This window comes from Symphodus melops, assembly GCF_947650265.1.
Source record: "Symphodus melops genome assembly, chromosome: 10".
In the NCBI taxonomy this organism is placed as follows: Eukaryota; Metazoa; Chordata; class Actinopteri; order Labriformes; family Labridae; genus Symphodus; species Symphodus melops.
In genome coordinates, this window is record NC_136700.1 from 21,421,390 (window position 1) to 21,492,724 (window position 71,335).

General features: G+C 42.0%; 4 protein-coding genes and 2 long non-coding RNA genes across 6 annotated transcripts; 4 read left to right on the forward strand and 2 right to left on the reverse strand.

Annotated features, from left to right (window-relative positions):
* Window positions 1–10,847: 10,847 nt before the first annotated feature.
* Window positions 10,848–13,650, reverse strand: LOC306830641 (uncharacterized protein). The gene is made up of 2 exons (XM_079354232.1): window positions 11,009–13,650; window positions 10,848–10,909 (listed from the first exon to the last, which is right to left on the reverse strand). Exon 1 carries the CDS (start codon window positions 13,093–13,095, stop codon window positions 11,512–11,514), a length of 1,584 nt encoding a protein of 527 aa, XP_079210358.1. The 5' UTR covers window positions 13,096–13,650; the 3' UTR covers window positions 10,848–10,909; window positions 11,009–11,511.
* Window positions 13,651–18,382: 4,732 nt separating this feature from the next.
* Window positions 18,383–21,896, forward strand: LOC306830026 (alpha-2-macroglobulin-like protein 1; the record flags this gene model as incomplete). The annotated part of the gene is made up of 9 exons (XM_079353243.1): window positions 18,383–18,487; window positions 19,154–19,316; window positions 19,398–19,585; window positions 19,897–20,109; window positions 20,662–20,786; window positions 21,307–21,397; window positions 21,476–21,544; window positions 21,628–21,778; window positions 21,853–21,896. Exons 1-9 carry the CDS (start codon window positions 18,470–18,472, stop codon window positions 21,894–21,896), a joined length of 1,062 nt encoding a protein of 353 aa, XP_079209369.1. The 5' UTR covers window positions 18,383–18,469.
* Window positions 21,897–31,503: 9,607 nt separating this feature from the next.
* Window positions 31,504–32,935, forward strand: LOC306829918 (alpha-2-macroglobulin-like; the record flags this gene model as incomplete). The annotated part of the gene is made up of 4 exons (XM_079353136.1): window positions 31,504–31,607; window positions 31,704–31,884; window positions 32,467–32,620; window positions 32,871–32,935. Exons 1-4 carry the CDS (start codon window positions 31,522–31,524, stop codon window positions 32,933–32,935), a joined length of 486 nt encoding a protein of 161 aa, XP_079209262.1. The 5' UTR covers window positions 31,504–31,521.
* A 575-nt stretch (window positions 32,936–33,510) lies between these two features.
* Window positions 33,511–34,356, forward strand: LOC306831087. Its single transcript, XR_013780053.1, has 4 exons — window positions 33,511–33,701; window positions 33,775–33,859; window positions 33,949–34,099; window positions 34,310–34,356. It is a non-coding gene; the product is annotated as an uncharacterized lncRNA (long non-coding RNA).
* A 29-nt stretch (window positions 34,357–34,385) lies between these two features.
* Window positions 34,386–45,965, forward strand: LOC306829919 (alpha-2-macroglobulin-like protein 1; the record flags this gene model as incomplete). Its single annotated transcript, XM_079353137.1, has 27 exons — window positions 34,386–34,431; window positions 34,505–34,614; window positions 34,698–34,865; window positions 35,376–35,603; window positions 35,740–35,803; window positions 36,421–36,566; window positions 36,643–36,792; window positions 36,908–37,054; window positions 37,133–37,220; window positions 37,334–37,460; window positions 38,069–38,294; window positions 38,980–39,106; window positions 39,363–39,484; window positions 39,904–39,955; window positions 40,071–40,154; window positions 40,810–40,986; window positions 41,394–41,469; window positions 41,863–42,019; window positions 42,279–42,353; window positions 43,020–43,182; window positions 43,264–43,451; window positions 43,763–43,975; window positions 44,481–44,605; window positions 45,091–45,181; window positions 45,260–45,328; window positions 45,409–45,514; window positions 45,880–45,965. The coding sequence occupies 27 exons, from the start codon at window positions 34,386–34,388 to the stop codon at window positions 45,933–45,935; spliced, it is 3,381 nt and encodes a 1,126-aa protein (XP_079209263.1). The 3' UTR covers window positions 45,936–45,965.
* A 21,757-nt stretch (window positions 45,966–67,722) lies between these two features.
* LOC306830973 lies at window positions 67,723–69,997 on the reverse strand. Its single transcript, XR_013780044.1, has 3 exons — window positions 69,573–69,997; window positions 67,970–68,047; window positions 67,723–67,800 (listed from the first exon to the last, which is right to left on the reverse strand). It is a non-coding gene; the product is annotated as an uncharacterized lncRNA (long non-coding RNA).
* Between the last annotated feature and the right edge of the window lie 1,338 nt (window positions 69,998–71,335).

Below are 71,335 nucleotides of genomic sequence, written 5' to 3' on the forward strand. Positions count from 1 at the left end.
TATATATTTAAGTTACTGTAAAAGCAGTTTGTAAGTATTTTTAATTTGACACACTATCGACAGCCCTGCTTTTCTGTTCACTTGTGTTTCAGTAAGGGGCAGGCAAAATAAGATTTTCCTTCCTCAATATTTACACAATATGGTTCCTTCCAAAGCATGGGGTGTGAAAACATTGTGAATAAATTTTCTTTTATGATAAACTGTGAACATTTCCACGAGTGGAACAAAGACAAATAAACGAAAACAAATGGCAGAAATCTTCTCACCTGAAGAGACGCCTCCCTCGATCCGACTACTCTCACAGCTCACTGTCTTTGACTCTGTTAGGACTGTTGGCCTGTCAGAGCAATCAGAAGCAGTTTGATTAATGTTACATCCACTCACCAATGTACATATGCATTCATTTTGTGTGCAGCCAAAAGAAAATGTCATTTTTATAGAAAAAATAAATCTGTCTATAATAAAGATGAAAGTCAAGGCCTTGTGCATCGTCAGTGGTGTCTTACTCCAGAGTGGCTGCTCAGGCTGACAGATGTCTGCAGAAGAAATGCTGGCCCCTCTTTGATCAGACGTCGGGATGTGATCTGGACAGGCCAGAGAAAGGGAGGAGGACTTGGGGGGCTGTCACCACATGACACGTAAGTGCAAACAAGGTCAAAGATCACTGCTTGCCTTGTTATTTATTTACCACTGTCAATAAAATTAGAACAACATGGAATCACATTCAGATTTTTAGAGAGGTGCTACCTCTGAACGGTCACAGAATAAAACACAGATCTCGATATGCATCACTTAAACTTAGGAATAAAACATTGTTCAGCAAAAAAACTTTAAAAGTAGTAAGAACTCACTATTTATATCACCTAGCACTTTTCCACACAAGGCAAAAAGTGAGTCAGTTGAGCCAAATTTCTGAGAGAATTCTGACTATTAATACATCTTTGCTTTTCATATAATTTAACATCTTATCATGTAGTGTTTTTGATGGCAATCTATCAAATCAGAGTAGTTTTCAAATTTGACATTATTGACAATGACAAAATGACAATAAACGACGAGTGTAGTCTGAGAGGAAAGTCTGTTGGATAAAAATGATCGACACATCTGTAAACAAACCCAATCTAAAATTTATTTTTCAACCAAAATAATTGATGAGTTGTGTTAAAAGGTATAGCCGGCCTGTTGCAATTCTTTGTCTGTCAAAAATAAATCTTTTTTGATGTTGACACAAAGTGTTTTAAGCTGGTAAAGGAGTGACATCGCTAAAGTGACAGAATTTTGAATAGACTCTGGCTTGTTCTCTTAAGTAACCCCCTGTGTAAAGAAATACCCCTTTAAAGTTTGGACATCGTATTGTTCTTTATAATAAGCATGAGCCTTTTTTTTTTTAAATTCGTAATATTTTAAAAGAAACTAAATGTATTTCAATCAGGAGAGACAAGTGATATTAAGAATGAATTTATTACAGTGAAAAAGTGATTGACAGAATGAGATTTGACAGAATGTTTTGGCGCTTGGACTCTATGGGGTGGAAGATGCGATTTAGTGATGAAGTCCTGCTCGTCATTAGTGTTGGGTCCAGCCAGGATGGCAAAGTTCAGGCTGTGTATGTTTGGAGAACTACAACAAAAGACTCTTTATCCCAGCATGCCTTGCAGGTACTCCCAGAATGCTTTGCCACACCTAACACAGAGGTGTGAAGTCTGGGAGGTATAAAGCCGGCCATGTCTCATTGTTCTGCCTCTTTCAAACGTTGTCTGCCGACGTCCGAGGATACCCAACTCTGTTCCTGTTTCAACACGCTGCCCTTTGTTTAAAGGTTTGGGCGTGCAGCTAATCCAAAGGCCTTGAAGCACACCGCCGTCCGAAATTCCGAGCTTAGATCCTCCACTTGAACGCATCTCAGAAGAAGAGCGTTTTATTTTCTCCCGTATTAAAACGGTATTGAGAGAGACTGTAAGGATTACGTCTCGTTCCGTCCTTTAAAGAAAGGACACCCACGGAGATCACCTCGCTCGACGGAGGACACGACGGCCCTGCTCACCCTCTGGGACGCGCCGCCATCACCAAACAACTGCAGAAAGGCTGCTCCAGGACCTCTTTTCTTCTCATCAACCGTGGACAAAGCAGTTCCAAGTGAGGCTTAGCTAGGTCTGGGCAGTTAGATATAGAGAGTGTGTTTAATAACTGAGTTATTATTGTGAAACGGTGATAATATTTGCTTGGTGTTTGACCACTGTGTCTTAGATTTTACCAGAGTAAAATCTCCTTTGTTCTCTTTGTTTGACCACTGTGTCTTAGATTTTACCAGAGTAAAATCTCTTTTGTTCTCCTTATTTGTGCCGCTGTGTCCCGTGTGTTTATCTGTGAACTCCCGCGTCATAACCGAGTAATAGACTCACTATCAGAAAGACTAGTGTGAACGCCGTCTGATACAAACCCGGCCGCTGGTTTCTGTTAGCGAAGTAAGCTATGCTCTGAGTTGTGGTGAGCTCCAGTCCGAGATTGAGCTGTCGAGGTGCGTTGTTTTCTCTCGCTCTCTCGCCTTTACACACACACCTTTCGGTAGACGCACACACATAGAGACCTGTGGCTTTCCAGACGCTGCAGAAACGTAGATCACGTTCTGTGTCCGCCATCACGTGACCACGTGTGGTCGCTACCATTTCGTCTGTCTCTGTCTGTCTGTCCCCCCCCCTTTTCTCTCTCTCTCTCTCTCACACACACACACATGTGCCACGCTTGTTTGTTTTGTTTGTTACTTGTAGTTTGGCTTATGATGGTTGTTTGTTTGATTGAGTTTCATTGATTAACTTGATGTTGCTTTGTTAAATAAATTCTATTATATTTTACAAAGTCGTTGTTTGTGATCACTGTGAATTTGCTTTGTGACTTAGGCTGGGTGAAAGGGCTTTGTGTTCGGATTTCACACCTTCAATTAAATACAGATTATTAATTATTAATGATATTGGTATTTAATTAAATAATTTGAGACTGATATTGGTAATATTTTGGTTGTTCCCTGTTTACAGGGTGGTGCCCCGAGGTTTATTAAACGCAGTTTAATAACAATTATTGATTTAGATTAATAATTAAATAAACTTAATTATTAATTTATTTTGACAATCAAATTTTACTTCATAAAACCCAACATAGCAGTTGGTCAGGTATTCGCTCCTGAAAATTCCCAACATAATGGTGCCCCGTGTGAGGCCCTTAATAAACCAGCTTTGTTACATTGTTTGTTCACAGTGATCCAAACATTTTAATCCTGAAGTGATTCTTCTAAGGAAATTCTCTTTTCTTTGGGAGATTACTTTTTGTTGTTTTTAAAGCAAAGCAAACATCAAGTTGTGTGTTAGTTGTGCTGCTGCGTGTTGACGAGTGAGTAGTTTAATAATTTTTGTGTGCTTATTGTTGTTGGAGACAACAAGTTAGCCATTTGCTCAGTCAGGAGTGTAACTTTAAAATTGTTACAGAGCCAGCTGCCTGAGAGGTGTGTCTTCCCCCAATCCTCAAAAGGACTTGAGGTGTGAATGTTCGCACCTAGCTGCCAGGACAGACTGCACTGATCCGGTTTAGAACCGTAGGTCAGAATTGCCTCCTGCTGACTTTTTATCTTGCAGCTTCACAAACAGTAATCCACTAAGGTATTCTGTTTTACCACATCAACATTAACATCAACATGGGTACCAAAACTTCTTGTGAGCCAGGAGCTAAGACTCCTTTTGGATCAGACCACCACACATCACCAAAAGAAACTGTTGCTGGTCTGACGCAGCTCTCCTTAGAGGGGATTGCCAACCTGATCAGCTATTTCATTAGCATTTGTAAGGACACCTTGAGAAAGGTAGGTGACCAGGCCAACCCCCGAGCCAAGATCACCCCCAACAAAGACAGAATGTCTGCGAAAGACATTCAGCAGTCAGGGACCAAGGCCCCCTGTGGATCACACAATCCACCCCCTCAGGTTGGAGTTGCAGGTTTAAACCACGTCCCTTTAAAGGTCAACAGTCTGAACTCCTCCACCCTCAGCACAGGCGAAGATAAATTAAATGAGTCGGTTGAGTATATGACTCATCGAACAGGGAAACCACAGTACACATCTTCAAATGTTCGCGGCCAACTTCTCCTCCCTTTTCAGCGCAAATCATATTTGCAGCAAAAGAGACACCAGGCACAGCTCGCCCAGGTGCAAGAAGATAACCAGATCCTAAAGGACGGCTTCAAAAGGATGCAGGACCGACTTAAGACCTTGCAAGTCGAATGCAAGGCCCTGCAGGAGGAGAATAAAATACTGCAAGAAAGCTGCAGGTTAGCCAGACGAATGAAAGAAAGTGTCATGGTACCCGGAATTCAGGAGGAGCAGGTACGCACCGCAGCCCCCACGCCAGCTGAGGAAGCCCTACACAAGGGATGGGATACTGAACCAGATCCCTGGAGGAAGGAGACAGACATGGTGGACGACCAGAGGACTTATGAGTCTTCAGACGACTCGGGCAACTCCCACCAGGCTGTTACTCATGGTTTACGGACCAGACAGAGTGTCAGTGCTTCAATGGAGACACTCCAGCCAGAGGTCCAATCCCTGCAGGAAGAGAACAAATCTCTTCGTCAGCACCTACGAACTGCCAAGCAGAAGGTGTTAGACGCCTTTGAATTAATTAAGGGAGCACAGGTAAGCATAGAGCAAGCCACGTCGTCAGGATATGACTCTGATCGTGCACCAAGCCCCTTAGAAGATCAAACGCCCCTGCTGAAAAAGCTCAGTAGAAAACCGAGCAGCCAGGATAGTCTAATGACTGAACAAAGTCTTGTTCCCCCTGTTAATCCTGAACAGAAAGACTTTGACTGTAGAGCCCCTCCCTTTGAGAAAACGCTCCGGTACACTGACAGTTGTCACACTTTTTCACACCTTGACAGGTTTGAATCATCCCATGGGAAGGGGGGTGACTTCTCAGCCCCCACAGGCAGAGAGTACATCAGGCCCTCTGCTGCCACCTGCAGGTTCCCACCACAGGATACACAGCTGGGCAGTTATGGCACGTCTGATGACTCGGATGGCTCCTATGGGAAGGGGGGTGACTTCTCAGCCCCCACAGGCAGAGAGTACATCAGGCCCTCTGCTGCCACCTGCAGGTTCCCACCACAGGATACACAGCTGGGCAGTTATGGCACGTCTGATGACTCGGATGGCTCCTATGGGAAGGGGGGTGACTTCTCAGCCCCCACAGGCAGAGAGTACATCAGGCCCTCTGCTGCCACCTGCAGGTTCCCACCACAGGATACACAGCTGGGCAGTTATGGCACGTCGGATGGCTCCTATGGAAAGGGGGGTGACTTCTCAGCCCCCACAGGCAGAGAGTACATCAGGCCCTCTGCTGCCACCTGCAGGTTCCCACCACAGGATACACAGCTGGGCAGTTATGGCACGTCGGATGGCTCCTATGGAAAGGGGGGTGACTTCTCAGCCCCCACAGGCAGAGAGTACATCAGGCCCTCTGCTGCCACCTGCAGGTTCCCACCACAGGATACACAGCTGGGCAGTTATGGCACGTCGGATGGCTCCTATGGAAAGGGGGGTGACTTCTCAGCCCCCACAGGCAGAGAGTACATCAGGCCCTCTGCTGCCACCTGCAGGTTCCCACCACAGGATACACAGCTGGGCAGTTATGGCACGTCGGATGGCTCCTATGGAAAGGGGGGTGACTTCTCAGCCCCCACAGGCAGAGAGTACATCAGGCCCTCTGCTGCCACCTGCAGGTTCCCACCACAGGATACACAGCTGAGCAGTTATGACACGTCTGATGACTCGGATGGCTCCTATTCACCCAGATATCCAATAATGCGCACAAAGCTCATTGATTCTCTGGTGGATGATGCGACCCGCTTTGATCCAGATAATACAGACTTTAAAATAGTCGATTATCTTAGAGAGATCAACCTGCTCCTCCGTGAAATCCCTGATGCATCCACCTGTGAAAAACTCAGGCTGATCTGGAAGACAACTTCCAGCAGTGTTCATGACTTCATCAGTACCCTCCGGCCCAGGATTAGAGAAAAGTACTCTGCACTCTGCAATGTTTTGTGCGAGGAATACTCCACCTTCGTTTACCCTGCAGAGAAACTTGTTGGTGCTTTCAAAGTCCTCCACCAGGAACATGAAGCCCCCAGAAAGTACTACCAGCGCCTAAGGTCAGCATACTTTCAGGGACATAGGGCTCCAGGTATGGACGAGGATGGAACTCTCAAGTCCATCTTCGTGTACAACCTGCATAGCAGTGTGCGGCCAACTGTTGAGCTGCACTACCGAACTCATCAGCCGAGTATGCAAGAGGTCAAGGAGTTAGCACAGGCAGTGTGGGAGACACGCATACGCCCTGAGCCTGAAAGTCACAGAGGTGGCGTAGCACTTGAAGGCAACAAATTGCCTCGTGCTATGAAGAAGTCCAAGAGACCACGTCACCGGCAGAGAAGACGACAGAGCCAGGGGGGTGAAGGGTTGAGCCAGCCATAGGGTAGGTTCCAGCCTGAGGAGTCAATCACTGACAGACCTGAACGGAACTCTCGGGATGGCCGAAGCCTAAGACAGAAGGGTAGGTATAACCAGAGTTCCCAAGAGGAACTCTCGGGATGGCCGAAGCCTAAGTCAGAAGGGTAGGTATAACCAGAGTTCCCAAGAGCTTCATAAGGAAGCAGGTCTCGGCAGTGAAATGACTAGCACAATTCCGAGGGGGGTGATAGCTGGGGTAAGACAGTGTCAGGCCTCCAGCCCTTACAAAGAACCAGGTTCTGACTCCACTTTGGGGAGGGGGGAGTAGCTCCCATTTCAAAATCCAGTAACTCTACTCACGCTTTTGTTGTTGTTGTTTTGTTTTGTTTTGTGGCCTCACACCCATAGTGAGACTCTACATGTACATGTACATTACGCACTGACATGCCACAAACACACACAGGCTTTCTCCTGCCCAGTCAAGGAGTTAGCCCACACATCTACACATGAAACCCTTCTCTTTCTTTCTTCCTCTTGTTTGTTTGTTTCATGTGTTTTGTCCAAGAATGCACCTTGAGCAGCAATGCTTCGCTAATGTCTGATTATGTTTTGATGTTTAGCGCTAGACATAGTTAGACAGTCTGCCCAGACTTTGCCTCAATGTCTGCCCAGACCAAATGCCTCTTGAATTTATGGACTGTTTGCCAAATTAACTTTTGTACAAGTATCTCCAAAGCACGTGGACTGGTGGCCCATAGTGCCCTGAAGACCATGACCTGCATCCCGCTCTTCAGGCCAGGGGGGATGTTGGGTCCAGCCAGGATGGCAAAGTTCAGGCTGTGTATGTTTGGAGAACTACAACAAAAGACTCTTTATCCCAGCATGCCTTGCAGGTACTCCCAGAATGCTTTGCCACACCTAACACAGAGGTGTGAAGTCTGGGAGGTATAAAGCCGGCCATGTCTCATTGTTCTGCCTCTTTCAAACGTTGTCTGCCGACGTCCGAGGATACCCAACTCTGTTCCTGTTTCAACACGCTGCCCTTTGTTTAAAGGTTTGGGCGTGCAGCTAATCCAAAGGCCTTGAAGCACACCGACGTCCGAAATTCCGAGCTTAGATCCTCCACTTGAACGCATCTCAGAAGAAGAGCGTTTTATTTTCTCCCGTATTAAAACGGTATTGAGAGAGACTGTAAGGATTACGTCTCGTTCCGTCCTTTAAAGAAAGGACACCCACGGAGATCACCTCGCTCGACGGAGGACACGACGGCCCTGCTCACCCTCTGGGACGCGCCGCCATCACCAAACAACTGCAGAAAGGCTGCTCCAGGACCTCTTTTCTTCTCATCAACCGTGGACAAAGCAGTTCCAAGTGAGGCTTAGCTAGGTCTGGGCAGTTAGATATAGAGAGTGTGTTTAATAACTGAGTTATTATTGTGAAACGGTGATAATATTTGCTTGGTGTTTGACCACTGTGTCTTAGATTTTACCAGAGTAAAATCTCCTTTGTTCTCTTTGTTTGACCACTGTGTCTTAGATTTTACCAGAGTAAAATCTCTTTTGTTCTCCTTATTTGTGCCGCTGTGTCCCGTGTGTTTATCTGTGAACTCCCGCGTCATAACCGAGTAATAGACTCACTATCAGAAAGACTAGTGTGAACGCCGTCTGATACAAACCCGGCCGCTGGTTTCTGTTAGCGAAGTAAGCTATGCTCTGAGTTGTGGTGAGCTCCAGTCCGAGATTGAGCTGTCGAGGTGCGTTGTTTTCTCTCGCTCTCTCGCCTTTACACACACACCTTTCGGTAGACGCACACACATAGAGACCTGTGGCTTTCCAGACGCTGCAGAAACGTAGATCACGTTCTGTGTCCGCCATCACGTGACCACGTGTGGTCGCTACCATTTCGTCTGTCTCTGTCTGTCTGTCCCCCCCCCTTTTCTCTCTCTCTCTCTCTCACACACACACACATGTGCCACGCTTGTTTGTTTTGTTTGTTACTTGTAGTTTGGCTTATGATGGTTGTTTGTTTGATTGAGTTTCATTGATTAACTTGATGTTGCTTTGTTAAATAAATTCTATTATATTTTACAAAGTCGTTGTTTGTGATCACTGTGAATTTGCTTTGTGACTTAGGCTGGGTGAAAGGGCTTTGTGTTCGGATTTCACACCTTCAATTAAATACAGATTATTAATTATTAATGATATTGGTATTTAATTAAATAATTTGAGACTGATATTGGTAATATTTTGGTTGTTCCCTGTTTACAGGGTGGTGCCCCGAGGTTTATTAAACGCAGTTTAATAACAATTATTGATTTAGATTAATAATTAAATAAACTTAATTATTAATTTATTTTGACAATCAAATTTTACTTCATAAAACCCAACATAGCAGTTGGTCAGGTATTCGCTCCTGAAAATTCCCAACATTAGGATAGATCCCCCCATGGAGTCCAGACCCTGGTGGTGGAGGACTGATGATTTGATGAGACCGAGTTGGAGAAGAATTGATGGGAGTTGACTCTGCTTCTGAAGATGGCGGTGATGGGGAGGTGGAGGGGCGCACGAAGCCAGCTTGAAAGAACTAGGGAAGAAAAAGGATCATATTTAAAAGGAGAGCTGAACGATGATAGGCCGAAAACGAAGGAGGAACGCTGCGCCATTGGTTAGATGAGGTCCGGTGACAGAACAGCTGATTAACCCACGGACGGCCCAAACTGACAGCTCGAAAATGACAGCGTGAAAAGAGTGACTGAGAAACCTGATTGTGGATCACTTAAAGTCTTCCTTACTGAACTTTCGCTAAGCTTCATATGTGGTTTACTTGGTAGAGTAAGAAAAGTACATTTGGGGAAAGTGCACCTTGTAACAGACCAACTCATTTAATAGTTGACTCCTCAACACAGTTGTTTATCAGTATTAAATTCACGGCGAACTGATACATAACTCTAAGTGACTCTTAAAATACCTTAAATTATGTTGTCCAATCCAATCCAATCCAACTTTATTTAATTAAGCACTTTAAAACAACCACAGCTGACCAAAGTGCTGGACAATAAAACAAAAGTTTAAAAAAGACATAATACACAATACAGAATAATTTAAAAGATATAAAAATGCTATAAAATAAGTAAAATACATAAAATAAATAAAATCATCTTACTCGGTGTCAAAGGCCAGGGAGAAGAGATGGGTTTTAAGACACGATTTAAAAACAGACAGAGAAGAGGACTGTTTAAGGGGCTGAGGTAGGTCGTTCCAAAGTTTAGGAGCCGCAACAGAAAACGCACGGTCCCCTCTGAGCTTCCGTTTAGTTTTGGGCACCCTCAGGAGCAGCTGATCAGCTGACCTGAGGGTGCGGGTCGGTGTGTAAGAGTGTAGAAGCTCAGAGAGGTAGGGTGGGGCAAGACCATTTAGGGATTTAAAAGCAAATAAAAGAATTTTAAAATGGATCCTAAAATGCACAGGCAACCAGTGGAGGGAGGCTAAAATGGGGGTAATGTGGTCATATTTACGAGTGCCAGTTAAAAGACGTGCAGCCGCATTTTGTACCATCTGGAGACGGGGCGATGGAGGACCCACTAACCCCCACATACAAAGCATTACAGTAATCCAGCCGAGTGGTCACAAAGGCGTGGATTACTGTCTCGAAGTGCTGCCTCGGAAGAATGAGCTTTATTTTGGCCAGCTGCCTTAAGTGAAAGAAGCTTGACTTGACAACAGCCTTGATCTGATTGTCAAGCTTTAGCTCAGGGTCCATTTTAACCCCTAGGTTTGTGATGGACTGCTTGGAATACTGGGCCAAGGAACCCAGATCCACATGAGGGGCCCCAGAGGTACCACCAAAAACCATCACTCCGGTTTTATTGTCATTAAAATTTAAAAAATTAAGAGCCATCCAGACTTTTATGTCCTCAAGACACTCGAATAATACTCGAAGAGAGTATTCACTGTTCTTTTTAAGTGGAACATAAATCTGACTGTCATCTGCGTAACAATGGAAAGAAATGCCATGTTTCCTGAGTATAGAACCGAGTGGGAGCAGATAGAGAGAGAAAAGGAGGGGGCCAAGAACTGAGCCCTGTGGGACTCCACATGTGAGAGGAGTCACCTTGGAGTCACCAAGGCTAACACAGAAGGTTCGATCAGACAGGTATGACCTGAACCAATCCAGTGCTGTGCCCCTGATGCCCACCCAATTCTCCAAACGAGAGATCAGGATCTCATGATCCACAGTGTCAAAAGCAGCAGTCAAGTCTAAAAGAACAAGGATAACACAGTCACCGGAGTCTGTAGCTAAAAAGACATCATTGTAGCTACTCTGGCCAGCTCAAAAAAGGACTTCACGTTTCGACTGATGTCCACAGACGTTTATTTATCTTCTTTATATCTTTGAAGTCAAGGAACACCGTGAAAACTAAAATAAAAAAGACAAATACCGTTTTAAACTCTTCATGTCATTATTTACATAAATTACAAATTCAGTTAAACAAAGCACTACAAAATAAAACTTTACCGTGTGCGCCTGTATGACCAGCAGTAGAGTAGGAATCGTTGTTGTCTTATTTCACTGTTTTTTACGACCTTATTACCCTTTTTTCTGACTCCGTTCCTTTAGTTTCTCTCGTCTTCTCCCGCTGTCCTTTACACATTTCCGCTTCTCGTCATATCCGCTCAAGGTATTTTCTTGCAAAAACTACTAAACATATAAAACAAACTAAACATAAACTATGATGCCACGCTATTTACCCAGACAACTGTGCACTTATCAAAAAGATAAAATAAAACGGAAAGAAATCTCGCACTTGTCGTCATGGCAACCCATACACAACTCTGTAGCGCCAGCTACACTCCCACCAAATTACCTTTGATATACAATGAAGATGTTACACTTTACACTTCACACAAATAAATCAATGGTAATTTCTAAATAAACAACTTCCTCTAACCTTACACATTCAGAAAATAAACAATATGGGTATTTAGTAACATCAGTACACTAACAGTATGTTATACCCTTTAACTGCTTTCCACAAGAACAACCAACTTTTGAATGGGTCTTTCAATAATGGATGGCTTATGTAAGCGTTCACCCTTCTGTCCAAGTTTCCTGTCTCCAACTTGTAGTGTCACTTTTCTAACCAGTCCGTCATCGCCCTTGTGTACATTTACAACTCTGCCAAGTGTCCATTCATTACGAGGGATATTTTCATCTTTGACGATTACAATATCTCCAACGTTCATGTTGCGTCTTGGGGCATGCCATCTCTGTCTAAGAGTAATGTTAGCGAGATACTCTCTTTTCCACCTTTTCCAAAACTGCTCTGACAGATATTGGACTCTTCTCCAACGTTTTGTGGCATACACATCTTCTTGAACAAACTTGCCAGGAGGGGGCAGTGGTACAGCACATTTCATGGTGATAAGGTGGTTAGGTGTTAAAGGCTCTAAACTTGTGGGATCACTGATGCTATCAACAGTAAGAGGACGACTGTTTACAATGTACATAGCTTCATACAGAAAAGTCCTTAAGGATGCATCATCCAGCCTTCCAGCACTTTGGGCAAGAACTTTACTCAGCACACTCCTTACCGTCCTGATTTGACGCTCCCATGCGCCTCCTGCATGGCTTGAGCTTGGTGCATTCATGAGGAAGTCGCACTGCTTATTTGCCAAGTATAATGTTACTTTCTCCTTGTCGATTTCTTGTAGAGCCTTTGCCATTTCATTTTTTGCTCCCTTGAAGTTTGATCCCTGATCTGATCTGATTTGTCTGACAGCTCCACGAATAGCCATAAAACAGCGTAAGGCATTAATAAACGCATCTGTTGTCATGTCCTCCAGCATCTCTAAATGAATCGCTCTAGAGCTGAGACACGTGAAGAGAAGGGCATAGCGTTTGTACACCTTGCGGCCTTGTTTGGTATTAAAGGGGCCAAAGCAGTCCATACCTACGTAGGTGAATGGTGGGGAAGGGTCCGTGCGCTCATCGGGCAGGTCTGCCATTCTTTGTTCCTCTGGTGGTGCACGAGCTCTCCTGCACCACACACATTGTCTGATGTACTTAGCTACTGCTTTACCTCCACCAACAATCCAAAATCCGTTAGCTTTGATCTCATTCAAGGTTCGTCCTTGGCCTTGATGCTGCGTCTTGTCATGATAGTGTGCAATAATGAGCTGTGTAATAGCGCCATCTTTAGGGAGTATTACGGGATGCTTTAGCTCATAATGCGTGGATGCCTTTCTCAACCTACCTCCAACTCTAATTACACCATCCTGGAGGAATGGATCAAGTTGATAGAGTCTGTTGTTACATGCCAACTTTTGCGCCTTTTGTTTGAGTGTGTTCAGCTCTTCCTGAAAGGCCTTTTGTTGAGCAAGTTTGACAAGGGTTAATGTGGCTCGTCTCCTTTGTTCCACATCTGGAGACTCTGATGTCTTTATTCTCTTCGTCATGCGTTGGATACGTGCAACAACATTAACTGCAGTAGTCCACTTTGAGAACCGTACCAAATGTTCTGTAATGTCACATTGTTGTGTAGCCTCAGTATTCAGCACTTGTACAGTCTTCACCTCTGGGTCTCCCACCAACAGTTCTGGCATGCTTTGCTCTGTTACTACCTCTGTCCCATAAGAATTTGGGACCTGTGAGCCAGTTCGAATTGGTGAGGTCAGATACCGTTAATCCACGCGAGGCGTGGTCAGCTGGGTTTTCTGCTGTGTCAATGTAGTACCATTGTTCTGGGTTTGTAGTTTGACGAATTCTTTGGACACGGTTGGCTACAAAAACATGAAATCTTTTGGCCTCATTGTTAATATAGCCTAGGACGACTTGTGAATCTGTCCAAAAGTATTCTTTGTCGACTTTGAGCTCTAGTTCTCTTTTTAGCATGCAGCTCACAGCAGCTGAGGTCACGGCCGCTGTCAGCTCTAACCTAGGAATAGTGACTATTCTGGTTGGTGCAACCCGTGCTTTACCCATGACTAAAGTGCAGTGTACTTGATGTTCACTCACCAATCTGAGGTATGAGCACTGGCCATACCCATGACTGCTTGCATCAGAGAAGTGGTGAAGTTCAACTCTCAGGACTTCACCGATGTTCGTGGGCTTGAAGCACCTAGGGATCTGAATCATTTTGAGATTTTCTAAATCTTTCATCCAACTCCCACCTTAGCTTCAGTTCAGTAGGTAGCGGATCATCCCACCCAATGCCTTTCTGACACATTTCCTGCAACACTCTCTTTCCTTCTAAAATGAAAGGGGCAAGGAAACCCAAGGGATCGTAGAGAGATGCTACAACAGAGAGAACGCCACGGCGTGTCATTGGTTTCTCATCGAGTGTCACTTGGAAGAAGAAGCTGTCATTTTCTATGTTCCATCTGATACCTAGTACTCGCTGCACTGGAAGCTCAGTGTAGTTGAGGTCAATGTCCTTTATCTCAGCTGCACGTTCTGTTACATCAATTGAGTCTAGAACGTCTCTGCTGTTGGAAAGAAATTTGTGGAGGTGCAGCTTCCCTCTGGCACATAAAGCTTGAGCCTCCTTTACAAGCTCAATTGCCTCTCTAACAGTTTCCACACTTGCGAGGCCATCATCCACATAAAAATGCCTTTTGACAAAGTTAGCTGCCAACGGGTACACTTTCTCATTTTCATTGGCCAGATACTTCATGCCATAATTAGCGCAGCCTGGGGAGGAGGATGCCCCGAAAAGGTGGACTTTCATGCGGTATTCTGCGGGCTCTAAGTCTGTGTTCCCATTTTCCCACCAGAGAAACCTTAAATAGTCTCTGTCTGCTGAGCTGACGTGGAACCTATGAAACATCTTCTCTACATCACACATAACTGCAATAGGGTGCTCACGGAAACGGCATAACACTCCTGTCAGGCCATTTGTGAGATCAGGCCCCGTCAACAAGTGATCGTTTAAAGCTGTCCCTTCAAATTTTGCAGAGCAGTCAAATACCACCCTTATCTTGTCTGGCTTTCGAGGGTGGTAGACGCCTTGGTGTGGTATATACCAGACATTTCCTTTTGTTGACTCTGAGTCTGCTTTTTCAGCATCACCGTCTCTGAGAACTCCTTCCATGAACTTGACATAGTCATTTTTAAACTTCGGATCTTTGTTAAGTTTCCTTTTGAGGTGCTTTAAATGGACTAGAGCAAGACTTTTGTTGTTTGGGAGCTGGGGGCGTGCTTTAAAGGGAAGAGGCATTTCAAGATGACCATGCTCATTTTCATGAATTTCTTCTTTGAGGATTTGGAGGAACCGGATATCCTCTTGTGATATATCACTGTCACTTGTTTTGGTGTCTGCAAAATCTGACTCCAGTACCTTAATAATGGCAGATGGAGTTATGGGGGGTATCTCTTTCACAGTCACACGATGACATAGGCCAGTTACATCCCTTGCATTGATAGACTGTGGTGCCCCTCCTACGATACTCCATCCTAGGTCTGTTTTAACAGCATAGGGCTCGTTGTCATTTCCTGTGATGACCTCTCTGGGAGCTAGGGCTCTGGAGCAATCATAGCCTATCAACAGTCCAACTGTACAGTCCATTAAAGGAGGAATTTCTTGAGCAATGTTTGCAAGATGCTTCCATTTGCTGGCTGTATGACAGGTAGGAATGTGCGTGCGCTCGAGTGGAATAAAGTCTCTTGTGTAAGCTGGAGGTAGGTCAATGCGCGTACTGGAGAAGAATCCTCTGACTTTAAGTCCTTGTGCTCTTTGACTCTTCACAATACTGTCTCTTTTGACCATGGTTGCGAGCTTTAGTTTTACTGGCTCTGAGACTACCTGCAGCCTTTCACACACTTCCTGATCAACAAACGTGTGGGTGCTTTGTGTGTCTAATAAAGCATACACCAAGGTTTCAGTGTCGGGAGAATTAGTTGTTGAAACCCACACTGGCACAATCATTGAGGTGCTCCCATTCTCTCCTCCTTCCACTGAGCAAGAGAGTGCGGACACATTTTCTTCTGCCTTGCTTTGTGCAGGTTTGTCTCTTGGAGAGCGGTCTTCGTGCTGAGGAGTAGGGTGGCTCCTTCTGCAGATGCTGCAAGTAGCTCTGTTCTTACAGTCTTTTGAGTTATGACCTTTCCTTAGGCATGCAAAACACAGTTTGTTTTCATGGACATATTTTTTCTTATCATCTGCAGACATGTCAGTTAACCTTGGACACTTATGTATGGTGTGGTTTTCTCCACAGCAAATACACTTGATTGTGCTTGAGTTCTGTGGTGGTAGGTCTCTTTTCCTTTTCTCATCAATGACTCTTGGCATGGTTTCCTCTACGTTGAGCTTAGTTGCGAAGGTTGAGGTGTCTGAAGCTCTTACATTGGTGACAAAGGCGTTTGCTTTTGTGCGTTTTGTTTCTCTTACTGGTATTTCTGCAGGTGGCTTTAAAGCGTGTAAAGATGACACTGGATTACAAGCTATGCGCGCCTCTTTAGAGATAAAGGCAGTGAAGTCTTTGAAGCTTGGGTAATCCTTGCCTTCATCCAGCTGTGCTGTTACATATCGATTCCACCTGGACGTTATCCAATCTGGAAGTTTGACCAATAGCTTCTGGTTCTCCTCACAATCATCTAGCACTTGTAGACCCTTTATATATGGCATTGCATCGCTACATGTTTGAAGAAAATCACTGAATTCTCTCAATTTGACATACTCTTTACCACCAATTTTCGGCCATTTGTTGAGTTTCTCTCTAAAGGCGCGTTGCACTACAAATGAATGTCCATATCTTGAGTTTAGCCTATCCCATGCTTGCTTATAGGCTTCTTCATCTTTGCGATAGAAGCTGCCTTCGAGAGTAGATTTAGCCTCTCCTGCTATGTATTTTTGCAGGTAAAATAGTCTTTCTGCAGGGTTTGAGCATCTCCCCTCTATAAGAGCCTTAAAGCTTGTGCTCCACTCTATAAACTTTAAAGGGTCACCGTAAAACACAGTAGGCTCTGGAACTGGTAACCGAGTGAGAGCTATTGACTCTTGAACTGCTTGCACAATGGCTGACTCACTTTTTGTGACTGGCTGATCATCACATTCAATGTAAGAGTCAGATAGGGAAGAACTCACTTTGCTGTGTACAACTCTTTCACTTTTTTCCTTAATCTCTTCTTCAGTGTAGACTTTCAGTTTTGCTTGCATCACTTCGATATCTCTTTGATTTTCAAGTTTTTTCAGTTGCTGACGTTGAGCTTCGATAGTTTCTTCCATTTCTATTTCAGCTTTCTTTGCAGCTAGTTGAGCAGCTGTCTCTGCTCTCTTGTTTGAGATGCTAGGTGAGTCTGAAAGACGGTCAGAACGAGGGTTGCTTGCAATTACTCGGCTGGCAGTAGATCCATATATTGATCTGGCATATTCATTCTCAAGGAGCATGCGTAATCTTGCCTTTTCTGCTACAGCCTCAAACTCACTTTCTTCTTCGGTTAGCCGTACTCTCATTAACCGCAACAAGTCCAACGTTACAGCAGAGCATGCATCAACTTTTCTCCTGATATCTTGACATGGGACTATTTGTTTTCTTATATTGTCATAAATTTCCTTCAAGTCAGAATCTAGTATTTCAACATCATCCATCATGCTGTATAAGTCTTTTTCTGGACATGCTTCCTTTAATCTTGTGCGAATGTCTCTTACTTTAATTTTCCACTTGTCGTAGAGTGATTGGAACTTTCTTTCCCTTTGAGCTAACTCTTGCTCTTTCAGTTCCTGCATTTTGGGAGTAAAATGTCTTTCACGGGAGGATTTCCTTATTTCTGTTTCAGAGTGATCAGTTACGGCATACTTTACATTTTCTTTTGGTCTTACATCTGCCTCTTTACAGACCTCTTTGTTCTTGAAGCTCAATCTCGATTTGACCATCATTTTGTAACAAGGGATTATCATAGGAAGTCATTTTGTTACTTATTTGAGTCTTTAATTATCCATCAGTAGCTGAGGCCTTATGCAGCTTTCTCAATCTGACCTTGGGTTGCGCATTTCGACTTGGTCTTGCTCTGAAGCGTGTAGCTTACTGCAGGATGCGAAGAACTCTGGCGCCACCTTGTGGATACAGGACGAGGCAGCCTCAGTGCGATGGATCAGGTCACGTTTTCACTGTAGCTACTCTGGCCAGCTCAAAAAAGGACTTCACGTTTCGACTGATGTCCACAGACGTTTATTTATCTTCTTTATATCTTTGAAGTCAAGGAACACCGTGAAAACTAAAAATAAAAAAGACAAATACCGTTTTAAACTCTTCATGTCATTATTTACATAATTTACAAATTCAGTTAAACAAAGCACTACAAAATAAAACTTTACCGTGTGCGCCTGTATGACCAGCAGTAGAGTAGGAATCGTTGTCTTATTTCACTGTTTTTTCCGACCTTATTACCCTTTTTTCTGACTCCGTTCCTTTAGTTTCTCTCGTCTTCTCCCGCTGTCCGTTACACATTTCCGCTTCTCGTCATATCCGCTCAAGGTATTTTCTTGCAAAAACAACTAAACATATAAAACAAACTAAACATAAACTATGATGCCACGCTATTTACCCAGACAACTGTGCACTTATCAAAAAGATAAAATAAAACGGAAAGAAATCTCGCACTTGTCGTCATGGCAACCCATACACAACTCTGTAGCGCCAGCTACATGCAGGACAAATACTCTTTCAGTCTTTCATTTCTTCAGCTGCATTATGGATCTTTTGATACTACTCGGAGACATGGAAATAAATGTTTAAGCCCCTTGTTGTTGCACATATTTACATTTCCAAGGTGAAAATGATTCTGTAAATAGAGACGGAAGAGCTGATTTGTTTCATATCTTATCAGCTTAGAGAAAACTGTGTGCAGAATTGTAATTTTGATTAAACGTCAGTGTTATTGTATCGTTGGACATCCCTGTCACCGTTTGCTTTCTCTCTTCAGGGCGGCGTCTCTGATGAAGTGACTCTCAGTGCGTACATCACTGCTGCCTTCTTGGAGATGAACTCGTCTGTTAATGTAAGTACAGACTTGTTCAACAGCTTTGTTGTGTGTGTTATATTATAGAGGTAAAACAACAACGTCACACTGAATTAAAAAGAGGAGTCGAGGGGCGTCGAGAATGCCCAAATTAAAATCTTAAAGAAAGTGTAGGTGACTACAGCTGATGTGTGCTGTCAATGATTTAACCAATCAGAGAGCAGTAGAGCACCAGGAACTGCAGCATGTGCTTCACTAAAGAGACACATTCAGAACAAACAGGGGTTTGAGCTTTCTGTCAGGACAAACTGTTCCATCCAAAACACAAAAAGAAGCTCTGGACAGCCAAAGTGAAAGTCAGTCAGTGAAACGGCTTTAACTGATTCTGCTGACTGTTTACCTTTTGTGCCATTAATCTCTGGAGGCTGATGTGATTTGTATCTCGCAAACTTTAATTGTTTTCTTCACTTAACCGTGAAAATAAGAGACGGACAAGTCTGGACACGTCTTCTAGGTTTTCTTTATCCAGGTCATTTCTGCATTTACCCAAATGGTACCTCATGGGCACCATTTCAGTGACGCACAGATGACTCTTTATTAAAACAAGATTATTTTAAATGTCAGAGTTTTGACGTCACATTTTAATTTATTTATTACGATGATTACTTCCTTATCAGATCATGTGGCTTCTTAAACGTGTTGCAGGATCCTGTGGTGAAAAGCAGCCTGTCCTGCCTCAGGGAGTCCATCAGTGACCTCAGCAACACCTACGCCACCGCTCTGCTGGCGTACGTCTTCACCCTGGCAGGTGACATGGAGACCCGTGCTCACCTTCTGAGACACCTTGACACAGTTGCAATACAAAAAGGTGAGTCTTCCCCCTCAAGGAACCCCTTCTGGTATCGTAGCTCTGACAGTATAGCTCACCATGAGTTTGTTTGTGTTTCAGGAGGTTACCTCCACTGGTCTCAGAGCGCAACAGACACCTCCTCTCTGTCTGTGGAGATCAGCTCTTATGTGCTGCTGGCCAAACTCAGCATCTCTTCTCCCACTGCTGAAGACCTGGGATACTCCACACGCATCGTCAGATGGCTGACCACTCAGCAGAACTATTTTGGAGGCTTCTCCTCCACACAGGTAACCCTGAAATAGAGTCAAAGTGAACTTTTTTAGAAGAGAAATACACTACAAAAAATGTTCTCAGACAAGCCTGTGACTTGGCTAGAAACTCTTTTTATAAACCAAGTTAGCCAACAAATTTGATTGTACACAAATGCATCAGGAAGAGAAGAAGGAAAGCACAGTTACAAAACATCTAAAGTCTTTTGTTTTCTTTAAATGTATTTTCCATAGTTTTAGTTGTTTCTGGCATTGCTTTTGTCAGCCATCATTTCCTCCTGTAAATAAAGCCTTCATAACAAATACTACTGATCTCGTGTTTGTCGTAGGACACAGTGGTGGCTCTCCAGGCTTTGGCTCTCTACTCCACCCTGGTGTTCAGTCCAAAAGGTTCCAGCACGGTGACGATCCAGTCTCCCAGCATGCAGCTGTTCTTCGACGTGAACCAAGAAAACAAGCTGCTCTACCAGGAGCAGGTGCTGCAGGGCGGGGCCGAAAAGTACAGCCTGCAGGTGAAGGGAACGGCGTGTGCTTCAGCGCAGGTCAGTAAACGTGTAAACAAATTGTTGCTGATAACACTAATAGAATCCTCTTGATGAACATGTGGTATGTTTTATTTCTGTCTCCACTGTGACCCATTCACAAAACACTATCTGTCCTGTAAAGGGAGAAAACAAGTTTTAGGTTCACTGCTCCTGCAGCTTGGACTCTGCTGCAGGAGGATTTGTGTCTGGGGGAGCGGGTCTCTTAAATGTGTTAAAAAGTAGACTGAAGATGCATCAGGTTACAGATATTAATAATACTTTTCTGCTCTGTGACTGAGATGTTGAATGTGTTTCTGCCTGTCTTACATCAGGACACTTTCAGGAAAGAGCTTCTTAATCTCAATGAGGCTTTACTGTTGAAATGAATCTGATGTCAAATTTCTTTGAGTTATTTTCTGTCTTCAAGTTTATTTAAAGTCAAATATCGCAGCAAGTTTCTCACAGTCACAGCGCCAGTACATGTTTGGCCTTTACATGCTGCAAAGAAAAAATGTACAGCTTCAAAATCAGGTGAGAAGAGTTGAAGATCGTTGTAAACTTGTTTTCCAGATTTCTCTTCACTACAACATCCCAACTCCAACTGCTGTCAGCACGTTGATGGTGAATGTCGAACCAGAAGCTGACTGTGGCAGCGCCTCTAACAGACGCAGGCTTTCCCTGAAATTCAAGAGCTTGTAAGTTAAATTTCTACACAAACTGGAGCCAAATTCCAAATAACTTCATAATGGATCACTCGCATACCTACAAACCGCACACAAACACTTTAAGTGTTTGTTTGAATCAGATGTTGTCTTTTTGACTTTTTTGCGTTATGAAGCGGGCTCAAAAGCTGTACAATCCTGATTTGTGTATCATAGTAAAATGCCTTACTGACTGCTGTAGTAAAAGGCACCTGATATTTGCAGCAGCACCCAAACGTCCCCTTTTTCCTCGCCTATCACAGGGTGTAAAATAGAATGCATACGTATACTCTGTACATGTATAAGCTGTAATGTTGAGAACAAATGAAAGGACACATCTTGTGGTCAATGACTGATTTTGACTTTTTGAATTATCTGACAAAACCTACACTGCAGTGAAAACATCAATCTAATGATGTCTTTGTTGTCAGGCCAATAACTGTTGTATGAAGGAGCTCACAGTGCACTGAGTACAGGATAAGTCCCTGTGTAACTAATTTACTGCTGTGTACAGATACAGCGGAGCGGAGAACAATACAAACATGGTGATCCTGGATATCAAAATGCTCTCTGGATTTGTCCCAGACCCAGAGTCTTTGAAGAAGGTCAGTTACACCTCATTGTTAACCTGAGAGATGATGATGTCATCATGATGGTGATAATAATTTGCTGTCTCCTCACAGCTCAAAAGCGCCCCGCTAGTGGATCGTGTGGAAGAAAAGAAAGATCATGTTATGGTTTATTTTACGGAGGTGAGAGGAGTCAAAGTGAGAAATGATAAGTAATGCTCTGCACATTAGTTTCTAACAATATTGTCTGTTTTCTTTTCTAATAGTTGCCGAAAGACACACCCATCAATCATGAGTTAGCGCTCATACAGAAGCTCTCGGTGCAGAACTTGAAGCCAGCTGTTGTCAAGATCTACGACTACTACCAAAAAAAAAAAAAAAAGCTAAAATTACATTCTTTAAAGACAAAGGCTGACTGTCTGCTAAACACCACAGCCTTTGTCTTTAAAGTACCTTGTATATGTAAATCTAAAAAGTCACTGCTGTTCCAGGTTGGATTGGGGAGCTCAAAGCCAGAGGTAGCCAGAGTCTCTAGCACAGCTGTCTGCATGCTAGAAGCCTACTTTTATTTGACTGTGAAGCAGAGTTGTTTAGGCCTGAGGGATAAATGGGGTCTTTTAAGAGATGAGCCAAGATTGGAACAGCCTTCCCTCAATGATCTCTAAATGCAACAAGAAAGCTATAATTTTATTTAATTGGCTCAGTAATTTGTTTTTGATCGTTTTCTTCTTTTTTCCTTTCAGGTGACCAGGCTGAGACTCAGTACATCTACCCCTGTGTTACAGGAAAGGAAGTGTGAGAGCGGCTTGCTTTCCAAACATTAAGTCATCAGATATTTATTCTTAATTTTTAGTTGTTTTCACACATGCACTCTGAATAATTTCCTTTTTTAAGTTTACTTTTTTAAGGCAGGTTGAACCCCAAATCTTCCAGAGTTGGTTATTCACACATGCACCTGCGTGTGAGGCTATCCCTGTCTGATACATCCTCCTTTGACCCCACTGGTCTAAGGAGGCAAGATGTAATGTAAACAGCTGTCAGCTTTTTGATTGTCCTGCTGTCTTTTCATTTGCAGCCTGAACACTGATGTTGTCTTGATGCTTCCAGTAAGAGTCTAAAATAAACATGAGTTTTATTCCAAGTCACATCTGCTTGAGTGTATTTATTTTGTTATAAATGTATTTCTTTTTTGACCACTTGATGGCAGCACAATATGCCGTTGTCCCAAATAAAATGAAAAATTCTTCAACTCATCTAAGTGGATTACAAGGAGAAACGTGTAATGAGACTGGTGCAGGGTTATATTTAGTAAAATGATTTGGAATAATATAGCTGTAAGCAGAAATATTGTTTAAGGGTTATTAACCTGTGACCTCTTCATTCTTACTGACCTTGGATATCATCTGATTTATGGTTATGGTGGTTGATCTTACACATATTGAGCTCTCTTTTATAAATTGCCTAAATTAAACTTAATGAACGGTAAAGAAACAGTTTTCACAGAAGCGTGATCCATTTTGTCGTCGCAGCAAAAATGTTTTATTTGGAGATGCATAGAAATGCTTAATTAACTTTAGAGTCTTAACCAAGCACCCGGGGGTATCATTACTGAGTGGAGTCCTGGCTGAACCTTGTTTTTGTGCACATGTTTAAAGTTAAAAAATCCCTTTTTTTTTTTTTTTTTTTTTTTCTGGATTCTGAAAGTTTTTTTTTTTTTTGTCCAGGGCTTGTGATTGTTTTTGTAATCACCCTCTATCTAGACAAAACAATTCTGACATGAACTAATCCATCGAATATTGTCGTTCACAAATTAAAGTGCAAAGCAAATTTGAAAATTACATGGCACCAACTGAAATGCTTCATAACTTTTAGATTGTATGTGTTTACCTAATTTGTATTTTAAGTTTTAATCTAAAATATAAATTGGTTTATTTCACACTAAACATTTTTACAAGAAAACCAGACACTTAAAGCTAAATGCATTAACAAATGTATTTTTCATTTTCAGAATATGCATGATTGAATTAAATTTAAAATGACATCACTAATCTCTGCGGTCGTCACATTGTTGCGTCAACTAGGTGAAAATGTGATCGCCTTTCTTGGTCAGTCAGTGCCAATTGGTCCAATTTTAGAGATCTATCCCACCTGACCACCTCAGATTGTGATCATTTGATCAATTCGGTATAAAAGTTGGCACTTGGCTGAAATGAAAGTGTGCAAAATTGTAGCTCTGTAGTTCCATGTATAGTTCCTCTATATCTGTTGTGACGTCTTGAGAAATGGATAACCCAAGTTCTTCTGGTTCCTATGCAGAAAAGCGCTATTGCTGCAATCCTTTTGATCTTCCACACACAAACAGATTGATGGTAGATTTGAATGTTGTCGGATGCATTACACATTCACAAATAAACCACCCTGATTAAAAAAATGGGGAAATTAGTGAATCCAGAAGAGATTAAATTAAATCCATGAGTGATTTTTTTTTAACGTTCTGTCTAAATAAAGAAGAAGGAGGTGGAGAAGAGATGAGGTTAGTAAGTCAGAGAATTTAAATATGTCCACAAAAACAAAAAAACATATTTTACAAAAAAGCTTAGTTTGTTTTACGCAAACACAAAATTGGTTTAAAATGTTAAGATAATTTATTGAAAATGTTGATGCACTCAGGTCTTTGCAAAAAGTGGACAGATATATCCACCCTTATTTACAGTATTTATATAAACATCACCCTTATTACCTGTTAAATGTCTTTAAGTAATATTACAGTACAGCTTGCTGCAAAAAAAACACCATGAAATAAAATGTTGGACTCAACATAAATCAACAAAAATAAAGCACAACATCCAATGTATTAATTCATGTTAACAGTGAAATTATGTTGTGTCTAAATAAAGAGAGTGATTACAGAAAAAATAACCCCTGGACAAAATCAATCTTGATGAACAGTGAACCAAGAAAAGAAGAAATGAATGATATGTTTTTTTAAATTGCTGTCTAAATATAGAAGAACAAAGAAAGAAGACACAAACTAGTGTAGTAGGTCTAAAGAAACAAAGTTGAGCCACTCTCAGTGAACTCTCCATCACTCGGCGTAATGGTGCCACCTAGTGGTTGGTTAAGACCCTCATTTGAGTTGAGTGGCTATGTCTCAGATCAACCACAATAACTGTATCTGTTTTTAAAATTTTAAATCAACACACCGTCTAATAATAATAATAATAATAATGATCATAGTAATTATAATTATGTGTGTATATACAGGTCCTTCTAAAAAAATAGCATATTGTGATAAAGTTTATTCTTTTCCATAATGTAATGATAAAAATTAAACTTTCAAATATTTTAGATTCATTGCACACTGTGGTGTACTTAGCCTAAATAACGAGGCGATGCACACGTTTCTACACTTTATGCAGCGTACTTGTGGAGAGCAACGTGCACGAGAAGTAACATGGCACTTCCGGCAACAACATACACATGCGCAGTAGACAGTATCAAAACTATGGTGAGCTTGAACGGTCAAACATCCACAAATAATAACATTAATACACCACATTACCTCCCCCCTTAGTTTAAAGGTAATTTCTTCCAGTGCATTAACTTCACCATTATAAACACAAATACCACATTCTTTTATCCATTACAGGTTATCTTGTGAACAGGTTTTTACCTGGTTAATTAAAGAACCATTTCAATACTGCACATGTAACTATTAATCAACTCAACCTAACAGGTAATTAAACATCTCCCCTCACTGTCCTTATTCCCTGTAACGAGTTGGCAACCTAGTTGTGCGCCCTGAGCGTCTCAAAGTCATTGTCTCTGTGTCAGGTGGCGCAGGTTGGTCCAGCTCGGAACCTGGTGGCAAAGATGCTGCTGACTCTGGTTCACCAAAGTCACTCTCCTGCTCAGTTGACTGAGTTGCACCTTCAGGTTCAGGATCAGGAAGGTCCTGAGTGTAGCGAGGTCTCAGTTGGTCCCCATGGCGTCTGTACACTTGGTCAGTTGACCCACCTTGTACTCTGTACGATACTGGGCCAGTCTGTTGGGTCACTACTCCTGGAATCCATTTATGTTTTCCTCCTGCAGTGTTGCGCAGATACACAGGGTCATCCACTTCAAACTCTCTCACAGCAGCCCGACTATCATGCTCTTCTTTCTGTCGATACTGCCTCCTCCTCACCTTCTCTGAGATGCTAGGCTTCAGGAAGTCCAATCTGGTACGCACATGTCTCTTGAGGTGCAAGTCTGCTGGAGACTCACCGGTAGCACTGTTGGGAGTCGTGCGATACCGCAGTAGGAAATGCGAAACCATATCCTCCACACTCAAATTTTGTCCGGCAAGCTTCTTCATGCCTGCTTTGAACGTGGCAACGTACCTCTCAGCCAGGCCATTAGTAGCTGGGTGCCTGGATGCTCCAGTTGTGTGAAGAATACCATTACTTTTCACAAACTGTTGGAACTCATCTGACGTGAAAGTCGTGGCGTTGTCTGTGACGATTTGCTCTGGTATCCCATGAGATGCAAAAAGTCTCTTAAGTCTTGAAATGGTCACAGTGGATGTTATTTGAGACATTGTAAACACCTCAAGCCACTTTGAGTAGGCGTCGACCACTATCAAGAACATGTGACCCATGAACGGGCCTGCAAAGTCCATGTGAAGCCTTGTTCCACACTTCTCCAGGGAACTCCCAGGGGTGCAAAGGGACTTGGCGTGGTGTGCGCTGTTCCAGCTGGCACGTTTCACATTGTTTGCAGATCATCTCGACGTCCATGTCTACATTCGGCCACCAGACATATTGCCGTGCAATCATTTTCACAATGCCAGGGTGTCCACTGTGGATCTCACTTAGCACTGCTCTTCTCAGTTTTGAGGGCACCACAACTCTAGTTCCCCACAGGACACACCCCTGCTCCACAGATAACTCCTCCCTCTTTTTATGGTAAACTTTTAAGTCTTCTGGTATTTCTTTTGGCCATCCTTCCATAACATACCTATGCAGCCTTGAGAGTTCAGGATCCTTTCGTGATGCTTTGGAAATCTGTTTCGCACACCCCGGTGCCTCATCCAGGCGCTCACATATCAGTGCATTCAGGCATGCTGTCATTGGCCCGGTTTCAGTGTCTGTGGTTTCAGGCAACGGGACCCGAGACAATCCATCTGCGTTGCCGTGCTCCTCCGACTGCCGGTAGGTTATGCAGTAATCATACGCGGACAGTATGATGGCCCACCTCTGGCTACGCGCTGCTGCCATTGTTGGAAGTCCCTTGTGTTCTCCAAACAGCGTGAGTAGAGGCTTGTGGTCGGTGACCATGTTGAACCTCCGCCCCCACAGGTATTGATGGAATTTCTTTACTCCATACACCAGGCTTAACGCTTCCTTCTCTATCTGTGAGTAGTTTTTCTCGGCTGGCGAGAGCGTTCGAGAAGCGTAGGCTATTGGATGCTCCTGTCCATCAGGTGTTGTGTGTTGGATCACAGCTCCAATTCCATACGCCGAAGCATCACATGCGAGGGACAGTGGCAGGTGCGGATCATCGTGAATTAACACCTTATCACTCGTTAAAAGTTCCTTACATTTGTTGAAAGCGCTCTGCTCTGCCTTGCTCCATCTCCATTTGGTTTGGTCCTTCAGCAGCTTATAGAGTGGTGCTAAAACAGTACTTTGCTGTGGCACAAAACGTCCATAATAGTTCACCAGTCCTAGAAAAGCTCTGAGCTCTTTGATGTTTGTGGGTGCCGGAGCGTCATGAATGGCTCTGACCTTGCTCTTGGAGGGGTAAACTCCTTTCTCATCCAGCACATGACCCAGATACTCAATCTGAGTTTTCCCAAAGTCACACTTTGACTTCTTCACTCGCAGGCCATTCTCTTGTAGCTTCTGTAGAACCCTGTCCAGGTTCATCAGGTGCTCCGCTTCATCCCGGCCCATCACCAGCAGATCGTCCAGGTAGACCACGACGTTGAGGTCCTTCATCAGGTTCTCCATGATCCTCTGGAAAATACTGACAGCAGAGTTAACACCAAAGCAGAGTCGGTTGTGCACAAACAACCCCTTGTGCGTATTTACAGTTGTGTATTTCTTTGATTCTTCGTCGAGAAGAACTTGCTGATAGGCGGCTGCTAGATCTATTTTGGAAAATATCTTCCCCCCACATAATGCAGCCAGCACCTCTTCAATTCGCGGCAGTGGGTAAGTCTCAGTGTTTGTAGCTCTGTTTACGGTTACCTTGTAATCACCACACAAGCGGAGCCCACCATCCCATTTTAGTACTGGGACCACAGGAGCAGCCCACTCGCTGTGCTTCACAGGGCTGATGATGCCATCTTTCTCCAGGCGCTCCAGTTCTTTTGCTACCTTTTCCTTCATGGCAAATGGTAGGACACGTGCTTTGTGGAATTTTGGGACTGCATCAGGCTTTACTGAGATTGTTGCTTTAATGCCCTTTAATGTTCCTAACTCGTTTTTGAAAACACTTCTTTAATTGACTTGGGCTTTGTTGTCAGTTGCACTGTGCTTTCTGTGACTTTTTTGATCATTTTCCAATTTAGTCTGATCTGGTCCAGCCATTCCCGCCCACAGAGTGATGGACCTTCTCCGGCCATTACTATTAGTGGTAAGTCAGCAGCCTGGTCTTCATAGATCACTTTCGCCATGAACTGCCCTTTTACTGGAATGGTCTCCCCTGAGTAGCCTTTGAGGGCTACGCTGCTGCCCCCTAGTGGCACATGTGAGAATGACTTTTCATACACATTCTCTGAAATAATGCTGACCCCAGCTCCCGTGTCAATTTCCATACACACCTTCTTTCCATTTACATCAAAAATGGCATTGTATGGCCGTCGACCAGCACCACTTGCATTGAACACGGGATACATGAGAACCTCATCTTCTATTTCATCAGCCTGCACATAGCCAGTCACTTTCCCCTCTTTTCGTTCACTTTTTCTCTTCCCCCTTTTTACGTGCTTGCCTTGTGATGGTCCCCCAGTCTTGCATGCTTTCTGAATATGTCCAACTTTGGCACATTTATGGCACTTTGCATTTTTGTAGTAACAGTCATTGGCGCTATGATTTGTCCCTTTACATCTATAGCGTTCATCTTGTTTTGAAGGCGAGCGTCTGTGCTTCTCAGTTACCTTGTGAACAGAAGCGGTGACATCCTCACCCTTCCTCAACTGCTGTGCATCTCGGTGCACCGTCTCCATGTTGACAGCAAGCTCCACAGCTCTCGCAAAAGTCAGTCTGTCCTCTGAGAGCAATTTGCGTTGGCACGCCTCAGAGTTGACACCGCTGACAAAACCATCACGCAGAGCTTCATCAAGCCTGTCTCCGAAATCGCACTTTGCAGCGAGGTGACGCAGCTCAGCGGCATATTCTGTAGCCGTCTGGTTACTCTTCTGAACACACTTGCAGTACCTGAAACGCTCGGCTATGACCAATGGCTTTGGCTCATAGTAGTTCGTCAGAATGGTCACAACTTCATCAAAAGTTTTGTCCTTAGGCCTGTCCGGTTGAACCAGGTTGCGCAGAAGTCCATACGTAGCCGCTCCGACCGAACTTAACAAGATAGGGACCTTTTTATCATCGTCGACATCATGTGCTTCAAACAGCAACTCCATGCGCTCCACATAGGCTGACCACTGTTCTTGTTCTGGCTTAAACTCGTCCGGTCTTTGGGAAAAGTATGCCATTTTCACTTAGAAAAACCGATTTACTCGTCGCCAATTATGTGGTGTACTTAGCCTAAATAACGAGGCGATGCACACGTTTCTACACTTTATGCAGCGTACTTGTGGAGAGCAACATCACAACGTGCACGAGAAGTAACATGGGTTCCCGGCAACAACATACACATGCACAGTAGACAGTATCAAAACTATGGCGAGCTTGAAAGGTCAAACATCCACAAATAATAACATTAATACACCACACACACCAACTGAAATATTTCAGGTCTTTTATTGTTTTAATACTGATGATTTTGGCATACAGCTCATGAAAACCCAAAATTCCTATCTCAAAAAATTAGCATATCATGAAAAGGTTCTCTAAACGAGCTATTAACCTAATCATCTGAATCAACGAATTAACTCAAAACACCTGCAAAACATTCCTGAGGCTTTTAAAAACTCCCAGCCTGGTTCATTACTCAAAACCGCAATCATGGGTAAGACTGCCGACCTGACTGCTGTCCAGAAGGCCATCATTGACACCCTCAAGCAAGAGGGTAAGACACAGAAAGAAATTTCTGAACGAATAGGTTGTTCCCAGAGTGCCGCATCAAGGCACCTCAGTGGGAAGTCTGTGGGAAGGAAAAAGTGTGGCAGAAAACGCTGCACGACGAGAAGAGGTGACCGGACCCTGAGGAAGATTGTGGAGAAGATTCCGATTCCAGACCTTGGGGGACCTGCGGAAGCAGTGGACTGAGTCTGGAGTAGAAGCATCCAGAGCCACCGTGCACAGGCGTGTGCAGGAAATGGGCTACAGGTGCCGCATTCCCCAGGTCAAGCCACTTTTGAACCAGAAACAGCGGCAGAAGCGCCTGACCTGGGCTACAGAGAAGCAGCACTGGACTGTTGCTCAGTGGTCCAAAGTACTTTTTTCGGATGAAAGCAAAGTTTGCATGTCATTCGGAAATCAAGGTGCCAGAGTCTGGAGGAAGACTGGGGAGAAGGAAATGCCAAAATGCCTGAAGTCCAGTGTCAAGTACCCACAGTCAGTGATGGTCTGGGGTGCCATGTCAGCTGCTGGTGTTGGTCCACTGTGTTTTATCAAGGGCAGGGTCAATGCAGCTAGCTATCAGGAGATTTTGGAGCACTTCATGCTTCCATCTGCTGAAAAGCTTTATGGAGATGAAGATTTAATTTTTCAGCACGACCTGGCACCTGCTCACAGTGCCAAAACCACTGGTAAATGGTTTACTGACCATGGTATTACTGTGCTCAATTGGCCTGCCAACTCTCCTGACCTGAACCTCATAGAGAATCTGTGGGATATTGTGAAGAGACAGTTGAGAGACGCAAGACCCAACACTCTGGATGAGTTTAAGGCCGCTATCGAAGCATCCTGGGCCTCCATAAGATCTCAGCAGTGCCACAGGCTGATTGCCTCCACGCCACGCCGCATTGAAGCAGTTTTCTGCAAATGGATTCCCGACCAAGTATTGAGTGCATAACTGAACATAATTATTTGAAGGTTGACTTTTTTTGTATTAAAAACACTTTTCTTTTATTGGTCGGATGAAATATGCTAATTTGTTGAGATAGGGATTTTTGGTTTTTCTTGACTTTTTTTCCAAAATCATCAATATTAAAACAATATAAGGCTTGAACTACTTCAGTTGTGTGTAATTAATCTAAAATATATGAAAGTCTAATGTTAATCAGTACAATATAGAAAATAATGAACTTTATCACAATATTCTAATTTTCTGAGAAGGACCTGTATGTGTCTCTCTAAAAATAAAGAGATACAGTAGATCCACCCTTGTTTACAGTATGACATCACTTCTTACCTGTTAAATATCTTTGAATAATATCACAGCTTACAGCTATATTATTTTAATTGTTTCAGCTGTTTTTACAAACAGACATTTTAAGTTGTACCAATAATAACATTTTTTTTTCCCTTTTTATTAACACACTGTGTCCTCTCTGTCTTCTTCTTGGATTTGGTTGTTACTGTATGTTTCCAAAACTGTACAAACGGTTTATGACTCCATGCACACAGATTTGTAAACCATTAGAATTGGCTTTACAAGCTTTGAACCTTTCTCAAGTGGGGTACACAGATGCTCTGGGCCCATTTTACACCCGCTTGCGGACTTATCGTGAGATAACTGCGCTCCTACGTCATACCTTTCACAACGTGTGTTTGAGGCAAGAGGAGAGAAAGTATACCTGAAATGTATATTTTTTGCGCTCTCAGATCGTTAATATGACATATAGTAAAAATTGTTGCTTAAATGCAGGCCTTCCGACTTAAAAAAAAAAAAAACAGGACTTGATGAACTGGCTTCATTTATGCGTAATGATTGAATAACAAGCCGCCCAGAATAAATAAGTGGGCGTGTGTTATTTTCCGGAAAGGTGCGTCAATTTGTGGCAGACCTTATATAACACAGGTGGTCTTTGGAGTTCATCACAGTCAGCCATGGGTCGTCCTGGGGTTCAGACGTTAACATGGACACTGTTTGTCTACCTGAGTTTGATGTGTGTGGATCAAGCAGTGGCAGGGCCGTAAGTTCACTTTTATTGTTGATAAAATTCACACTTTTGTTTGATTGTAAGTTTAGTTTAAGTTTAATACTTTGATGCTCAATTTGTTGTGTGCAGGCAGTTCATGGTCACCATTCCTGCAGTCATCGAGGCTGGAGCTGAAACGCCGTTCTGTGCGAGCCTCTTGAAGCCCAATGAGACCCTGGTGATGACTGTCTCTCTGAGGTCCCTGCAGCAGAATATGACTCTCATGGAGGAAACATCCAGTCAGGAGTTTCATACCTGCATTAAGTTTACGGTCAGCTTTTTTTGTTGCTTAAATCCTCTGTGGAATTTTTGTTGTAACTTCTAAAAACTGCCATATAATGGCTTAATACGGACTCTGAAAATGGAGAATCATAACGCAGGGTGCCAAGGAAATGATCAGCTTTCACAACTATTGAAACCCTGTGCGCAATATTCGGTTTATGTTTATTTTGGCGTCCCCTGTAGACAAAGTGGAACCTCTGATTCTGTGCCTATTCCCTGCCCTCATCAAGCGGTTACACGTTTAATATATTATCTGGAAAATGTCACATCACTTTACCCACTGGAGCTTAATTTAAAAGATTAGATTTTAATTTCCATCAATGGGAAACACTAACATGAGAAATCTTATACAAGGCAAGGAACACTGATTAAATAGACCGGGGTAATCAAACACAGACACAGGTGAGGACAATCAGGACAATCAACAGGAAGGTAAAACAGGCAGGAGTAAAGACAACACTGGGGACTACCATAATCTAAGTAGTTTATTGGTTCTATACTACAATTGGGTCCAGTTCCCTGTTTTCATTCGCAACGAGAAGACACTAAAAAAAGTACCCTTCTTTCACAGGCTCCTTCAGTTCAAGAGGAAGTCCGGATGTTGGAGGTGCAGGTCCGCGGGGCAACGTTTAACTCAAAAGAAGTCCGAAAAGTTCTGCTCAAAGCCTACCAGCCCAGCACATTCATCCAAACGGATAAACCGATCTACCTCCCAGGACAAACAGGTTGTTAGATAGTTGTCTGGCTTTCAATTTCTTATGACATAAAATAGGTGTTTATAATTTATTGAGTGGTTGACTTATTGCTTGATGATTAAACAATGTAAGGAAATGTGTGTTCCCCTTTAAATGGTACCACAACAAAGAAATGATATACTAGAGACAAATGTCCTTTTTGTGCAAGGTTTAGGTGGATTGAAAGTAATACTCAGAAGATGAGGTTTTTTAACTTCATATCTCTTTGCACATTTCTCAGTGAATTTCAGAGTCGTCTCTCTGGACAGCAAGTTGAGACCTGTCAATCGCTTGGTAAGAGTGTAAACGGCCTTTTCCTGGATTATTAGATTTTATTCATCTAAAGATTGGTACTTGGGCTGATTTTATAATAGATTTACTGAAACACTTAAACGTGATGTATTGTTCTAATGTAATGTTTGGCAGTTTCGTCTTGAAACTCGCTAGAAAGCCAACCTAGGTTTATGATGGAAGCCTCGGAAAGAGTAAAATAAATTCAGTGTTTAATTGCCAGTTGAAACTGGAAATGATGAAACACAATGATTTTTCTATGGAAAATGAAATGTAACAAAGACACTGGCAACAATGACAGAATCAAAATGTCCTCTAATACAGCTTTCTTTTTTCACAGTACACTGTCATTGAAATAAAGGTAAGAAAATATCTACTCACCTTTTTCGATGTATCGGGACCCGTTTCACAAAAAGATGATTAATTTACAAATCATTCAAAGTGTTCCCTTGCACCCCTAACTGCGCTGCAGAGCGAAAATGATTATTTTTTTTAGAAATGAAATGAGCTTCATGCTGTCATTTGGGAGAGAAGTTGGCAGTTTGGTCTGGGCTTTATTCTGTTTTGAATACACGTTTCTCCTGTATTTTAATTTTGCACCTTCGTCATATACAGGATTCAGCCAACAACAGGATTGGACAGTGGTTACAAAAACAATCCAATGGGAAAATATTGCAGCTGTTTTACTCCTTAAACTCTGAGGCTCGTGAAGGAACCTACAGTGTCATTGTGTCGATTGGGGATGAGAAAATTGTTCACAACTTTAAGGTGGAGAAATACGGTGAGTTATTTCTCCATGCCTTCTATTTCAATACGTTTGTATTGAAGCAATAATAAAATGTTTTTGTCTGCAGTTTTGCCGAGATTTGAAGTCAAAATAGATGCAGCTGGTGAAGTTAGTATCGGACAAGAAGACCTCAAAGTTGTAGTTTGTGCAAAGTAAGTCAAGCTTCTTTCATTCGTTCACTCTTAAACAAACTAACAGAAAATGTCTCTATTCAAACACCATGTTTAATTTGTCTATGTAGATATACATACGGGCAGCCTGTCCCAGGAAATGTTAAAATTGAGATGCACCGACCTCTCAGTCACTATTATACAAGGACCTTTGACGTCACCCCTGATAATCCAGCTCGTGTCCCTGAGATAACACCCCCATCTCACATGGAGATAAAACGGGTAGAGTCTGCTGGAACCTTACATGCATTACTTGACATTCAACATACTGCATACTACTAAATACAGAAGAAAGTATATAAAGGCTCCTGTCTTATCATTCCAAAACAAAGAACAGAAGATTGTTTTCCAGCTTGAACCAAGCTTCAACAAAACTGGAGACTGAACCTCAATGTCCATATTTTAATTAGTCTGTTAAATTAAACTTTTTAGGCGGATAAGACCGGCTGTGCAACTTTTCTTATCAAGATGTCAACTTTCACAAAACTTGACCAAAAAGTGCTTCGAGATGAACTGCAACTCGAGGCCAGCGTGGAGGAGGAGGGAACAGGCAAGTGTCAATCATGTTTTGAAAAATCTATTCATTGTTTATATCTTTGAGCTTAAACACTGAGGCTTCTTGTACAGGTATTTCACACCATAATCAGAAGAGACTTGATGTATCCTACGTCATCGGAAAGGTTTTCTTCATTGACACACCCAAGATTTACGACAAAGGATCAGATGTGGAGGGAAAAGTAAGTTCACGCTCACTCGTGCATCAGATCCTGAGCACAGTCTCAGCTTTTCGTTTAGTCATGCAACTTTGTGCTTTTAACAGGTCAAAGCTGTGACTTACGACAACACGCCCATCCCTGGCATGAAGGTGCACTTGTTTGAGGGAGAGAGGTGGTCGTCACGTCTGCTGCAGAATCTCACAACTGACAGTGAAGGTGTCGCAGCTTTCACGATCGGCACAGCTGAGTTTAAACACGACATCCAGCTTCTTGTAAGTACGATGTGAAACTGCACTAGAAACTAAGACAACATCAAAACACACGCAGGTTTAGACCTAAATGATCAATACGCTGCTACTGATCATCTCTATGCACAAATATCTGCTTCAGACTGGATTTTGGCGTTTTATGAACAGGAATGTACAGCTTTCTGTTTTGTCGGGTTGATCGATCGTGTTGGTTAGGATTTGGTTTCTTTGCAGGGAAAAAGTCGAGAACAGAATATGTGATGTACATACTTCTGTTACACCTTTTAGGGATCTGTATGTTCATATAGACGCAAACAAGACATCAATCTGACATCACTACACACATTCTCCCATGTTGTCATAGTAAGTTACACAGAGGGTTGTGAAGCTGTATACTGAGGTTTACATTATCAACCCAAAATGATGTGAAATGAGAATAACTTCAGTTTGAGTTCCCACCCTCTCCTCTGAAATAATACTTGGTTGAAGCTCAACACTCACAGGTTCATTTCTCAACTTCACCCCACGATCTAGGTAAGCAGCAAACCCTCAGTGAGATACGATGGGCATCGATCTCCGTACTACCAAATCGGAGAACACACGCTGACCTCGGTCAAAGCTTTTGCTCCAGAAACTAAAACAATCAGCTCCCTGGAGGTGAAGAAAAACGATCAACCACTTGCCTGTGATACAGAAGCAGAAATCTTCATCCGTTTCGTTGTAGTCGGAGAAGCTCAAGGCTCTGCAGATGTCATGTATCTGGTGGGTGAACTGTTTGGAAGTCTATTCATGTTCTTCTGACAAACAAGAAAAGCACAGTTTGTAATCTGCCGTAATAAGAATGAGGTGTCACTGTGAGAGAGCGTTACTTATTCAGTGTGTCTTTTAAACCCCACAGGTCTTATCCAGAGGAGCCATTGTATGGCAAGGATTCAAACAAGTTGAAGTCCAAGATAAATCAGGTATTAAAAGACTGGCTTGAATCAGGAACTTTCTTTCCACGAAGGCCCAGTATGTAACTGTTTGTCTCACCTCTCTGGTTAAAGAGTTCTTCACTGGAAAGAGAGGGAGGCAGGATTTCATATCTTTTTGTATAACCCAGAGGTTATTCACTCGACAAACACAAACTTAACTTTGTTTTAAGGCTGCTGGAAACCTAAACGCACAAAAGCCATGTTCCTCTGTAATACAGGGTCTCCTGTGCACAAGAGGGGGGGCATCTAAAAATCTCAAAATTCCACTGTTGTGAACATTGTTAGCTTTTAATAACCCAGTGAGGACTGGAGCTGAGGTCAGGCCCAAAAAAAAGACGGGGGTGGGGGGGGGGGGGCTGGTAAGGCTGAACAAAAACAATGCACACCACTTTTCCCCGTTTTCAACACATGGGAAATAATAATTTAAGGACTTTCAGGAATGCAGAAGTTTCACTTCAGTGACAACAAACTGAAAAAAATGAACTGCTGTTCTCTCCTCCTTGCAGCTGATCTCTATAAGTTTTAAAAAAACCATGAGCACTTGGAGAAAGTATAGGCTCTGCACAGGGTATCCTGTTAACCATTTCTATATTTGTCTGTTTCAGTGACTGAGGGCAAGATGTCCTTCAAGTTCAGAGTGTCCCCTGAGATGTCTCCATACGTACAGGTTGTGGCTTACGCTGTCCTCCCCAGTGAGACGGTGATCGCCCACAGTGCTGACTTCTCCACTGAGAAGTGCTTCACTCACAAGGTCAGTGTGTTTTGTCTCACAGACTTTGCTTCTTAAACACTTTTACTGTGTCCCACTGACAGTTTTTCTTTGTCAGGTGTCACTGGAGTTTTCTCCATCCTCGGCTGTCCCAGGAGAGGAAAACATCCTGAAGTTGACGTCCCATCCTGACTCTCTGTGTGGACTGAGCGCTGTCGACCAGAGCGTCCTCATTAAAGAGCCCGGGAAAACTCTGGACGCAGAAAAGGTAAATGCTTCAATAAACCAAGTGTCTATTAGTCTCAATCAAGAACCAGGGGACTCTCTTTAACATGACAGATTTGTCCCCTGTTGGAAACTCATTCAGCTGCCTTTCTTTTCAGATATTTAATCTGTTACCAGTCAGAAAATCTACACATATTCCATACTCGGCTGAAGACCCTTTAGAGTGCCTGACGGTGAGATCAAAAAGATCTATCATGCCACATCGCCCACCGCGTGCCACAGATGATGCTTACAATGTTTTCCAGGTAATTCTTATGAAATATAAAAAAAAAAAAAAGGTTTTATTTAATACATTTTCAGTGAGTTTCCTTTGTTTTATCTAGAGTGTTGGGCTGAAGATGGCAACCAATTTGTTTATTCGGACACCATCGTGCCTCATCTATAGAGGAGAAGAATACCACCGGGGCTATGGTGACTTTTTGTCTTTCATTTATCATACTGTACTTGCTCATTGACACTCAGAAGCTGTCAAAAGATTTAAAGCACAACATGTTTTGATGGAATATTTTCTGGTTTCTATGCAGGATATGGATTTCATTCCAGGGAGCTTATTCCTTTGGCTAGTGCACATCCTGGCAGCTTTGAGGGAGTTGTGGAGACTGTCCGCAGTTTTTTCCCTGAGACTTGGATTTGGGACCTTGTGGAAGTTGGGTGAGCTTCTAACACACACCTGGCAAAATGTCCCAAAGCGTTTCTACCTTTTACACGATTTGTATGCAGTGACACCTGCAGGATTACATTTTATAGCATGCACTTCACAATAAGCACTACAAACGCTTTGATGTGATTTCAGTAGCTCATTATGTTACACCAGAGATTCCCATTGAAAGCCGTCCTTCTATGTGGTGAGTGGACCGGCTAAAGACTGCACCTCGAAAACCTAAAGGAGAGAGGAACCAAAATTCAGTTCAGACAAAACAACATGCTGGAATGTAACTATTAAAAAACATAAATCTAAGGGCCAGCTCAGGCTGTACAGAGAAGATTTGAGCTTCTTAACACAGTTTAGGTCTTATTTACTGTACCAAGCAGGATCACATCAGCCAATCAAAGAAAAGAGACGAGAACTTGAGAAAAATGGATTGACTTAAGAGTTGTTTGTTGATCCATCCTACACTGCTTTGATGCTGATGAACTGGTTGTCATCACGTTTGAAAGCACTGTGCAAACTGGTAATGCTGTTATTCAGAGTGACACTTGATGTAACATTTCTTCAAGTCATAATGCAGACCTGTGTTCATTATTTTTTTCTGCTTCAGGGAGACTGGAACAAAGGATGTGCCCGTCACTGTCCCTGACACCATCACCACCTGGGAGACGGAGGCTTTTTGTTTGTCACCTCAGGGTTTTGGTTTAGCTCCTCGTAAAGAGCTCACCGTCTTCCAGCCTTTCTTCCTGGAGCTCAGCCTGCCTTACTCCATCATCCGAGGCGAGAACTTTGAGCTGAAGGCGACCGTCTTTAACTACCTGTCCAGCTGCATCATGGTAACCAAGGTTTATAGTCAGATTATGCTGTGGCATCCCTTCTGCAGTGAGACAAACATTTTAATCTTCAGGAGCCCCCGGGGTCACCTGGAGTTTACCCCCGCTAAACTGAGAGTATCCTGTTTTCATCTTTTTACTGAGTTTAACTGGACTCTTCTAAAGGTGTAAGGAGAATTAAGTACAGCTGGTGTGGGGCGTCGGTGGGCTGCTGGTTAGTTTGTCTGTACAGGTTGTAGTCCTTAAAGTGGACAGCCGGGGTTTGAATCAGACCTGTAGCTTGTTTCCTTTGTCATGGCTCGCTCGCGCTTTATCTCCCCCCCCACCCCCGATATCCAACTCTGTCCACAGTCCTGTCTGTCAAATAAAGGCTTAAAGAGCCCCAAAATGAACCTTTAAAAAAAGGATATGAGGTAATGTGAAGGGGTTGAAGTAAATAGTTAGTTGAAAATACTCCATTAAAGCTGATATAGCTTCAGGACTACAACAACGTACTTGTGTCTCTTAACTTCCTGAAATCAGTTAAAATAATGTCAACAAAACTTTAACGCCCGCAGTCACAATCAACTTTATTTTCTGGATGAAAAGCTTATCGATGTGATTATGAAGAGCTTGTTTGGATCTTTTTTTAGATCAATGGTTGTTTGCGTTTTGAACATGATAAAATACAGTTGTCTCTTTTCAACAGGTCACTGTGACTCCAGCCCCCTCCTTGGATTACACGCTCACCCCCCTCTCTGGTGACCAGTACACGTCATGTTTATGTGCCAACGAGCGCAAGACCCTCAGCTGGATCATGGATGCCACAGCTTTAGGTGATGGTCAAGTCTATTTGTGTTTGTTTTTAAACTGTTTGTTTTCACTCATGCACTCTGAAAATGTTGAGTTCATGTCAGACCAAGCCGCTCAAAAACAATTTTATACTCATCGTCACCATTCTCCTGAAAAACCCTACAAACTAGTATATAAAGTTACCTTTTTGCCGACACTGAAATGGATTTAAAGTTGTTCTCATACAAGTGTAAACAGGCTGTCTGGCATATTGTTGATAATGTTCTCACTTTGTTTCAGGGGTTATGAACGTGTCTGTGACTGCTGAGGCTGTGGCGTCTCATACTTCATGTAACAATGAGATTGTGAGCGTGCCGGAGAGAGGTCGCGTCGACGTGGTCACAAAATCCCTCATTGTAAAGGTTTGTACCTTACAACACAATGAAAAAGGATCTCTAACTCATACAGAGAAACTTCAACTGATGTATCAGGGTGTTATTAATCGACGCACTCACCCTGCTTTTACTTGGGTCAGGTGTCTTCAACAGCATTATTTTTGTATTTGAGAAACTTGACAACTTACAGTATTCAAGTCATACTATTTTTGTGTGATCCTGCAGAGCGATCAGTCACTGTTTACGTTTATTTGAAGGATTAGTTAGTCTTTAACACTAATGAATACAGTGTCTAATTTAAAGCAGCGTTTATGCATCATAGCACCAGGCTATAAAAAGAGACTGGACATGACATTGAGATCAGCTTTTCTTTTCTGTAGTATCACAGTATTATCATTAGCATCTCATGCTAAATATGTGCAAGTGACATCATTTCTGCTCCTCAGGCTGAAGGAACCGAGGTGATCAAGACCCACAACTGGCTGCTCTGTCCCAAAGGTCAGTGTGGACAATGCAAGAGATTCTTCCCCACATCATCATGTTGGCCTTTTTGAATTTTATTCTGAGTCCTCGTTTTGTTCTTCTCTGTAAAGGATTTGTTTTGTGTTTACAGATGAGACTTTGACAGAGGAAGTCGAGATATCGCTCCCTGAGAATGTGATCCAAGGATCTGCCCGTGCTCTTGTTTCAGTCCTGGGTAAACTGATGATTTCTCTTTGCTGCAGTGGCGTGATTGTCTTCACAGCTATTAACAGACTTTAATGTGTGGCTTTGTCCTGAAAGGATTTATGGACCTTAGTATTCATGGTGTTTAATAAGAGCTAAGCAATAAAGGTGGTGGAAAGATCAATGAACCTCAGTCACCAATCTTTCTTAGAAGACATTTCTTCTCAACTCATCCAGTTTTTTTTTTTAGATAATTCTGACATTCCCCAGCATTTTCTTTTCTGGGATTTGTTGCTGTAGGTAAAGACAAAATCAGTCAAGACTCAGAAGTTTACTTGCACACATCTAAGTGCTGACACATCCTTATCTAATCAAATACCCAAACATCCAGAATATAAATCTCTGTGCTATATAAGCCACAGTCTGCCACTCGGAGAGACCCCCAAAACAAATGATGACACTATCTTCCTTACAAGTCCTTCCGACTGTTTGGAGATTTTCTTTTTAGCTGAGGAAAAATCCCGGATAAGAAACCTTTGGTGAATGTGAAAACTGTGTAGGTGGGTTTTTTTTTTTTTTTTTTCATGAGACCCAGTGTTGCCGATCTGCTAAACTTTTAACCATTTACAGTCAAATTGAAAGTGTCCACAATTGCAGCAATTAATGAAGTCTGTGTTTTTGTTCAGGTGACATCCTGGGCCGAGCTCTGAAGAACCTGGACGGGCTGCTGCGGATGCCATATGGATGTGGCGAGCAGAACATGGCTCTTCTGGCCCCGAACATCTACATCCTCCAATACCTGAAGAACACACAGCAGCTGACCCCGGCCATCATGGAGAAGGCTGGCAACTTCCTGACCAGTGGTGTGTATCTGTTGTTTTCTTAGGAATGCAAAAAATAAAATATTCAGTCTCTTCCATCTTTCAACTAACCTCATTGTTTTTACTTACTTAGAATAAATGTTGCATGATGTGTTAAAAACAAAAGATTCCTGCAGTTAGGATAGTTACACAGATGCAATAGAAGCTTAGTCTCCAAATGGTTGTCATAGTAACATCACATTTACAACCAATAAAGAAACAAACTTAATCAAAAAAAACTTGAATTCAAGAAGAACTCGTATACTGAGGGATATAACGAAACGTCAGCATCGCCTTGAACTTCCTCTCTGTGAATCTTCCTGAATATTTCCCGTCGTGTTCTCACATCAGCTCACCTGTTGAAAGTGTTCAGTACAGTTAATCTGTTTTCATCTGTGATTGTTTAACAGGCTACCAGAGACAGCTGAACTACAAGCATCATGGAGGAGCTTACAGCACATTTGGAAGAGGATCAGGGAACACTTGGTGAGAACATTACTGAATCCTATCCACATGTTCTGTGTAGACAAATGTTTCTATTTCTCCATTATGCATTCAGGTTGTGAATGTCTAATCTAAGTAAGGTTAAGATCCTTGTATGGTTGGATGTAGTGCAGGACAAACACTCTTTCAGTCTTTAAATTTCTTTAGCTGCATTATCGATCTTTTGATACTACTCAGAGACATGGAAATAAATGTTTAAGCCCCTTGTTGTTGTTACTTCTCTAGAGAGACAGGAAATGTAAGGGGATGTCGTGCACCAAACAAAGGCAGGATTGGGAGTAAAGAGGTTCATTATCCAGAATAAACTAACACCCTGCAGCCAATCAGAATCAAGTCTTCACTTAGATGTTGGTGTAACTTGTTTCATGTTCTCAGGCTGACGGCTTTCGTGCTGAGATCCTTCGCCAAAGCACAGTCTTTCGTCTTCATCGACCCAGAAAAGATTTCAGAGTCAAAGTCTTGGCTGGTGAGCAAACAGCAGGAACATGGATGTTTCCAACAGTTGGGGAAACTCTTCCACAACAGAATGAAGGTAAACACAAACTGTCTGTGTAGAAATGACAAACCAGTCAGCTCTGTGGGTCAAATTAAAAAAAAAAAAAAAAAAGGCTTTATTGGCACATATTTACATTTCCAAGGTGAAAATGATTCTGTAAATAGAGACGGAAGAGCTGATTTGTTTCATATCTTATCAGCTTAGAGAAAACTGTGTGCAGAATTGTAATTTTGATTAAACTTCAGTGTTATTGTATCGTTGGACATCCCTGTCACCGTTTGCTTTCTCTCTTCAGGGCGGCGTCTCTGATGAAGTGACTCTCAGTGCGTACATCACTGCTGCCTTCTTGGAGATGAACTCGTCTGTTAATGTAAGTACAGACTTGTTCAACAGCTTTGTTGTGTGTGTTATATTATAGAGGTAAAACAACAACGTCACACTGAATTAAAAAGAGGAGTCGAGGGGCGTTGAGACTGCCCAAATTAAAATCTTAAAGAAAGTGTAGGTGACTACAGCTGATGTGTGCTGTCAATGATTTAACCAATCAGAGAGCAGTAGAGCACCAGGAGCTGCAGCATGTGCTTCACTAAAGAGACACATTCAGAACAAACAGGGGTTTGAGCTTTCTGTCAGGACAAACGGTTCCATCAAAAACACAAAAAGAAGCTCTGGACAGCCAAAGTGAAAGTCAGTCAGTGAAACGGCTTTAACTGATTCTGCTGACTGTTTACCTTTTGTGCCATTCATCTCTGGAGGCTGATGTGATTTGTATCTCGCAAACTTTAATTGTTTTCTTCACTTAACCGTGAAAATAAGAGACGGACAAGTCTGGACACGTCTTCTAGGTTTTCTTTATTCAGGTCATTTCTGCATTTACCCAAATGGTACCTCATGGGCACCATTTCAGTGACGCACGGATGACTATTTATTAAAACAAGATTATTTTAAATGTCAGAGTTTTGACGTCACATTTTAATTTATTTATCACGATTATTACTTCCTTATCAGATCATGTTGCTTCTTAAACGTGTTGCAGGATCCTGTGGTGAAAAGCAGCCTGTCCTGCCTCAGGGAGTCCATCAGTGACCTCAGCAACACCTACGCCACCGCTCTGCTGGCGTACGTCTTCACCCTGGCAGGTGACACGGAGACCCGTGCTCACCTTCTGAGACACCTTGACACAGTTGCAATACAAAAAGGTGAGTCTTCCCCCTCAAGGAACCCCCTCTGGTATCGTAGCTCTGACAGTATAGCTCACCATGAGTGTGTTTGTGTTTCAGGAGGTTACCTCCACTGGTCTCAGAGCGCAACAGACACCACCTCTCTGTCTGTGGAGATCAGCTCTTATGTGCTGCTGGCCAAACTCAGCATCTCTTCTCCCACTGCTGAAGACCTGGGATACTCCACCCGCATCGTCAGATGGCTGACCACTCAGCAGAACTATTATGGAGGCTTCTCCTCCACACAGGTAACCCTGAAATAGAGTCAAAGTGAACTTTTTTAGAAGAGAAATACACTACAAAAAATGTTCTCAGACATGCCTGTGACTCAACTAGAAACTCTTTTTAGAAACCAAGTTAGCCAACAAATTTGATTGTACACAAATGCATCAGGAAGGGAAGAAGGAAAGCACAGTTACAAAACATCTAAAGTCTTTTGTTTTCTTTAAATGTATTTTCTATAGTTTTAGTTGTTTCTGGCATTGCTTTTGTCAGCCATCATTTCCTCCTGTAAATAACGCCTTCATAACAAATACTACTGATCTCGTGTTTGTCGTAGGACACAGTGGTGGCTCTCCAGGCTTTGGCTCTCTACTCCACCCTGGTGTTCAGTCCAAAAGGTTCCAGCACGGTGACGATCCAGTCTCCCAGCATGCAGCTGTTCTTCGACGTGAACCAAGAAAACAAGCTGCTCTACCAGGAGCAGGTGCTGCAGGGCGGGGCCGAAAAGTACATCCTGCAGGTGAAGGGAACGGCGTGTGCTTCAGCGCAGGTCAGTAAACGTGGAAACAAATTGTTGCTGATAACACTAATAGAATCCTCTTGAGGGTCCAGGTGAACATGTGGTATGTTTTATTACTGTCTCCACTGTGACCCATTCACAAAACACTATCTGTCTTGTAAAAGGAGAAAACAAGTTTTAGGTTCACTGCTCCTGCAGCTTGGACTCTGCTGCAGGAGGATTTGTGTCTGGGGGAGCGGGTCTCTTAAATGTGTTAAAAAGTAGACTGAAGATGCATCAGGTTACAGATATTAATAATACTTTTCTGCTCTGTGACTGAGATGTTGAATGTGTTTCTGCCTGTCTTACATCAGGACACTTTCAGGAAAGACCTTCTTAATCTCAATGAGGCTTTACTGTTTAAATGAATCTGTCAAATTTCTTTGAGTTATTTTCTGTCAGTACATGTTTGGCCTTTACATGCTGCAAAGAAAAAAATATACAGCTTCAAAATCAGGTGAGAAGAGTTGAAGATCGTTGTAAACTTGTTTTCCAGATTTCTCTTCATTACAACATCCCAACTCCAACTGCTGTCCGCACATTGATGGTGAATGTCGAACCAGAAGCTGACTGTGGCAGCGCCTCTAACAGACGCAGGCTTTCCCTGAAATTCAAGAGCTTGTAAGTTAAATTTCTACACAAACTGGAGCCAAATTCCAAATAACTTCATAATGGATCACTCGCGTACCTACAAACCACACACAAACTTTAAGTGTTTGTTTGAATCAGGTTTTCTTTTTACTTTTTTGCCTTTTTATGAAGCGGGCTCAAAAGCTGTACAATCCTGATTTGTGTATCATAGTAAAATGCCTTACTGACTGCTGTAGTAAAAGGCACCTGATATTTGCAGCAGCACCCAAACTTCCCCTTTTTCCTAAATTAAATGTATACATATACTCTGTACATGTATAACCTGTAATGTTGAGAACAAATGAAAGGACGCATCTTATGGTCAATGACTGATTTTGACTTCCAAACATCAGTCTAATCATGTCTTTGTCAGGCCAATAACTGTTGTATGAAGGAGCTTATAGTAACGGTGCACTGAGTACAGGATAAATCCCTGTGAGTGATGTATTAAGTAACTAATTTACTGCTGTGTACAGATACAGCGGAGCGGAGAGCAATACAAACATGGTGATCCTGGATATCAAAATGCTCTCTGGATTTATCCCAGACCCAGAGTCTTTGAAGAAGGTCAGTTATACCTCATTGTTAACTTGAGAGATAATGATGTCATCATGATGGTGATGATGATTTGCTGTCTCCTCACAGCTCAAACGCGCCCTGCTGGTGGATCGTGTGGAAGAAAAGAAAGATCATGTTATAGTTTATTTTACGGAGGTGAGAGGAGTCAAAGTGAGAAATAAGTAATGCTCTGCACATTAGTTTCTAACAATATTGTCTGTTTTCTTTCCTAATAGTTGCTGAAAGACACCCCCATCAATCATGAGTTAGAGCTCATACAGAAGCTCTCGGTTCAGAACTTGAAGCCAGCTGTCGTCAAGATCTACGACTACTACCAGCCAAGTGAGCTAAAATTACATTCTTTAAAGACAAAGGCTGACTGTCTGCTAAACACCACAGCCTTTGTCTTTAAAGTACCTTGTATATGTAAATCTAAAAAGTCACTGCTGTTCCAGGTTGGATTGGGGAGCTCAAAGCCAGAGGTAGCCAGAGTCTCTAGCACAGCTGTCTGCATGCTAGAAGCCTACTTTTATTTGACTGTGAAGCAGAGTTGTTTAGGCCTGAGGGATAAATGGGGTCTTTTAAGAGATGAGCCAAGATTGGAACAGCCTTCCCTCAATGATCTCTAAATGCAACAAGAAAGCTATCATTTTATTTAATTGGCTCAGTAATTTGTTTTTGATCGTTTCCTTCTTTTTTCCTTTCAGGTGACCAGGCTGAGACTCAGTACATCTACCCCTGTGTTACAGGAAACAAAGTGTGAGAGCGGCTTGCTTTCCAAACATTAAGTCATCAGATATTTATTCCAGGGATCTTAATTTTTAGTTTTCACACATGCACTCTTAAAAAAGGAAATTATTCAGTTTACTTTTTTTAAAGGCAGGTTGAACCCCAAATCTTCCAGAGTTGGTTGTTCACACATGCACCTGCGTGTGAGGCTATCCCTGTCTGATACATCCTCCGTTGACCCCACTGGTCTAAGGAGGCAAGATGTAATGTAAACAGCCGTCAGCTTTTTGATTGTCCTGCTGTCTTTTCATTTGCAGCCTTAACACTGATGTTGTCTTGATGCTTCCAGTAAGAGTCTAAAATAAACCTCAGTTTTATTCCAAGTCACATCTGCTTGAGTGTATTTATTTTGTTATAAATGTATTTCTTTTTTGACCACTTGATGGCAGCACAATATGCCGTTGTCCCAAATAAAATGAAAAATTCTTCAACTCATCTAAGCGGATTACTAGGAGAAACGTGTAATGAGACTGGTGCAGGGTTATATTTAGTAAAATGATTTGGAATAATATAGCTGTAAGCAGAAATATTGTTTAAGGGTTATTAACCTGTGACCTCTTCATTCTTACTGACCTTGGATATCATCTGCTTTATGGTTATGGTGGTTGATCTTACACATATTGAGCTCTCTTTTATAAATTGCCTAAATTAAACTTAATGAATGGTAAATAAACAGTTTTCACAGAAGTGTGATCCATTTTGTTGTCGCAGCAAAAATGTTTTATTTGGAGATGCGTAGAAATGCTTAATTAACTTTAGAGTCTCAACCAAGCACCCGGGGGCATCATTACAGAGTGATAGAGTTCTGGCTGAACCTTGTTTTTGTGCACATGTTTAAAGTTACTTACAGTCATTCCTACTCTATTTAGACAGTCAAAAAAAAATATTTTTATTTTTTGTCCAGGGCTTGACTATTTTTATAATCACCCTCTGTCTGTACATACACATGTAACTAGTTTCTAGAAGGTCAGCCCTTGTTTCCAAGGCTCTTTAACTGTCTACAGGTCTCTTTTAACCAGCACACATGTTTCTCTCTTCTCACAGGTTAGGTACATTATGCTATATAAGTTTTAAGTCTAATGCTAAGGCCAACTGCACAGGTTTAACCTTTACTCTTAGTCACATAGGGGCTGCTAAATCTTGTTTGGGGATTATTGTATAGAGAGGGGAGGGGGGACAGCGGGTGTGTATTGTAACCAATGTCTTGTGCCCTGCCTGTCTGTATACTGCTACTGGATGCCCTGAATTTCCCTCGGGATCAATAAAGTATCCATCCATCCATCCATCCATCCATCCAGTTGATGGATATACTCAGATCTGGCATTTTCGACCATCACATTGTATGAGGACACAAGGTCCCTGAGGTAGAGCCTGTGCACCTCAAGGTTAGTGGATTTCCACAGGCGTTCAGTCTTTCGACATAGTCTCTTTAGATTTAGGATGTCTTCATTAGTCCACGGGCGAGCTTTTTCCCTGGTAGAGGAGTTTGTTTTAACAGGAGCCACCTGGTTCAGAATTTCTACACAGTGATTGTTAAAACAGTGAGTGAGATCATCCACATCGAGACAGTTCATGACCAAGACAGGATCAAATAAATGAGAGAAACTATCTGCAGTATTAGCAGTGATAACACGCCTCTGAGACCTGACTGTTGAAGGCTTGGGCTCAGGACAAAAGTGCAGATCAAACAGAACAAGACTATGATCACTCAAATGAACATCATTTACAGACAGTGATAGTACGAATTTCTGTGAATACGTTCAGTTTGGTTACACTTTGTAGAGGTGACTTTGCTGTGAGCAGACTACGATCTATTTGGGGAAGCTATGACCATATTTGAAGAGAAGAATGTCTTTCAAGGTTTTCTAAAAGTATAAATGTATGGCCTCAGTTGACAATGGAATGAGGAATTGTTCTTCTAATAGAGGTTTGACATTGTAAGGGTAAAGGTGATGTGATTCTCCTGACCATGTACAGAAGTATCTAAAGTGGGAAGGAATTTGTGACATCTGTTGAACAGTATATAAGGGCTCTGCAACGACTAATAAAGTGTCTATTTTCTCAGCCTACACAGCGTCTCAGTGTTGTCTGTCAGAATGGAACCACGGCCGTGACATGCTGCATCTTTATCCAGTCTGTTGATAGATTCAGCTTTAGGGACAATTATATTATTCAACCCATCAGTGGCGTCACGAACAGGATGTATGGCTGAGATTACCTATGGGTTTTATTGACTCAGCTTCTGTTTATTCAGCTGCAGTAAATGCACATTTGTCTCAATTGATTTTACCTGGTCCATCTTCGTTATTGTGTTATTGTGACGATATCATGATTGCGTCTCCTACTGAATCAGATTGCATACAAGATTCTTTAGCACTTTTGACACACCTTGCCTTAGGGGGACATCGAGCATCGCTTGCTAAACTTCAGTTTTGTCAACCAATGGTCAATTATTTGGGTTATGTTTTGAAGGATGGGTGTCGATATTTATCTCCTGATAGGGTTAAAACAATTATGGACATTACAAAACCACAGACAAAATCAGAAATGTTGTCATTTTTGGGATTAGTCAATTATTGTCGAGCATGGCTTGCTGAGTACGCCACATATGATTCTATTTTGCGGAAAGCTACAATAAAGGATGCTCCTGAAAAAGTACAGTGGTCTGACGACATGAAACATGCCTTTCGGCACATCAAATTTCTTCTTTGTAGTGCACCGGCACTCGGACTTCCAGACTATAACTTGTCATTTCATTTGTATGTTGCAGAGGATGGTCAAGTTGTCTCAGCAGTATTGGCGCAGTTGCATGGTGGTGGCATGAGACCAGTAGCATATTACTCCAAATCTTTGCCAGTAATAATACAAGGAATGGTCCCATGTTTAAGAGCTGTTGCAGCTGCTGCTATAATGGTTGAGAAAGCACAAACCATAGTTCTGGGTCATCCAATGACTTTACACACATCTCATACAGTAGATATCATTCTACGCAACATCACCACACAACACAAGTCAAAGACGCAGTAATTACGAACATATTTTGACGGGTACCCAGAATTTGACTTTGTCCACTACAACGTGTACGAATCCAGCTCTTCATTTAAAATCATTGTTACATGGTGTTCAGCCTGAGGACGATGATTATGTACATGACTGTATGGACTTAATCAATTCTACATCAAGTATTCGAGCGGATCTACAACAAACACCAGTACAACAAAATGACTTTGTTTTTTATTGTGATGGTTCCTCTATGCGCCCGAATGACACCACTATTCTTTCAGGATATGCTATCGTTGATAACCATGACCATTGTGTAGAAGCATATCGATTGCCATCACTATCTGCCCAAGCAGCGGAATTAATCGCATTAACTAGAGCATGTATATTAGCTGAAGGTAAATCGGTTACTATTTATACTGACTCTAAATATGCATTTTCGGCAGCTCATGACTTCAGCAAAATATGGGCCAACAGAGGCTTCATAACTAATGCGGGTAAACCAATTCTGAATTGTGACTTAATAAAGAACTTATTGTCAGCCTTAATGCTACCAGAACACATTGCTATTGTCAAATGTGCTGGGCATTCCAAAGGTGATTCTGATATAGCTAGAGGTAATAATTTAGCTGATCATCACGCTAAGGATGCTGCAATGAATGCTTCTCTCCCGCCTTGGTTGAATACTGAAATGGCTGTTGCAACAATTTCTGATCCACCTTTTACTGTTACAGACTTGATAACTTTCCAAACTCAGGCTAGAGAGTCTGAAGTACAATCTTGGAAGGATAAAGGATGTTATATGGATGATGATGGATTGTGGAAAGATTTACGTCAACGAATTGTTTTACCGAAACTGGCTTATGACACTCTCATTGCCTATATACATGGAATAAATCATGTTAATTACAAAGCTATAACAGATTATGTTTCCAGACTATTTTATGCAAAGGGAATAGAACAGCATGCCAGAGCATTTACTCAAAGATGCTTAATTTGTGCCAGATGTAATCCACATGTGAACCCACCGAAACGACAACACTTACTTAAACCAGAGGGACCTTTTCAACACTTGCAGATAGATTTTACACATCTCCCAAAAGCTAAAGGATTTGCATATCTTTTAGTTATAGTGGATCGATTTTCAAAATGGCCAGAAGCTTTTCCTACGAGGAAAGAAAATGCTCAGACAGTGGTTAAGTGTTTAATGGAACATGTTATTCCAAGGTTTGGAATTCCTTATGGTATTGATTCTGATAATGGTACGCCGTTTACCTCAAGAGTGACTAAACTGCTAGCATTAGCATTAGGTATCAAATGGACTTTTCACATACCATATTCTCCACAAAGTTCAGGACAAGTTGAAAGAACTAATCGCACGATAAAGGAAAAATTGATTAAGATACATCAATCTCGACAAATGACTTGGGTTGATGCATTGCCTCTAACTTTGTTATCTATCCGATCCATGCCTAACAAAACTACTGGATTGTCTCCGCATGAAGTCTTAATGGGACGACCATTTCCTTTGGGTGTGATAATGCACAAAAAACCAGCTTTTGATTTGACGCAATTACAGGAAATGCAACAGACATATGTTAAACATTTGTTTTCTTTTGTTTCCGAGTACTCTAGACAAGTGACTGATGCTTTGCCCTCACCTCCCGATACCCCTATCCATGATTTCCAACCGGGTGACTACGTCCTGGTTCGCAGCCTGAAACCAAAAGAAGGCGAGCCACGCTTTGGACCACCCACTCAAGTACTCCTTGTTACAAGAACGGCACTCAAAGTAAAAGGTCAACCGCAATGGATTGACGCATCCAGGGTCAAGGCAGCACCGCAGATAACACCGGGAGTTGCAGCATTGGTGCCTGTGAACCCATCGACTTCACAAGACGTAACAGCTGCCAGATACGTCATGGACAAGGGAAGTACAGACTGATTAAGAGATTCGAATATTTTAGAAAAGATCTTGTTCAATATCTTACTATGATATGTGGGGCAATACTCTGTTATCTGTTTTTCTTTTCTCTTCTGGACTCATCCACAATTATGCGTGGACATAAGGAACGCAGCCTTGCTCAGGAGCCATACATTGACATGGGCGAGTTGAATCATAGACCTGTCAACCTCCTAGACATGCAGTGTTTGTATCTTCCGCTATCAGTGAATGCTTCACAGCCTTTTTACATTGATAATGTTACCTTTGTAGAATTGACTGATGTAACTGATGTTCGTACAGTCTATCGTTCCGTGACAGAGGAAGACGTGATTGCGTTGTCTTATCGTCCGATGGGGGATCTTCCGGAAAGAGCAACGACCCAATATTGCAATGATTTCTGGGCAAAACTTACTCCAAACTTTTTTGTCCAATATGATAAAAAAGCCTATTCAGATTTTCAACCGGTCATGATTAAAGCTACACAATTAATACCTCCTTTGGTGTGTGTGAAACCCATCGCATTTAAACCTCAACATCACATGGGCTTCACGCGAGATTGCGCTGTCAATCTTTATGTGCATAGCTTGTGGCCCCTTCCAGCAATTGACCGTGTTATTTGGCTTTGTGGGGAGAAATTGTATACATATATTCCTGCACATTGGCAGGGAAGTTGTGCACCGTATTGGATTCCGGATAATACTAAATTCAATCCATGGACTATAGAACAGCCAACCTTACTACCTTCGGTTTGGCCAACTCCACAACCTACCAATGTTAAACATCAATTGACGGTCAAGGAAACTAATGCTGATCATGTGTATCAAGATCTTGACATGACTTTGACTAAAAATCATCCTTTCACATCCAATTTATGGTATCAATCCATGGAAAGTAAGGTTCGAAAGCTGACTCGAAAATCTTGCTACGCATGTTCACTTATACCACAATCGACACAAGAATTGTTTCCTACAGTAGCAACACCTCTTATGGGTCAGGACGGTCTTCCATCTCTGTGTATATTAGCTTATCAGTATGTGATTCAGACACATCCTAATGTTGGCCTAAGGTCACAGTGGCCTTTATCGGTCAGGCCTATAATACGTCCGGAGGATTTTCACATAGGCAAGACAAATGACTTAGTGCATAAAGTTGGTGGTATCTTTCACAAATTGACTCAATATATAATTTATTCTAAACTTTCAGTGAATCATAATGATATGACTAATGCTTCTGAAATGCATGCTACGATTTTGCATGTGCCAGAAGACTATCCATCTTTGATGGGTTGTCCGTACTTTTACAAGAAACATATTGTACGTGTTCCCATAGACTTATCAACTGAATCCACCAGATTGTCAGCAACAATAAATTCCTCTGCTGTTTTTGATGTCTGTATCTTTGGACAGACATTTGATCAACACGAACAACGATCTATGGGTTTCCTACATGATGAACAATGTCATTCTGTGGTCAATCATGTTGGAGACTATATTCAACTTTCTTCTCTAGGCACTTCACTTGTGCCTGGCTTTTATTGGTGTTGCGGGCAGAATATATGGACTAGCCTCCCTCCGAACTTTAGAGGACGATGTGGTTTATGTGTGTTAAATGACTTGATATACTTGGTAGAACCTGTAGAATATTTACCTACTCACGAGCATAACCATAGATTGCGACGAGATCTGACTGCTGTACCAGGGTATGTACATCTCAAAAATATGGATCCGGTAGATTTAGCAAAGCGATACTATGACTTGGACCCTGACTTCCAGATCTTCACACATTCGCAATTGGTTTTCAAAACTATTTTTTGGAACACTGAACTTCAATATTCTAACCATTATCTCATTGCACTTACGCGACACGATATAGCATTGGTCGCCAATGAAACACTTAAGGGCCTTCAAGCGTTGGGAAGCGAAGTCGCTCTTATTCGCCAATTTGTTATTGACAACCGAAAAGCACTAGACGCCATAACTGCAGCACAAGGTGGTGTATGTGCTATTGTTGGTGAAGGGTGTTGCACCTATCTTCCTTCCGAATCTGAGGGTCTTGGCAATTTGACGACCGCCATTAACAATATTCGACGGATTCAGGAAGGTATTACTAAAGTGAATCGTGATGTGCAGTTGGGTGGAGGTTATGACAGCTTGAAACCTCTAGAGAATTTCTTTGATCTCTTTAGGAATAGCCCATTTACTGCTTGGATTCTGAGCATTGCGGTTCCCCTCTTTACCATAATGATAATAGCGTCCATCATTATGTGTTGTTGTTTTCCTATTTTTCGTGCATTGATTCTCAAATCTGTCAACTCAGTTACTAATTTGACTATGTTTCAACATCCTGTTAGGAACGTGGCCTTCTACTGTCCTCCAGGGGTTGTGCCAGGGGATCATGAATCATACAGCCCGGAATCAACTTCTTCTTCAGATTCTGGTTCCATTTCCTACATCAATAATGTGGACTGATTGTGTGATGATGATGCTCTGCACCTTACACCCTTATATCATTAACATAAGTTGATTGAGGGATTTTAATGGCCCCAGACAGTGGAAGGGAACCCACTTCCCTTTGCCATGGGGATACACGTGCTGCATTTCCTATAATGGGTGACACAACTTTTCTCCTGTTTATGAATAGACAGGGAGGTTAGTATTGTTTTTCTTTTTGCGCGATAGGTAAGATTTTTTTATTTCTAGTTTACATGAGTTTTGTTTGTTATTTTGGATTTGGGGCCGTGTCTTCCATGTCAAAGAAGGATTTAGTCATTTGAGTTTGCAGTTATGTTTTTGTTTTTAAATTATGAGATGTGACATAAAAAAAAAAGAAGAAAAAAGTGAGGGATGTGATATGAATAAGTATTACATATTGGTTTCATTTTTATTTACTCTTGCTTATTCATTTTCTGTCTTAGATGTACTATGTACTCACCATAAGAGAAAAGAGATAGCAGAACACGGATTGGGTTTCTCCCTAGAAATAAGCAATTAAATAAAATATAGGGTTTTCCCACCAGTTCTGTTTAGTCAAATAGTACTCAGGAGTTCTTTTCATCCTAATTTCTTTCTTTGCACTAAAACATCTTGCGAATTTAAGTAAAGAGATAAGGTTTTGGTCTCCTGTAAGCAAGTTTATGGTCTATGAGTTGTATCTGTAATTTTCAACCACTCTTCTAACATTTTTATGTTATTTGGGTCAAGTTAGAATAATTTTGATTTCTTATAGATATAAGACATGGACCATACTCTTGTAGAAGGTGATGGTGAGCGCCTTTTTTAGGAAAACCAAGATTTGGTTTCCCTAAAGAAAAACATGTTATATAAAAAAAAGGGGGAACTGATAGTACGAATTTCTGTGAATACGTTCAGTTTGGTTACACTTTGTAGAGGTGACTTTGCTGTGAGCAGACTACGATCTATTTGGGGAAGCTATGACCATATTTGAAGAGAAGAATGTCTTTCAAGGTTTTCTAAAAGTATAAATGTATGGCCTCAGTTGACAATGGAATGAGGAATTGTTCTTCTAATAGAGGTTTGACATTGTAAGGTGTGACGACCCCTCCACACCAGTTGGTGTTCCTGTGCTGCTGGTTGTATTCTGTTGCAGGTTCCAGGAGGCGGGCTCGTAATCAGTGGATGTGCTGCACCTGGGACCAGAGTAGTCTTCCTCCATAAAAGCGATTGAGGAAAGATGGCGCTCTCTCTCTCTCTCTCTCTCTCTGAAGACCGCACAAAGGGACCGTGGGAACGTGGTGGCGCAGATGTGTGGCTGTATGGCTGGATGACACGAGTTTGGCTGGATGTGAATAAACGTGATTGCGTTCTGAGCAGAAATCGTGTCCGGGTTCATGTTTCTTGTTGCGGCCGAGAGCCGGGTTGTAACAGATGGGGGCTCGTCCGGTGTTTTGTCCTACTAGATTTTCCGCAGCTCAGGTAAAGGGCCTGATGGGCGGAGTTTTTCCTTTTTTTGAATGAAGTCGGGTGTTGCGCAATCAAGAGTGAGGAAGTAGCGTTGACCTGTGCAGTTACGTTTTGAGGTGGCACGGAGCTGAATGGCGTAGACAGCGGTGGGTGTTGTCGGGGTCGCCAGGTTTAATGTGAGTTTATTTTTTGGCAGTGAGTTATGTATTCCGGTGCAGTGCTGACATTTGCCGATGGTTTCTGTCCCTGTAAGGTTTAGCGCGGATTCCCATATGGAGTTCGTGAGGTGGGTGGTAGAAGTGGTGTGAAAGTGGTTGGAGCTAACAGCTCGGGAGCACGTCCGAGGTTGCGGTGAAGTCGCCAATTACTGGTTGCTTTGCCGGGCTTGCGGGATGAAGTGCATAAATACCCATCACAAGTAGCATCTGAAGACGCTAGGGGGGAGCTTAGTTAGTTTTTGTTAGGCAGTTAGAGGGACGAGAAGCTGCGGTGACGTCCAGGCTGTGTAAAGGGCTGCGTGAGCTGGGTGGCCATTAGTCGGGTTTCTCGTGAGTAGAAGACTGTGTGTAGACAAGTGAATGTTTTGAACATGGGCAGTGTGGAAGAGTTTCTGAGTGCGCCGTCAGAGGAGCTGCTTGAGTGCTGTTCACGGGAGCAGTTGATCAAGATAGCAGATCACTTCAACTTGGATATTGGTGATAAGAGAATGAAGGAAAACATTAAAGGCATTTTAAAAGCAAATTTGACCGACATGGGTATTCTCAAAACTGAAAAAAGGGTTGTTGGCATGGTGATAAATAGCGATGCTGGTCTGACTTTCGAGCAGAGAAAAGAGTTGCTGCTCTTACAAACGGAAATGGAGAAGCTGGCCGTGGAGAAATTGAGGGGAGAGGCAGAGATCAGAAGACTTGAGATTGAAGAGCGGAGGTTGAGTTTCACATTTGGGAATGGTAGTCAGGCCTCTGACGCCTCAGGTAGATCTGTTGTTTTTGATGTTGGCAGTAATCTGCGGTTAGTTCCTCAGTTTAGTGAGAGGGACCCTGATACTTTTTTTTCATTATTTGAGCGGGTAGCCGAGAGCAGGGAGTGGTCTGATTCTGAACGGACTTTGTTATTGCAATGTGTACTAACAGGTAGGGCTCAAGAGGCTTATTCTGCACTTACAGTGATGGAGAGCAAGATTTACTTAACGGTGAAGGATGCTGTGCTAAAGGCATACGAGTTAGTTCCTGAAGCTTACCGTCAAAAGTTCAGGACATGGGAGAAGTCGAACAAACAGACTCATGTAGAGTTCGCTAGAGATCTTGTTACCTTTTTCAGCCGGTGGTGTAATGCTCTACATATTGACACTTATGCTGCGTTGTGTGATTTAGTTGTGTTGGAGCAGTTTAAAAATTCTTTACCTGGCCACATTGCGGTTTACATCAGCGAGCATAAGGTAAAGACTGCTGCCGAGGCTGCTGCGCTGGCCGATGAGTATGTGCTGACGCACAGAGGTGGTCGTGACTTCAGGGTCCGGACTGAAGGGGGTACGTATCGTTCCTCGGCTAGATGGGAGGAGAGTTCTCATTCTGGTCAGGATGAAGTGACACATGTCCAGTCTCACTTTGACCCTTCTAAAGTATGTAATTTCTGCAAAGATAGAGGACATTGGAGAGTTGATTGTCCTAAAGCTAATGCCAGAAGGTCAAATAGCGGGGGTCGGGGTAACTCTGCTGTTTGTGCTGTGTCTGTTGAACCTGTCCCTGTTTTTTCTCACCCGCAGGCAAAGAGTGGAAAACCCAGTAGTTGGGAGGATTCAAGTTTCTCGGCCTTTGTGTCTGACGGTCGTGTGTCACTGGCTGGGAGTGACATCAGCAGGCCAGTAAAAATTTTAAGAGACACTGCAGCATACGACTCATACATTTTGAGCTCTGTATTACCTTTTTCTGAGGATTCAGATACTGGGGATTTTGTTTTGATGCGAGGTATGGGATTGAGCGTTGTACCTGTTCCACTACATTCTGTTGTGATCAGCTGTGGTTTGGTACAAGGGGAGGTTGTCTTAGGAGTGCGGCCTGCATTGCCGATTGGAGGGGTGGACATCATCCTTGGGAACGGCCTGGCTGGTAACCGTGTGTGGCCTGACGTTCCACCACCTCCTATAGTGTCTGCTTCACCCACTGTGACTGAGAACCCAGATGAGAGTGCACAAAGTTTCCCGGAAGTGTTTTCAGTTTGTGCTGTTACACGGGCTATGAGCTGTGCACAGGGGAAATTGGAGCAGAGTGTAAAAGAGGTGAGTGAGGAGAATTCTGTTGTTGTTCCTGACTCATTGTTGTCTGTCTCTCGCACTGATCTAGTGGAAGAGCAGAGAGTGGATTCCTCTTTACGTCCTTTGTTTGATGCCGTACTGTCTACGATGGATGGAGACAGTTCTGCCAGTGGTTATCTGCTGCAGGGGAAGCTGCTGGTGAGGAAATGGTTGCCACATGGGGAGGACTTTCTTGGTAAGCCAGTATTCCAGATCGTGGTTCCTGTGCGATTTCGTGATGACATCCTGAAGGCGGCACATGACCAGTCGGGGCATCTGGGTGTTCGAAAAACGTATAATTATATGTTGCGTTATTTTTTTTGGCCGCGTTTGAAGAAAGATGTGTCCCGCTTTATTAAATCGTGTCACGTCTGTCAAATGACCGGTAAACCCAATCAGAGCATTAGGCCTGCGCCTCTGTGCCCCATTCCTGCGATCGCACAGCCATTTGAGTATCTGATCATTGATTGTGTTGGCCCTTTACCACGTTCCAAATCTGGTTGTAGCTACTTACTCACTGTGATGTGTCAGAGCACGAGGTATCCCGCCGCGTATCCACTGCGTTCCATAAATACCAAGGGAGTAGTAAAAGCACTAACTCAGTTTATTTCCATTTTTGGAATTCCAAAGGTAATTCAAAGTGATCAGGGCTCGAACTTTTCATCAAAATTTTTTTTGCAAGTGTTAAAACAGTTAAAAGTTCAACATAACCAGTCTTCAGCTTATCATGCACAGAGCCAAGGAGTTTTGGAAAGGTTCCATCAGACTCTTAAATCATTGCTGCGTAGTTATTGTGTTGAGCTAAATCAGGATTGGCAGGAGGGGCTGCCGTGGCTTCTATTGGCTGCCAGGGAAGTTGTGCAGGAAAGCACCGGTTTTAGTCCAAATGAACTTGTTTTCGGGCACACCGTACGAGGGCCGCTTGCGCTGTTGCATGACGCTATCGCACTATCTGAACCTCCTCCTAGCCTTCTTGAGTACGTAAACGGTTTCAGGCATCGTTTGTACTCAGCTGGGGAGATGGCTAAGGAAAAGCTGTTGTCTGCCCAGGGTAAAATGAAGTCCCTTTACGACCGTAAAGCCGAACAGCGACTGTTTAGTCCTGGGGATCAGGTCCTTGCCTTGTTGCCGATTTCTCATTCACCGTTTCTGGCCAAATTTACTGGACCCTTCACAGTGCTGCGTCAGGTGTCTGACCAAAATTATCTCCTTTCCACACCAAAGCGTAGGAAATCAACTCAACTCTGCCATGTCAATCTGCTAAAATCTTACTATGCTAGGGAGTTCAAACCTGTTTCAGCAGCGGCAACAGTGGGGAGTTCATTATCAGCAGGGGAGGATGATGGGGTCACCGCACCGGATGAAAGTTTGTTGCGTGGTAGACTGAAAAATTCTGAAACCTTGTGTAATCTTGAGTCCTTGTTGGGTCATCTCTCTGCAGAAAGATGTGCTGAGTTGTCTGCTCTTATTCACAGTTATCCTGGGTTGTTTGGTGATACACCGAGTCAAACACATCTCATTGAGCACGACATAGATGTAGGTGATGCACAGCCCATTCGACAGCGTTTCTACCGGGTGTCTGAGGAGAAGAAAAAGGTAATGGATGCAGAAATAAGCTACATGCTTGAGAATGGAATAGCAGAACCTTCATTTTCGAGTTGGGCATCCCCTTGTTTACTGGTGGAGAAGTCTGATAAGAGTCCGAGGTTTTGTACGGACTATCGCAAGGTAAACAGGGTTACCAAACCCGATGCTTATCCGCTACCCCGGATAGAAGATTGTATTGATCAGGTTGGTTCTGCATGCTTTGTCAGTAAGTTTGACCTACTGAAGGGTTATTGGCAGGTCCCTTTGTCTCAAAGAGCTAAGGAGTTTTCTGCTTTTATTACACCCTCCGGGTTGTATTCGTACACGGTAATGAGTTTTGGACTCCGAAATGCACCATCGACTTTCCAGCGCCTCATGAACATGGTGTTGTCAGGGCTGGAAGGGTGTGCTGTGTACCTAGACGATGTTGTAATTTATAGTCATAATTGGGAGGAACACATCGGGCGTATTAAGGAACTGTTTAATCGTCTGAGGGATGCACGACTGACCGTGAACCTGGCGAAATGTGAGTTTGCTAAAGCCACGGTCACTTATCTTGGCAAAGTCGTGGGACAGGGGAATGTGTGTGCAGTTCAGGACAAAGTTGTCGCCATTGAGAAGTATCCTGTTCCCACCACGAAGAAAGAGCTTCAGCGTTTTCTCGGTTTAGTTGGGTATTATCGCAGTTTTTGCAAAAATTTCTCCACTGTGGTATCTCCTTTGACTGATCTTTTGAAGGGAAAAGTTCGGTTTGTTTGGTCCTCCTTGTGTCAACAAGCTTTTGACAATGTCAAGTCTGTTCTGTGTTCACCGCCTGTTCTCGCAGCTCCTCGCATGGATCGGCCTTTTAAACTGCACGTGGATGCAAGTGATGTGGGTACCGGAGCCGTCTTGTTTCAAACAGATGGTGATGATGTTGATCGTCCCGTGAGTTTTTACTCAAAAAAGTTTAATTCATTTCAGTTAAACTATTCTGTGATTGAGAAAGAAACTCTCGCACTCATCTGGGCTCTACAGCATTTTGATGTTTATGTCGGCTCTAGCGTTCCTCTGGTTGTGTACACTGATCATAACCCCATAACCTTTTTACATTCTATACATTGCCCAAATCGCAGGCTGATGCGGTGGATGTTGTATTTGCAGTCCTATTGTCTAGACATTCGTCACATCAAAGGCTCTGATAATGTTGTGGCCGATGCTTTGTCTAGAGCCCCTATCTCTTAAGTACTGTTTAACGCTCTGGTCTTCTATGTCTCTGTTCTGCCTTCTTAAATGCTCTTTCAGGCGCTCGAGTTGCTGAATGGGAGGTATGGAGGCGGGTTTAGCTAGCTGGAGAACACTACTTCCCAAAGGGTCAGTATGTTTGTAAATACAAGTTGTATAAATGTTGTTAAAAAAAAAAAAAAAATCAATATTGAGAATGTATAGCTGATTCACTGTGGGTCCGTTTAGCTACCGGTGTTCCTATTGGAACTCCGTTCTTATGGGGGGGGGTGTGACGACCCCTCCACACCAGTTGGTGTTCCTGTGCTGCTGGTTGTATTCTGTTGCAGGTTCCAGGAGGCGGGCTCGTAATCAGTGGATGTGCTGCACCTGGGACCAGAGTAGTCTTCCTCCATAAAAGCGATTGAGGAAAGATGGCGCTCTCTCTCTCTCTCTCTCTCTCTGAAGACCGCACAAAGGGACCGTGGGAACGTGGTGGCGCAGATGTGTGGCTGTATGGCTGGATGACACGAGTTTGGCTGGATGTGAATAAACGTGATTGCGTTCTGAGCAGAAATCGTGTCCGGGTTCATGTTTCTTGTTGCGGCCGAGAGCCGGGTTGTAACAAAGGGTAAAGGTGATGTGATTCTCCTGACCATGTACAGAAGTATCTAAAGTGGGAAGGAATTTGTGACATCTGTTGAACAGTATATAAGGGCTCTGCAACGACTAATAAAGTGTCTATTTTCTCAGCCTACACAGCGTCTCAGTGTTGTCTGTCAGAATGGAACCACGGCCGTGACATGCTGCATCTTTATCCAGTCTGTTGATAGATTCAGCTTTAGGGACAATTATATTATTCAACCCATCAGACAGGTTTAAAATGTCTAGGCCAAGCGTAAAAACTAAGTCTAAAATGTGGCCTTTTTGGTGAGTGGGCTCAGAAACATGCTGCTCAAAATTAAAAGTTTCAGTCAATGTTAGAAGTTCCATTGCAGGGGAAGACGAGCTGTCATCAACATGAAGGTTAAAATCCCCAAGTATTAAAACAGAGTCCAGCTTTATAATTGAGGACAAGAAGTCACTAAAATCCTTTAAGAAGATAGCGGCAGGGCCAGGAGGACGGTAGATCAACACACAGACTATCTATCTATCTATCTTTCTATCTTTCTATCTTTCTTTCTTTCTTTCAAGCGCAGAGAGCATCATGAAGAACAAGGAACACACCAGGCAGGTCCGAGATACTGTTGTGGAGAAGTTTAAAGCCGGATTTGGATACAAAAACATTTCGTAAGCTTTAAACATCCCAAGGAGCACTGTTCAAGCGATAATATTGAAATGGAAGGAGTATCACACCACTGCAAATCTACAAAGACCCGGCCGTCCCTCTAAACTTTCAGCTCATACAAGGAGAAAACTGATCAGAGATGCTGCCAAGAGGCCCATGATCACTCTGGATGAACTGCAGAAATGTACAGCTGCGGTGGGAGACTCTGTCCACAGGACAACAATCAGTTGTATACTGCACAACTCTGGCCTTTATGGAAGAGTGGCAAGAAGAAAGCCATTTCTTAAAGATATCCATAAAAAGTGTTGTTTAAAGTTTGCCACAAGCCACTTAGGACACACACCAAACATGTGGAAGAAGGTGCTCTGGTCAGATGAAACCAAAATTGAACTTTTTGGCAACAATGCAAAACGTTATGTTTGGCGTAAACGCAACACAGCTCATCACCATGAACACACCATCCCCACTGTCAAACATGGCGGTGGCAGCATCATGGTTTGGGCTTGCTTTTCTTCAGCAGGGTCAGGGAAGCTGGTTAAAATTGATGGGAAGATGGATGGAGCCAAATACAGGACCATTCTGGAAGAAAACCTGATGGAGTCTGCAAAAGACCTGAGACTGGGATGGAGATTTGTCTTCCAACAAGACAATGATCCAAAACATAAAGCAAAATCTACAATGGAGTGGAAACAACTGAAAACTGCTGTTCACAAACGCTGTCCATCCAACGTCACTGAGCTCGAGCTGTTTTGTAAGGAGGAATGGGCAAATATTCCAGTCTCTCAATGTGCAAAACTGATAGAGACATACCCCAAGCGACTTACAGCAGTAATCGCAGCAAAAGGTGGCGCTACAAAGTATTAACTTAAGGGGGCTGAATAATTTTGCACGCCCAATTTTTCTGTTCTTTATTTGTTAAAAATGTTTGAAATATCCAATAAATTTCGTTTTTCTTCATGATTGTGTCCCACTTGTTGTTGATTCTTCACAAAAAATTACAGTTTTAAATCTTTATGTTTGAAGCCTGAAATGTTTGAAAAATTCAAGGGGGCCGAATACTTTCGCAAGGCACTGTATATGTTGATTTTAATATCTTGAATACTAGTTAAAAAATATACTGCACCACATTGCTAAATGTATTAGGGGTCCAGGTCTGAGCTTTCTTCACACTCTACTGTTCTTAAAGTGGGGACTGGGACCCCCTGGGGGCTCATGAGACACTGAGAGGGGGGTTGCGAGATGCTTTCCATCACCAAATACAAAAGTTGAATGATCTAAAATTTCATATCTTACCCATTTTGGTGGAAAAAAACCCCATTGAAATATTAGTTGAATTTTAACTAATGGTTCAATTTATGCTTCCCAAAAGTGAAACAATGCAGGGAGTCTGCTGCTCCCTATGAATGACATTTGACACCTACATAAACTTGAGTGTCTTTTAAGGAAATTGTGAATGTCCACACAGTCCTACTGTTTATACATTATATTATTATACAGCATTTCTTGCATTACTCTGTTGAAATAGAGACAGTGGGGTTCCCCAGTCTTTAGCACAGTTATTGTGGGGGTCCAAAGCTGAAATGTATGGTAACCTCTGCTCTATATCATCATCGATACAGTTCTTCCAAGTCATACCTTTGTCATTTAGCTTACACTATGCCCCACTGACCTGAGCCAATGCAGGTTCTCTCTGAGCCCAGCCTGTCCTTTTAACTTTGTTTATGGGCTGAGCCTGACCAAAACCATACAAGGTGACTTTTATAATTTGAGTTTGCACTTTACGAATCAGATATCTTTTTAGACAAGATCTTAATAAACACAACAAAGAAGCATCTATTATATAGAAAACAGCATATTTATAAGGTTCCCTTAGAAACACGTATCAAAACACAACAACATACTATTTTTTACAAACTGTCTGCTCGTCTCCGAGTTTCTAAGCAGTAATCTAATAGTGTGAGTGTACCTGCACATTTAGCTCTGGATCACCGTGGTCCTGTGTCTCTGCTTGTGTTGTTACTATAGGCTGTAAATATGAATGGCAGAAGCCTGAGTGACGTCACATCACCTATCTGTTACTGCAGGGGGCTTTGGAAGCCGATCGTTTCTATGCTCGAAATCCTGTCTCAACCTAACTTTTAGTCAACCTAACAACAGGCTAAGAGCTGGAGTTGAGGCAGGTTTTGAGCATTTTGACACCAACTACACCACGCCTGCCTATCAATCAGGTCAGCTACACACCTTATTGTGAATAACTCTGATCCTTCATCCAATCAAAACTGATGAGTCATCAAAACATTCACCCCCCCGTACATGTGTGTGTGTGGATGGAGGCATGAGTTAATCACACCTATTTGGTTTTTGAAGCAGGCTGTAAACATGTTCATGTCTGATGTAAAAACAGGCTTTTTGAATGGGTGTGTATGTGACTTCCTGTGCTGCTGCAGCCAGCCTCTAGTGGACACTCGACATACTGCAAGATTTGACACTTTCACATCGGCTTAATTTTTCAACATTAGAGGTTGTTGCATAAATGCACCAGGTGCTTTGCACTTGGTGATAAACGTACCATATCTGCTCAAATCTGTTGATCAAAACAGGAGTTCTTGGTTTTAACAGTGATCTTTTTGCAAGTTACTATAGCCATTAAAGAACTGGTATCAACATTTTCCAGTACACATATCATGTACCATCTGTTACTCTATACCTGGTGTCAGTGTGTCTTGTTTGATACAGGTTCTTATGGAAGGCGGTGGCTGAGTTAATCTCACTCGAAACTGTAACTCCAACAGATAGAGGGTGAAGCTGCAAAGCAAAGTCTCCAGGCCTATATCAAAACCTGGGACTGGAAGGTTTAGCAGAGTCTTTTGGACCTCAGTGACTATTGATGGGTGGGAGGAGTTTATGGTTATAAGCTGGTTTAAACACAGGACCCAATGGCTCCTGAGGAGCTTTAATTGTATGGAGAAAGGTGTTGAATGTACCTTGGCATGCAGAAATGGTAAAGGTACAGCGTGCAAGACCTGTATCAATGATGATATAGAGCAGAGGTTACCATACATTTCAGCTTTGGACCGCCACAATAACTGTGCTAAAGACTGGGGAACCCCACTGTCTCTATTTCAACAGAGTAATGTAAGAAATGCTGTATAATAATATAATGTATAAACAGTAGGACTGTGTGGACGTCCACAATTTCCTTAAAAGACACTCAGTTTATGTAGGTGTCAAATGTCATTCATAGGGAGCAGCAGACACCTGCATTGTTTCACTTTTGGGAAGCATAAATTACTTTGCCACTGCTAACCATTTTTGAACCATTAGTTAAAATTCAACTAATATTTGAATGGGTTTTTTTCCACCAAAATGGGTAAGATATGAAATTTTAGATCATTCAACTTTTGTATTTGGTGATGGAAAGCATCTCGCGACCCCCCTCTCAGTGTCTCATGAACCCCAGGGGGTCCCAGTCCCCACTTTAAGAACAGTAGAGTGTGAAGAAAGCTCAGACCTGGACCCCAAATACATTTAGCAATGTGGTGCAGTATATTTTTTAACTAGTATTCGACATATTAAAATCAACATATAGAGCTGTCGTAAATTTACATGTAGTGGGCGTGGCCATTTCTCCACCAAGGAATGGACTTTTTTGAAAACAAATGTTTGCAATGGATTCAGAATCCTAAAGAACCCCTAGTTTAACCCCTCACAAGCTACCAAAAGCAAAGGTTAACATTTTCAAATTTTCACCAATAAGTATATAGTACCAATAAAGTACTATTCCAGGTACCCCGACTTTGAGCCGCTCTCACAGATTTTCCTATGGGAGTTGGATTAAAATGTTTTTTAATGTGTTATAAGACACCTTTATGAACACGTTTGTGAAGAAATCTATTGGTAAGGAATTTATTCCCAGATTGGCCAAATATCTGATAAAATACCATACTATCTGCGGAATGGCCTTTAAACCAAGGCATTTTTAGGAGGCCTTTACACACTGGCTATGTGCTTTGTAGTGCTGAAAATGCCTGGATGGTTTAGTTTTTGCATAAACTGAGATTTTAAATGGAAAAAAAATGACACTTGTGTCACACTCATAAACCTGTATCTCCTGAACGTGGTGGTTGTATAAACTAGATTTTTTTTCCTGGAATGGTGTACTACTTTAGATTAGCTGGGCCAAAAAAGAAGTTGTTCTGTCAGATTGTCTCTGCATTAGAATCTGTCAAAGTTGGCCTCAGAACGAAAAATGCAAAAAATGCCCTGTGTTTATTGATGTATTTGACCATCACACCAGTTTTTGCGAGCATGTCAGGAAGCCTAAGAGACCAAAAAATCTTGTCTAAGCTGCTTCTGGGTTAAATTCTGCCTTGAATTTGCCCTGTTTTTGGCCTTTCGGAGCATTAGGGTGGGCTTTGTAGGTTGGGGCTTCAAGGATCTAGGGTATTTGTGCCGTGTAGTTTTTGTTGGGTATTAAAGATGTAAAAAATAATGAACAGGTGTCCGAGTCCATTATTTTTAAACTTGCATGAATTTTGCTTCCACATCTGTTGTGACGTCTTGAGAAATGGATAACCCAAGTTCTTCTGGTTCCTATGCAGAAAAGCGCTATTGCTGCAATCCTTTTGATCTTCCACACACAAACAGATTGATGGTAGATTTGAATGTTGTCGGATGCATTACACATTCACAAATAACCCACCCTGATTTAAAAAATGGGGAAATTAGTGAAGAGAAGAGAAGATATTACATGAAATCCATGAGGGATTTTTTTTTAACGATCTGTCTAAATAAAGAAGAAGGAAGTGGAGAAGAGATGAGGTTAGTAAGTCAGAGAATTTAAATATGTCCACAAAAAAAAACATATTTTACAAATAAGCTTGGTTTGTTTTACGCAAAGACAAAATTGGTTTAAAATGTTAAGATAATTTATTAAAAATGTTGATGCACTCAGGTCTTTGCAAAAAGTGGACAGATATATCCACCCTTATTTACAGTATTTATATAAACATCACCCTTATTACCTGTTAAATGTCTTTAAGAATTATTACAGTACAGCTTACTGCAATGACATTAAAATCATTTTACTCAGAACTTTTTACCTTCTATGTGATTTTTCTTCTTATAGTCAACTTAGATCAGTTCTTAAATGGATACTTCACCCATTTAAGTTAAGCTTTGTATCATTGGAAACCTGGCACTGTTTTTGAATGGTCTTGCATCCGGCCCTCATTTTTCACTGAGACGGGAAAGCTTCATTTTTCTTTTTTGAAAAGGAGCCTCTGATGATGAAAAAAAATCGTCATTTTGTGTCATCGGAGGCTTCTTTGGTTAGAGGCAGAGCCAGGGAGTGTAACTAAATTGCTACTTCCTCATGTTTTCAACCCACTGAAGCTATAGACCTATCATAGATCAGTGGGCGGGATGTCATCTAAAAGCAACATCTGAAGCTATGCTAACAGGCTCTGTTGAGAACACTGAGAAGAACTGAGAGTGGCAGACAGCAGGTTTAAACTTCAAACTAATGTGGATGAAGGGGATTTCGAAGGTCTTATGCTCTTGGCTGTTTCCATATAGCAACGAGTGGTTGAGGCTGAATCAACGTGTCAAAGCATTCGTGTGCTTTTTAAAATGCCCTGTGAGCAGAGCCGCTGTCGAATCTGCGGCAGAAAAAGCATTAATTATGGAGGGATTTTTTTTTTAAATGAAAAAAAAAAAAAAAGATCCAGTTACAACGTCTTCTTTTGTGAGACAGGGCTGCAGTATGTTAATGTATCAAGAGCAATGTGTTACTCTTCACTGATGCAGAAGGATAAGGATAAACTTTATTGATCCCCCAATGAGGGAAATTTGGTTACAGCAGCTCCAAAAAGAAAGGAAAACAGGGAATATAAACAGCATCGATAGCAAAAAAGTTTAAAAAGCTTTGAGCAAGTTTTAATCAATTAAAGGGAGAAAAAAATCTAACAGCATGAAATAATACTAGGAAATAGAATAGATAATTATTTGTTGTGAGGCCTCTTATATTTTTACACACAGAACCAAAGCAACACGTATTTTAGTGTTTTTAAAAAAATGATTCTCTAATCTCCAAGTTAGAAACAAATATTTACTGTAGATTACAGAAAAAAACTGAAAGAATGATTTAATAAGTGGATTACAGAGAGAACAACAACAGACTATTTATTTAGGCATGAATACTGAAATTAGATGTAACTTACAGTTAGAGGGCAAAACGCAGTATTAGCAAAAAAGGTTGTCATTTTTAGCGGGAAAAGGGACATGGCAAGACATTTGATTTGACACTATCGACAGCCCTGCTTTTCTATTCACTTGTGTTTCAGTAAGGGGCAGGCAAAATAAGATTTTTCTCCCCCCAGCTCCTTCCTTCCTCAATATTTACACTATGGTTCCTTCCAAAGCATGGGGTGTGAAAACATTGTGATAAGTTTTCTTTTATGATAAACTGTGAACATTTCCACGAGTGGAACAAAGACAAATAAACGAAAACAAATGGCGGAAATCTTCTCACCTGAAGAGACGCCTCCCTCGATCCGACTACTCTCACAGCTCACTGTCTTTGACTCTGTTAGGACTGTTGGCCTGTCAGAGCAATCAGAAGCAGTTTGATTAATGTTACATCCACTCACCAATGTACATATGCATTCATTTTGTGTGCAGCCAAAAGAAAATGTCATTTTTATAGAAAAAATAAATCTGTCTATAATAAAAATAAAAGTCAAGGCCTTTTGCATCGTCAGTGGTGTCTTACTCCAGAGTGGCTGCTCAGGCTGACAGATGTCTGCAGAAGAAATGCTGGCCCCTCTTTGATCAGACGTCGGCATGTGATCTGGACAGGCCAGAGAAAGGGAGGAGGACTTGGGGGGCTGTCACCACATGACACGTAAGTGCAAACAAGGTCAAAGATCACTGCTTGCCTTGTTATTTATTTACCACTGTCAATAAAATTAGAACAACATGGAATCACATTCAGATTTTTAGAGAGGTGCTACCTCTGAACGGTCACAGAATAAAACACAGATCTCGATATGCATCACTTAAACTTAGGAATAAAACATTGTTCAGCAAAAAAACTTTAAAAGTAGTAAGAACTCACTATTTATATCACCTAGCACTTTTCCACACAAGGCAAAAAGTGAGTCAGTTGAGCCAAATTTCTGAGAGAATTCTGACTATTAATACATCTTTGCTTTTCATATAATTTAACATCTTATCATGTAGTGTTTTTGATGGCAATCTATCAAATCAGAGTAGTTTTCAAATTTGACATTATTGACAATGACAAAATGACAATAAACGACGAGTGTAGTCTGAGAGGAAAGTCTGTTGGATAAAAATGATCGACACATCTGTAAACAAACCCAATCTAAAATTTATTTTTCAACCACAATATTTGATGAGTTGTGTTAAAAGGTATAGCCGGCCTGTTGCAATTCTTTGTCTGTCAAAAATAAATCTTTTTTGATGTTGACACAAAGTGTTTTAAGCTGGTAAAGCAGTGACATCACTAAAGTGACAGAATTTTGAATAGACTCTGGCTTGTTCTCTTAAGTAACCCCCTGTGTAAAGAAATACCCCTTTAAAGTTTGGACATCGTATTGTTCTTTATAATAAGCATGAGCCTTTTTTAAAAAAAATTCGTAATATTTTAAAAGAAACTAAATGTATTTCAATCAGGAGAGACAAGTGATATTAAGAATGAATTTATTACAGTGAAAAAGTGATTGACAGAATGAGATTTGACAGAATGTTTTGGCGCTTGGACTCTATGGGGTGGAAGATGCGATTTAGTGATGAAGTCCTGCTCGTCATTAGGATAGATCCCCCCCATGGAGTCCAGACCCTGGTGGTGCAGGACTGATGATTTGATGAGACCGAGTTGGAGAAGAATTGATGGGAGTTGACTCTGCTTCTGAAGATGGCGGTGATGGGGAGGTGGAGGGGCGCACGAAGCCAGCTTGAAAGAACTAGGGAAGAAAAAGGATCATATTTAAAAGGAGAGCTGAACGATGATAGGCCGAAAACGAAGGAGGAACGCTGCGCCATTGGTTAGATGAGGTCCGGTGACAGAACAGCTGATGAACCCACGGACGGCCCAAACTGACAGCTCGAAAATGACAGCGTGAAAAGAGTGACTGAGAAACCTGATGGTGGATCACTTAAAGTCTTCCTTACTGAACTTTCGCTAAGCTTCATATGTGGTTTACTTGGTAGAGTAAGAAAAGTACATTTGGGGAAAGTGCACCTTGTAACAGACCAACTCATTTAATAAAAGTTGACTTCTCAACACAGTTGTTTATCAGTATTAAATGCACGGCGACCTGATACATAACTCTAAGTGACTCTTAAAATACCTTAAATTATGTTGTCACTTCCTGCATGGGTCCATACCATGTCCATACATCGCAGTCACCTCTAAAGTGATAGGTTGTTAAAAGAAATTTTGCTTCTCCTTGTGTTGCCAATCGCCCTTGAAAATAAAGACGTTTTAGATGTAAGCACTTATAAGCACATGGACACATCTAGAAGAGAAAAAAACGTGATGTTCTGCGATACAGCAAGACGATATTAATACGGCAGATTCCTTTTTTAAAAAATCAATAGTTAATAAAACAGAACTACGACTTTTCTATATTAATTCCTATCAAAAGCTCCCATCAATTCACGTCATAATGAAGAAAACTGGAAGATCCAACAACAGGCAAACAGATTGTAAAAGTTGATATTTCATTGCCATTAATTAAAATTATTTTCGGGAATTGACACCGAACTACTCATGTAATATTGGAAAATACAAATAAGGTCTGACATTGATGTTGTTAAGATAAAAATAGCCTGATGAGGAAAACATAAGAAATGATTGACACATTTTTAAACAGAGTCTGGCTTGTTTAGTTTTTTTTTTAGGGTACAAAGCTTACCCTGCACACAGTACAAAAAAGAGCCACCACAAATACAATCAGTACTTGACCATCTTCCTCGACCTGTCTATTCAAAGCTATGTGTGTAGTAAAAAATGCAAGATTAAAAAAAAGTAAATAAAAAAAACACCATGAAATAAAATGTTGGACTCAACATAAATCAACAAAAATAAAGCACAACATCCAATGTATTAATCCATGTTAACAGTGAAATTATGTTGTGTCTAAATAAAGAGAGTGATTACAAACAAAATAACCCCTGGACAAAATCAATCTTGATCAACCAAATTTTTTTTAAATGTCTGTCTAAATATAGAAGAACAAAGAAAGAAGACACAAACTAGTTTAGTAGGTCTAAAGAGCGACTTTAAAAATGTCCTCAAAAACAAAGTTGAGCCACTCTCAGTGACCTCTCCATCACTCGGCGTAATGGTGCCACCTAGTGGTTGGTTAAGACCCTAATTTGAGTTGAGTGGCTATATCTCAGATCAACCACAATAACCAAAATTATCTCTTCATCTGTTTTTAAATTTTTAAATCAACACACCGTCTAATAATAATAATAATAAGTATAATAATAATTATATGTGTGTATATATGTGTCTCTCTAAAAATAAAGAGATACAGTAGATCCACCCTTATTTACAGTATGACATCACTTCTTGCCTGTTAAATATCTTTAAATAATATCACAGCTTACAGCTATATTATTTTAATTGTTTTAGCTGTTTTTACATACAGACATTTTAAGTTGTACCAATAATAACATTTTATTTTTATGTTTTTTCCTTTTTATTAACACACTGTGTCCTCTCTGTCTTCTTCTTGGATTTGGTTGTTACTGTATGTTTCCAAAACTGTACAAACGGTTTATGACTCCATGCACACAGATTTGTAAACCATTAGAATTGGCTTTACAAGCTTTGAACCTTTCTCAAGTGGGGTACACAGATGCTCTGGGCCCATTTTACACCCGCTTGCGGACTTATCGTGAGACAACTGCGCTCCTACGTCATACCTTTCACAACGTGTGTTTGAGGCAAGAGGAGAGAAAGTATACCTGAAATGTATACTTTTTGCGCTCTCAGATCGTTAATATGACATATAGTAAAAATTGTTGCTTAAATGCAGGCCTTCCGACTTAAAAAAAAAAACAGGACTTGCTGAACTGGCTTCATTTATGCGTAATGATTGAA

Coding starts and splice junctions, on each gene's coding strand:
- LOC306830641 (XM_079354232.1), bottom strand. CDS start 13,095: ATGCCAGAACTGTTGGTGGGAGACCCAGAGGTGAAGACTGTACAAGTG.